This window comes from Ochotona princeps, chromosome 26 (genome assembly GCF_030435755.1).
Source record: "Ochotona princeps isolate mOchPri1 chromosome 26, mOchPri1.hap1, whole genome shotgun sequence".
Classification (NCBI taxonomy): Eukaryota; Metazoa; Chordata; class Mammalia; order Lagomorpha; family Ochotonidae; genus Ochotona; species Ochotona princeps.
In genome coordinates, this window is record NC_080857.1 from 5,971,268 (window position 1) to 6,035,067 (window position 63,800).

Consider the following 63,800-nt stretch of genomic DNA (forward strand, 5'->3'; position numbering starts at 1 on the left):
CCGTGTCAGAGAAATCTATGGAGAAGACGTTCGACTTGTACAACCTCCTGACACTAGCCACAAAACTCGCCTGGAGCTGCAGCTCCTCCCGGAGGAACAGGACGCTGCCCATCTTCAAGCCCAGGTTGCTGCTGGAGACGTTCAGGGAGTGGATGAGGTGCTGGAACGCCTGGTGAATGGCGGACTCTGATATGAGGCTGAGGTTAAAGCCCAAGCTCTGGAGGACCTGGGTCTTGGTGGCTGAGCGGGCTCCCAGGGACAGCATGGCTAGGGACGTGGAGACACTCACGGGGGAGAAGATGACATTGCGGCCTGGAGTCTGCACTGCCAGCCTCCTGTACAGGCGGAAGGCAAAGTTGGTGTTGCCAGAAGTTACCTGGGAAGCAAGACTGTTCTTCACAGAGGAGGAGTGGGGGCATCCTCCCCCAGGGCTGCTGGAAGGGGGCACACAGCAAGTTGCCACACAGAGGCCAACAATCAATAGAACTCGATAAAGGGAAGGTGCCATATTGGAACAAAACAGATCTGAAAGAGAAGAGAGAATCGTTGAGTGGAGGACAGCAGGAGCTGGGTCCCTGAATCTGGGATAGCCCTGGCCCCTACACTATCAGCAAGAGGACCCTCTGGATAGGGAGCAGAGCTGGTTCTCTTACAGACTCTCACTTGATCCTAACCCTAACCCCATGAGACGGGTAAGACTAAACACAAAGCTCCCAGCCCCGAGAGGGCGTGGTTGTGTGCCCTCTCTTACACTTTGCAGAAGGGAGGCAAATAACTCTAACCCCAGGCAGGGTGGTGGGGTCTGAGCCCACACAGAGGGAAGATAAAAGTGGCGTGTGAGTCTCGCTGGAGGCTATTCCTCAACGCCCCCTGCTCCATGGCCTGACTCTCCTCCCTCCCATCATCCTCTGCACAAGCCCAGTGCCTTCCTAAGCGCCCTCCCTTCCAGCAAATGTTGTTCTCTGCTATTGATACTACAGTGTGAATGGAGCCCATGCACTGTCCAGGGTGACTTGCATTCATTCTCACTTCCGATTGTGAAGTAAAGATTTTTGTCCCAAAAAGAAGAGTCTCATTAGCAAGTGAAACAACTACTTCCTGAGAAATGAAAAAGAGAAAAAGCGAAGTGATCTCTTGCCTAGAACCCCAAGACACTGGCGCACAGTCACCGGTCTGCGTCAGACCAAGCCTGCTGTGACAACTCCTTCCCCAACAACCTGTGCAAACTGAATCTATGCCCCGTCAACGGTATTTTCTCATGCCAGGTGGGATTAAAAGTAGAAGTGACTATAGGAAGACTCTCATGCAAGACCTGATCATTTCTCTCTGTGTCCGTGTATCTGCCTGTGCGATCATACAGTTTTGTGTCTGACTAAAGCAGACTTTTCTCTCCAAGGCTACCTTTATTTAGAACAGGACTTCAAAATATTGATGGGAAAATGGAATTAAAATATGCAGGACTATTTGGGTGCAAAAGGTTTTGAAACCCACGCGTAGTTTTATTTTAATAAGATGCATTTTCCACGAGCTTTCTGAAGCCCTGTTGTCCACCTGTCCACACAGTGGACTGTACACAGGGGGACACCCCAGGGCAGGGATGTGCATCCCCCGCCAGTCCCTGAGCTCAGGAGGAATCCCTGGACTCCTTTTTCACCAACTTTTCCATGGTCTCCAACTTCCTCTTTGAGCTCATGCACCAACCTCTGCCGCTTCATGGGCTCCCCCGTCCAACTTGGGTGTCAGACACTTCACTTGGTCCCAGTGCCCTTCGCTCCCTGGCCTATGTGTTTGGGATCAACTTTAAATTTAGTAGAAGTCACCTAATGGCCCTCCACACCAGGTGCCCCTGGTCAGGCGGCTCAGGAAGGCCTGCAGTCACTGAGGCTCTCTGATGCCCAGGCGACATATGCCCAACTCACTCCTTTAGGTGCCTGACGACGAATGCCCAACTCACTCCTCCATCAGCCGTGAGGAGTATGGCAGCGTTCTCGAATGCTGAACGTGAGCGCCTCTCTGCCACACAGGCACGTACATGTATACACACACACACACACAACCCCAACAGACCACCTACCTTCCTCAGCTTCCCAGTGGAGACATGTCCTCCTTTCCCTGGGTTCCCTCCCACTCCCCCATCCCTCCTCTCCTCAGCTGCTTCTCCCTGGAAGGCCACAGTGCACCCTGCACTCTGCAAAGTGGCCCCTTGCGACCACCTCCACAGCCAGGCCTTCGGCCTCTCACCACAGCCCACCCAGGCTTTCCCTTCTGACAAACAGGTCAGCTCTGGCCAGACATCTGCATCCACAGGGAGGTGGCCTGAATGCTACCCCAGCCAGCAGAGCCTGGGGAGCTGTCTCTAGGCTGGCTGGCAGGCAGAACACAAACAGTGCAGAAGCCACTCGGGGCTCCATCGCAGGCCTTCGCTTGGTTCTGGGTCGCCACAATCCCATTTGCCTCTGCTCCACACTCACCTTGGCCGGCTCCTCTCCTCCTGCCCAGTCCTTATATGCAGGCAGCCTCTGTCCTCCCCTGCCTCGTGCTTTTCCCTCACTTTAATCTCTCCTCTCCTCGCTGACCTCATCACTCCCACAGCTTCATTCCTAAGAGATACAGTGTTATCGCGTTTTTCATCTCCAGCCCAGTCCTCTGCACTCCCTCTCTGATCGCCTACTTGCTATCTCCTCCCAACAGTGCAAACAGCTCTTGGGTGCAATGTGCCCTGAGTGAACCCCACTTTCCCAAACACCATCTCCCAGTGAACAAGGGACAACACTTTCATCTCTAGTATTTCTGTTCTCCAGTTGCTCCAGCCGGGAGTCTCCCTGAAGCCTCCTCCTTTTTCAGCCCCCATGGTGACCCCATCACCAATCTTGCCAAGCTCGCTTCGTAACTATCACTAATGGCCACCATTGCTTTTTCTCTGTCCCCACCACTAGCAGGTTACCTGTGTTCTCCCTGCCTCACCAGGACTATGACGGAAACCTACCAGCAGGTCTGCCTGTCCCCCTGCCTTGTGCCTACAATTCACTGTGCACATGGCAATGAGCACAGTCATTTAAAACTTAGACCTTTACCATGATGCTTATTTACTGATTATGTTTCATAGCCTCGCGTCTCCCACAGTCATTAATTCAATGTATATGACCTGGACTTAATGGCCCTGCCGACTTCATCACAAATCACAAAGCCCCTCACTTTTGACTTCTGCCTTGGACCACTCCATCCATTGAAGGGGTCTTGCATGTGATTTTTGTTATACTCTATTCTAGAGTGTTCTTTCCACTGCCTTCACCCAACTTGCTATTCATCACTTATATCGTCCTGAAGGAACCTTGCTTCCCAGATGAAGGCAAATATTTCCGTAGCTCCAACAATCTTCCAGAGAAACGCTTACTGTATAATAATCTCACATGTGTTTGAGAGACTGAGCAATGAGTCAGGAATTGTTGTCTACCTTGATGTTGCTGTACACACTTTTGTGGCCAAGACTAAGAATTCAGAGGCTGTTGACTGACAACATGAGCGAACAGAAGTGAGACTAAATGAGCAGCTGACCTCTGAGAGGTGATACAAGAAACGAGCAAGGGGGGTTCTTTCAGGCTGAGAAGTATCTGTTTCTTAAGTACGGTGACAGTCACTCATATACACGTGTGAGGCGTGGCGGCAGTTACACACATGTACATGTGTGAGAAGCTGGCTCACACTTTTGATGGAGATAAAGCCACTGGTAATGGACTTATAAGCAGTTAAAAGCAGAGAAAGATCCAGACTGCACATGAATCAACTGACACCCTGGAAAAACATGACACGGGGCGGATGTGGGACAAGAGTCAGAGAAGCAAAGCAAACTGGCTAAGCCTACGATTGACGAGAGCTGCAGGAGCTACTACCTGTGCAATGAAGTACAGAGAGATCTTCAGAAGCGTGTAAATGGGTCTCCACAAAGCCAAAGCTAAGCGCTGAGCTCTGCCTCGGACAAGTGAAAAGTCCACCTGATGGGCTGGTCAACAAACACAAAAAGAAAGTCCCATTCGGGAACAAAAACTAAACTAAACTAAACTAAAAAATGTGAAGATGCAAAAGGAATAAATCTCAGAGCACACAGACATAGAGCTATTCAGATTAGGATCATCCAGAGTGGAGGCTTATGGGCCGCTCAGTAGATGCCCCAGAAGGGTCAAATCTTGGCATTGGGGCTAAACCAACTTTGATTTAAAGTTCCACCCATCCCACTCTAACAAATCTTGAAAACATGCCTTGATAGGAGCAAAAAGACTTTCAAATAATGTATCTAGCAAAACAAAGGTCAATACACTGCGAACAAAGACAGCAAAATTCAAGCAACAAAATGATAACATGCCAATGTCCAGAATGCAGTCAGAAGCCGCCAGGCATGGAGCGACAGGAGATGTCACTCATGGCTAGAACAGAAGTAGGCAGCAGAAACAGACCTCATACTCCAGCACCAGGCAGTGGCAACCTCCTGTCCAGGTTCCTTCCAGTCTTCCCGTTCCCTGGAGCAGAACGTCTTGGCCTGGTCTTTCTCCTCTTTGCCACTGCCAAGGTCACGCACAGATCAGGCCTCCAGCTTGGCACCTGTGGCAGGCAGCAGTCCTGGTGAAATAGGTTTGCTTCAGTCTGTGTGTGCATTTGTACTTTTGCTTGTGGCAAAGCCGGACAGCTTTCCACATGTGACTGCAATGGTGACTGTTGATTTAATCAGCTTTGTGTTTTTTTTTTTTTAATGTGTGTGGACTCAAAGATAGATCTTTGGTAAATAATAGCTGACCTATAATGATTCTGACTTCACAGAAGATAGGAAGGTGATATGCTTACAGTAGAAATCGGACTTCACACTTGGAATTGTAGCCCTGCCCATGCCTAGGGCATGAGGTCCATTATTGTCTCCAATCACAAGTGGACATAACCCACAAGAGACAGCATGTGTGCTGCTGGGACATGCCAGCAGGGCAAGGCACACTGTTCTGAGTGACGAACGTCAGTTTCAGCCCTGGACGGCACCCCAGCCCTCCAGCCTCCGCCGCTGCTCCCTGGGGCTCTTCTCCCTTCGTGCGGCTGCTGTTTGTGCACAGGCTACCTCCACAGGGCAAGGATCCTTGTCACCTTTGCTCACTGATGTGTGCCAGTGAGTATTTGTTGGATGACCCAATGACCCGTGCCTGGACGGTGGATTAACACAAGCCAAATACGTGCCGGGATGTGCATCGGGTCCAGTTCTATGGCTTTCTCCCTGTGGAATTTGGGGCAGGCTAAACACCTGGATTCCTCATCAGTAGGTACAATAGTGGCATTCACCTGGAGGATTCAATATCAGGGGTTGGCAAGGGCACTCCCTGTGTGAGACTTTGAAAGGCACCCAGCCAAACTTCGGTCTCATCAAAGGCAAATCCACTCATTCACTCACTCGCTTGTTTTTGAGGTCAGTTGGTCCACAAACATGTGGCCTGGGAAACTTCCAGAAGAAGTAGGAGTTGACCTTATGGGAAGGAAGTGGTGGGAGGATGTGGAAAACAAGGAGAGTGTCTGGGCAGGGTGGGACAGCATGAGCTGATGCAGGAAGGCGGCAGGGCAGCCCACGTGGAGAGGCAGGCTTGGCTACACCCCTGGTAGGCACAACCACAACCATGCACACTGCAGGTACAGCCACGCCCTCGAAGGCAGACATAACCCCCGCCCACTGCAGACAGCCACGCCCACCGCAGGCATTCACACCCCTGTGCAAGTTTTATACAGAGCTGCAGGATAAAAATCAATGGGCTCCCGGCATTCAGCACCCCGTCCGGATCAGATCCTGCTATTCCATCCTCTGACAGCATCGCCTGCTGACTGCCCTTGTCACATGAGCTCTGCTCAAGAGTCCAGCGACTGTGGCTATAGCCCCCACCACACAGGAATTCCAGCAAAGGTAGCAGCCAGATCTGTTGTCACCAATGACCACTGTGAAGAGGACCGCTCCCCGAGTCACTCCTGAGAGCAAGAGTGACCGCAGCCCCCACGGGGCACAAGTGGCCTCGGGTCCGCCTTCTTGGACACTCCTGGAAGGCAGAATAAAGTTCAAGATGAGGTCTTGCGACCTGGGTTTTGGAGGGTGAGTAGGAGCTGGCCAGGCAGCAGGAGGGAATTCCCACCAGTGGAGGCAGCAGAGAACAACGTTTCAGGAAGCAACTGCCTGAGTCAGGTGCAAGCAGGGAAGTGACGGACACCAGCCGTTGCGCACAGTGTCCCCGGGTCCTCCCAGACCCCCCGAGCTGCCCTGTGTCGGCTGGTACAAGTCCTGAGCTCTGTTCGGCAAATGGAGCTGGGCGAGGAACCTGCCCAAGCCACTCACCTGCTGAGCAGCCTACAGGGTCAGGGTCATAAGCCACACACTGATGGTTGTGGTTCCAGGTGTCTGTGTCCCTCTGGTGTCTCCCCACAGGGATGGCGGGGGACACAATGACTGTGTCCCTGGCGTGGACTCTCAGCTGTGTTCCCCACTCCCACTCTCTCAAGAAAGAAGCCGCTCTGGCTTCCAGTCCCCAGCCCTGGCGCGAGGACCCTGGCCGGTCATAGTATTTGCACCCACACTTAGCCCAGCCCCCAGGCTGGGACTCAGGGCCCTGTAGGGTCTAGGATGGGGCAGGAAGCACTGCCTGCATAGGAAAAGGGAACTTGAAGAAAGAGGCCAGGTCAGGGGGACACCTCCCTTTCCACCTCAAAGGCAAGGGAACCTGGTCCTTGCTCCCTGTCACAACCCACGAGGCCATAGGAAGTTGTTTCCCTTCCCTGAGATTTGTCACGGAGTGTCAATTTTGGCTGCCCACAAGACAGTGGTGACCAGAACCCAAAGGGCTCAGGGGGGCAAAATTACCACACAAACCACCCATGAAGCTGCTGCCACCTCAGGCTTCTTCTTCTTCTTCTTCTTTTTTTTTTTAAGATTTATTTATTTTATTACAAAGCCAGATATACAGAGAGGAGGAGAGACAAAGAGGAAGATCTTCCGTCCTGAGTCGCAACAGCTGGTGCTGCGCCGATCTGAAGCCAGGAACCAGGAACCTCTTCCAGATCTCCCACGCGGGTGCAGGGTCCCAAGGCTTTGGGCTGCCCTCAACTGCTTTCCCAGGCCACAAGCAGGGAGCTGGATGGGAAGTGCAGCTGCCAGGATTAGAACCGGCGTCCATATGGGATCCCGGGGCGTTCAAAGCGAGGACTTTAGCCGCTAGGCCACGCCGCCGGGCCCCACCTCAGGCTTCTTGAGACCCAGCCAGCCAGTCAGGTGCCCTTCCACACAGGAAGCCTGGGCCATTCACTGAAGGACCCAGAGGAGCCAGCTGTCTGCAAGGTGTCCACACAGGTCCCTGAAGCCATGCTGTGAGTCCTGGCGCCCCCTGGTGGTCCTCGGCAGATCCTGCAAGCCCCCCCCCTTTTTTTTTTTTACCTTTCTTGCTCTAGAGCTGGATTTGCCAGCAGGTCCTGGATTTGCCCAGGATCTCCTTCTTGTACCCAACACCGAGTGGGCAGAGAGCCCCAGCGACCCCTCTGCGAGAGGCCAGGTGGCTTCCCCCAAGACGCCACATCCTAGAATTTGAATGCAGACCCCTGTACAGTCCCAGAACCCCTTTCTGCGGCTCACCCAACCTTCCCAGTCATCCCCTAACAACCATCAGACTAGAATGACAGAAGTATTTGTTTATTAAAATCACCATACCCCTCAAGCTGTCCAGGGATGAGGACACATCCAGGGGATGGGTGGGGATGGGTGTCTGATCTTGGCCTTGGGATGACATTGGAAAGAGAGGTAGCCAAGAACCTCCAGAGCCAACCATGACATTCATGTTGGTTTTGGCAAGCAGTGATGATGCAGGCTTGGATCTGAATATGCCCCTGGTATCGACCCCCCGGTAGGTGAAGTGTGCCCAGGTCCAGGCTGGGGTTGGGGTCCACATCCAGTAGGTATCACATACCCACCCCCACCCCATTACTTGCTAGGATCAGCAACCCTTGCCAAGAAGATCATGGATGGGGTGACCTTCTCGTAAATCATCAGCAGAAAGGGCTGGTTCATCTTGATGTTGAGCGGCGTCTCCATGGGCAGTGTCTGGGCCCCGGAGCCTGCCGCCCCCTCCGTGCCCTTCTCATCCATTTGCAGCTCAGCCTTGTGCACCGCCTGCAAGAGCCAAGGGCAGTTCAGGACCCATCCCGCCACCTTGGCGGGCCATAGACAAGTGTCCCAGGGAAGGAGGTGGCACAGGGGTAGCCTGGCTGGTGCCTGCAAACTGCAGCTCCGCCACACTCTTCTGCAGGTGGTTAAGAGGGAGCCAGACTCAAGGTCACCATGTGTGAGCAGGTGATTGATGGGAATCCGGTTCACAAACTTCTAAAAATGGGACTTGCTGCAAAGAGGCTCAAATCCAGCTTCTTCGTTTGGCCAGAGGGAAGGCACATGCTGACCTGCCTACCGATGGAGTGCTGCCGGATCAGCTGTATGACCTGGCTTCCTCCCAGGCAGGCTAGAACCTGTCCTTTCGCCCCCCAGGAAACTCCCTCCAGTCTGGGGGGGCTACTCCCTATGCCTGGGGCTGCCGCCCACAGCCACCTCTGCTTGTTGAACGCCTTCCCTTTCCCATGCCCTTGTACACCCAGGGTGGGGTTGCTAGACAGGGCACCCAGTTCAATTTGGATTTAAGATAAACAATGATTATGTTTCTGTGCAAGTATGTCCCATGCAATACCTGGGATGTATTTACGATACCAAAAAAAAAAAAAAAAAAAAAAAAACCCAGCAATTCCATTGCTTATCTGAAATGCAAACTGCCTGATGTCTGCCTCATCTGGGACCCTCCCATAATGGTCCTCTCTTGGCGTCCCAAGCAGGCAGGTGCTGACCTTGGCCGCAGGACACTGTCTTAATCATCTCTTCATCATACGCTGTGTGTTTACAACTTACTCCTGAGAGTGTCTGAGTCAGACCCAGACTAGATCTCAGTCTGATCCACATCCAGGGCCTTGGTCAATGTTTGTTGCACTGAATCTGAGTCCAAAATAGCACCAGGAGCTTGACCCTCCCAGCACCCAAGACTGCACCCAAGAGGACCTGGGAGGTTTCATGGTTTGCCGGGGATTGCTTGGCTGGTAAGGGTAGAATTCTCACTCGGACCCTGGCTGTGACCTTGGGTTGGGCCTGGGGGCTGTGGGAGGCTCCCAGTGTCGGGGGCAAGGGCAGGGGCAGGCCCCCAGGCTCACCTGACCCACTTTGAGGCTGTGGTGGGGCACGATCCTGGTGAGGTCGCCGTGCTCTTCGAAGATCTTGCTGATGCCCAGGCGGGACAGGGTCTTCTTCAGGTCATAGGTACCACTGATCCGGAGCTTGGGCACAGACACATCTACAACCCTGGGGAGGGGGCAGTGACACAGGGGGAAGGTCCTGCCACATTCCAGGACAGGCTCGAGGGCGATGGGGAGTGACGCTTTGTCCTCCCCAGCCCTGGAGGCCTCAGATCCTCTCGATGCATATTAGAGAGGGGTCCCTAAGCCCTGAAACCCTGATACCAAACAGCCCTCTGCACTTGGTAGCTTCTCCCACCAGGAGCCCTTGTCCACATGGGTCCACCATCTCACGACCCCATCAGTCATCGTCACTTGAGATTTCCCCCATGCAGTCTGGGCCGTGCCCAAGCCCTGAGCGGACCCTGTTCCTACAGATCTGACACTAAGACCCACGACCAGGAACCAGGCAGAAACCACCACATGATGGAGAAGCAATCTTAGGCCAACATTGACCCAGAAGGGACTTCAGTGTGAAGTGGGGAGTGGAGGGCATCCTTTCATTTTCCTCATTCCTCACCCCCTAGGGAGGTCCCCAAGGCCTCTATGAACTCTACAGAGCATGGACTAAAAGCAACAGGACCCCTGGAGGCATCCAGCTGTAAAGTCACTTCCTGTTTGCCTTCAGAGGGTAAGCTGTTTATCCTGAGAGCTACCCTGAGGCTCCAATCTGCAACACACCTGCCATTGAGCAGCCCAAGGAAGGGGGTAGGTAAGCAAGGAGATTGATGTGTGGCCCCCTGGGGAGGTTGGACTAGGGAGCATCCAAGACCCACAAGAGCCCTCCACAGTGGGCATTCCTCCAGTCCCCTCCTCCTGTGCCAGCTGCTGGACCTGATGGAGGACAGCCCTGCCTTCAGCCCACCTGCCTCACTCTTCCCCAGCAGTAACTTCATCTGAAGCATTCAGAGCCCAAGTTTTTCGTTTCAGAGTTTGCAGCAAGCTCCGGATCTCATAGCTGTTAGGTAATTCCTCCCAGGGTGGGTTCATGTGAAAGTGGCATTGACCAGCTTGGGCCCAGCGCCATCCCCGCCTCCCCACATGGGGTACAAGGTTGGGAGGGGCAAGGTAGACACTGCCCGCCGTCTCCAGCTCACCCCTATCTGTGCTGACCCGTCCTGGTGGACATAGATCCTGCCTTATCCGAGGCCCCGTCATGGGACTGGGTGCCTCTGTGCTGCCCAAGTCCAGCCCTAGTCCAGCCCTTACCTTGCAAAAAAGATCTATCAGCAGGCAGGCGCCTGTGAGGCATTCCATAGGCTCACCTGAAACTTGTTCTTATTTTATGCCTGAAGGGAGACCTCGAATCACTTTGGTTCCTCAGTCACTGTGAGTGCAGCTTCCTAGGGACACTCCATCGAAACCCCATGCCAGTAACAATGAACTACACATGGCCTACACACCTGTCCTCACCGTTCCCTGTGCCTTGGACACTTCCAACCTCTCTGCAGCTTCAAGGTGTTAGCTCAAATGCCACCTGCTCCGTGAAGCCTTCCCTGACCGTCAGCCACCACCAAGACCCCATGCATCGTGCCCGCGTGGCTCTCATGCAGCTCCCCAAAGAGCAAGCAGATGCTGCATTCCTCTGACTCGCTGCCCAATCTACTACCCGTCGCAGTGTTAAGTTCATCTCAGAGCCCAGAAGAGGGCCGTGGCAATGACCGTGCGATGGAGGAAATACATAGAGGAGAGGAGGAAAGAAAAAGACAGGAGACCGTCCTTGCAGCGCGCCCCTCACCTGTGTGTCATGAGCTTCTTCCATCTGGCAAAAATGTCCACGTGCAAGCCATTCTCCAGGTGCTTCAGCTTGCCCTCATCCGGGAGGATGAAGGCGGCCGTGATGTTCCCCTCGTAGGGCATCTCGAGGACGGTGCTGGAGAGCTGCTCGTCCCGGCAGGTGTCATACATGCCCCCATGCAGCATCATGGGGACCCGCACAGACTTGTTCTTGCTCACTGCAAAGTCTTCCTCTCTGGTCACTTTGGGGTCAAACTCGTGTTGCCACCTGGCTTAGGAGTGAGGAAAGACAAAGTGACACAAGTGACCGGGGAGGAAGGGGTTCAAGAATCCATGACACACAGGTTCAGGCTAAGGAGTATCAGGAAAGGATCCCAGGAGTCCCTGTTCCCTGGGGAGCCCCTGTTCCCTGGGGAGCCCCTGTTCCCTGGGGAGTCCCTGTTCTCTGGGGAGCCCCTGTTCCCTGGGGAATCCCTGTTCCCCTGCTATGGTTTGAAGACACGGAAGGAGGCAGACTTGGACCCAACAAAGTAATGGAGGCCCCCGTGTAGATCCCACTCAGGCCCCCCGGAAGTTAAAGCCCTTCATTTCTTTTTTTTTTTTAAAGATTTTATTATTATTGGAAAGCCAGATATACAGAGAGGAGGAGAGACAGAGAGGAAGATCTTCCGTCCGATGTTTCACTCCCCAAGTGAACCGCAACGGGCCGGTGTGCGCCGATCCGATGCTGGGAACCTGGAACCTCTTCCGGCTCTCCCACGCGGGTGCAGGGTCCCAAAGCTTTGGGCTGTCCTCGACTGCTTTCCCAGGGCACAAGCAGGGAGCTGGATGGGAAGTGGAGCTGCCGGGATAAGAACCGGCGCCCATATGGGATCCCGGGGCTTTCAAGGCGAGGACTTTAGCCGCTAGGCCACGCCGCCGGGCCCAAAGCCCTTCATTTCTAACTCCACAAGAGTCAGGCCCAGGGCTGCTAAGCTCAGAGGAAAGAAGCATAGAAAATGAAACCCAAGCATCCCATCTATCATATCTTAACAGACAAGCGTGAATGGCAGTGATTGGCAACTGTCTGGGTCTGGCACGAGCTCAGGTGCATGGCTCCAGCAGGCCGCCCCCAGGAGCTTGCTGAAAAGCAATGAATACCCAAAGCTGAGCATTGAGCATCTCAACGTTTCTTTCTAGTCAGCATAAACTCAGACCTATGTCTTTTCAACCCTGCTACCCCTAAGCTGCCAATATGGAGAGCTCTGAAGACCAACTCCCTGGGTTCAAAGCCTGACTTCTCTGTTTTAGAAGGATGACCTTGGAAAGATGCCCTCATTTGCCTGACATCAAACATCCTTGCTCATGGAATGGGTGTCTTGACTGGGTTGCTTTGAGACTTGGTGACTGTGTATAGAGGATGTTGAGTGCATGCTAGTCATCACAGCTTCACTGTTGTCACTGCAGGTCCCAATGTGATCCAGGGTGCATAGAAACTCCAGGGAAGTCCAAACTATTCCTCCACCTTCTTTGGTGACTTTTTCTCTTCCCGCATAGCTGCCCATCTCCCTGTAGATTTGGGGAAATGTGCCCTCCTGTCCTCAGGGCTGTGACTGCTCAGTAGCAGTGTCACCTAGCTTGAGGGGGTTTGACCTGCGAGGCTCAAGTGTTTGGGTCAACCTCTGTACACATGTGGGATACCTGAGTTTTCCTGTAGTGGTGGGAGACGTTATTCCACCTCCTCCAGTCTGTCTGTTTCAGATCTGGGGACTTCACAAGATCTGATCAAGCAACCAAGGCAGCCATCAAAGTGTCCCCAGCACAGTCCCCACCCTGGGTGTCTCCTGGGCACAGCAGGATGTGCACAGATCTAAGGTCCTTCCTCTTGGAGGCTGGCGCTGTACGTAGGAGTTGTCAGTGTGTCTGTCTGCATCTCACTGTTCTCGGTTCAGAAACAGACTGCCTCACCAGCCTCCACAAGCCACACTGTGTTAGGGGAGTGATAAAGAAATGCACACATGGGAACCGATGCAGACGCCCCAGAGCTAACCCACTTCTTTGCTTTGAACCACAGTGACTGCCTGGTGGAGCCTGTACCGTGGTACCCACTTGGCAGAGGGTAAGAGAGATTAGGTGCACATGAACTCGAGGTCCCAGAGCAAGGCCACAGCCAGCCATCTCCATCCCGGCCATCGTCTCCATCCCAGGCCACCACACCCTAAGCCTTACCTCGAAAGAAAATGTAATTGGTGAGAAGCATCACGGTGCCAGGGTCTATGCTCTGGACCAGGTTGGAGACCCTGCCCTGGGTCTTCTGACTGACGTACTCGTTGATCTGCTTCCGAGCAGATGCCGAGTTCTGGAAGTTGGTGGGGATGGTTTCTGCCTCATACAGATTCTTGGTTTCTCGGAGGAACTTCTGTTGCGGTTGAAGCCTCCGGTCGATGAACAGGGAGTTCCCCACTCGCAGCTTGATGTCCCGCTTCTCCTGGTTCAACCTGCTCAGGAGGTAACGGAAGCCCTCGTGCAGGTCCCGCTCGGGCACCTCCCGGAAGTCAAAGCCCTCCTTGATCTCGGCCAGGGTGGCATCCTGGGCTCCCAGACACAACATGGAGAAGGCGGTGGAGATACTCAGCGGGGAGAAGAAGATGTTCTTGCCCGGGTTGTCAGAGGCCAGCTTTTTGAGCAGCTTGAAGCCAAAACCCATGTTGCGTCGAGCCAGCTCCTGAGCTATCCTCTTGCCCCGCCACCCCTGGGCCTGGTTTGCATATCCGTAGTTCAGTTTGGAGAGGCTGGGCTGCAGAAGACCCTTCACAGTGAGGAGACTGGCCAGAAGCAGGCCCAGACCCAGGGCCAAATTCATTGTCCTCGGAGATGATCCTGCTGGGGACAAACCCAAGGTTAGCAGAACAAAGAACCAAGGACATCTGTGGCCTCCAACCTACGCACTGCTGCCTCTGCATCGTTTGCTAGGAACACAAGATGTCTCATCCGGCTTACGCAGGACACGGACACCTCCAGGTGCTTCCACAGGACAGGGTTCAATATGGAGGAAGGCTGGGGAGGAAGTGTCGCAGGCCCTAAAGGAGGTGCTTCCCCGCTCCACTGGGCCACAGTGTGGGCACCTGCCATAAGCCATGCCACAGAATAAGGGCATGCCCCCACACCACCCTGCCATGGACCCTTACCAAAGCCAGGTGGAAGCCAGCTCTGTGAGCTACATACACCTCTTCCTTTGTAAAGCCAGCCTGTAAGGTTGGAAACATAGATTCACACACCCCTCGCTTTCAGGACTGACAGATTCAAGTTCATATTTTTCCTTATAAGCCACAAGGATTCTTTCTGTTGGACCTTCACAAATCAAGCCACTTAGCAAAGATCATTTGCCCAAGAGCCCTTTCCTATGCCTCTCTCCAGGAGGGAGAAGGGGAGTGATGTCACAGACAGGGAGAGCCTAGTCCAGCCCCGGGGGCTGCAGCTGCTCCCCGAGCCCTCAGTCGGGACAGGTGCAAGCAGCACCAAGTGCATGCTAGAACTTCAGGGCATCAGCAGCTCTGTGCTGGGGTCCCATCTCTTCGCTTCCAAGGGATACTCGAAAGAACTTGTCCAGTCTGAGCCTTGGCTTGCTGTAAGCACCGTGCTGCTTTTCTGAAAACAAAACCAGAACATCACTGGTGACGCCAAGGAGGCATGTGTGACAGGTTATTACAGGATGCTTCAAAGACACAGAAGGAAGAAGAGGAGGGAAGGGACTTGATCTTGGGTACCTGGGCCAGACTGTTTACAAAGGCTACCTGCATCCACACACAAGCCGCACAGTCCATTGTCACCCATGGGCATGCCGTTTCCCAACACCCAGGGGTGGAGAAGTTAAGAGGCATCACTCGGGAAGCCGAAAGAATATTCTCGGCTGTGGGCTTGCCAGCCAGCCTGGGTGGAAGGCTGTTGGGCAAGTTGACACGGGCTGTGACTGGGAGTCAGGGCAGGGTGGGGCAGAGCCAAAGCAGAGAAGGGAAGCTTCTGGAAGTTCCACCCAGAAGCATTTTCTGAGCATGCTTCTGCAAGCTATACCATGGCACGCCTCCCTGCCTCTTCCACAGGACCACCATCCCAAGGCCCCCTAAGTGCCAACAACTGGCCTTTTCCCCTCCCTAAGCCAGCACAACCAGCTCGCTCTCCCAGCCTCTCCTCCTGCCTTCACAGGCCCAGTACTGCCCCACATTTGTCACGTGGGTTAGAAGCATGAGCAGGCTAGTTTTTTGTTCCATCAATTACAATAGCTGAGTGACTGGTTATTTCCCAATGGATTGATCACTCACTCCCCTAAGTTAGGCAATTTTTTCACCTGACATGTATGTATCTGGTAGTCACGCTAAATAAAATAAATGAGCTCAATGAAAGTAAAACTCAGGCAGAAGAAAATAAAACAGACACAGAATTCTAGAACATACACACAGGCAGATAACGGACAGTATCTCAGCTCTTCCCGAGCCACCCTGACCCATGCCCCCCACTCACTTGTTAAGAGTCCCAGCCAGGCTACAAGCCCTCTGCACAGGCAACACAAGTGACTTCAAGCCCACGGGGACGGAGCCCTCACAGCCCCTAGCCTCTGCCCTTCCCCTCCCCGCCTCTAGCACATGGGCACTGCTTCACTCCCCCACACTGCCATCCCCTGCCGACACCCCGAGTCCCTGAAATCACTGCCCCAAGTGACAGTGCCAGGTGACAGTGGACTTCCCTTAGGGGCTGGCTCCAGGCCCCTGGTGGATACCACGACAGAGAGTGCTCAGGCGCCTCCCAGCACCTGTGCACCCCCTGCTGCAGACTCCATCCTCCCTAGGTGCTGGAAGACACCCAACACCATGGGAGTGCTATGTAAATAGTAGCGTGCATCACTTCAGGAACAATGACAAGACAAAGCCTTCCCATGTTTAGGACAGACACAACTTTCCCCCCCCAAAACATATAGCATCTCCATTGGTTGGATCCACGATTCAGAACCCACAGGTGCAGGGGGTTCTGCTGTGACAGTAGTCTCTGTTTTAGAAAGTGCTCCAGCCAGCCGCTGGCAGACTCGGAAGCAAACCAGAAAGCACCAGGACGCCTGGTGGTCCACGGAAGATGGATGCTGTGCCTGGCAGCTTCAGCCTTTCACCCCAGAGACCCCCGGCTTGTGGCTGTCATTATCCATTATCTGCCCCTACCCCTGTGATGAAACCAACTGAGGAGAAAGTACCACGACCTACTCAAACCCCTTAGAGGCCTTGGGCAGGTGCCTCTCCCAGGTGTCCCATTCCTTCTTGGAGTGAGCTTGAGGCACAGGCAACTGTGGAGGCCGCTCCTGCACAGCTATACACACCAGACTCCCTTTCCTGGCTGCAGGACCCCCAGCACCTCAGGGACCCCAACTTTTTTCAGATCTTTTTCTGGAGTCTACATTCATGCCCAAAGTTGGGGTACAGAAAGCAGGCATTTGGCTCAGTGGTCAAAATTCCGCTTCCCCGTCAGAGTGCGTGGGCCTGAGCCTCGGCTCTGCTTCCCGTGCCGTTTCCTGCTAATGTACACCCAGCGAGTGCGATGGCTCCAGCAGTCAGGTGCCTGAGACCCCAGGGGAGACCCCCATGGAGCTCCAGGCCCACTATTTAGCCCTGGCTGTCGCAGCCGTTTGAAATCAACCTGCGTAAGACAGAACTCTGTTCTTTCAAATACAGAAAAACAAAGTTTAGAAAAAAACATTTTTGAAAAAGTTTGACCTTGGATTGGGAGTGGGAAGGATGGCTTGGGCGTGCCCACCAAGGATGCTGCACAGCTTGGCCCTTGAAGGTGCATCCCAGGCTTCTCCTAGGTCCACGCTTCCTAGAGAAAGTGGCTTCCTAGGAGACAATCACCCCAGGCATCGTCTAGCACCTCCACAAGTTCATGGAAGATGTATGTCATGAAAAAACGTGTCTGGGTTCCAAACAAATTTTTGCACCCAAATAAACATCTTCTACTTCTATTTTTCCAGAATGTTTGAAATCTGTCTTGTGGAATTCCTCCACAAGGCTCTCTCCCATCTAACAGGGAGAAGTTCTGTCTTCCCCACAGCTCGGTTCTGAGGTGCTGCTATGAAAACACTTCACCAAGCTGCGCACAGTGGAGTTAATGCACAAGCATTTGGGTGCAAGACACTCTGCTATCCTTGCATACAAGGGGTATTTTCCAAAATCAACATCTTCCGTGCATTTTACGGACACCCCACATAATTGCCATGGCACTGAAGTGGGTCCTTCATCCTGGGAAACACGTTCCCTTCTCCCTCTGAGCTCCGCCTTCCTGCTGCTAAGGACTGCTTGGAGTTCTTCCTGGGGGCCAGGCCAGGGCACCCGCACACACACAAGGCCGGGAAGGGGCCACGAAGTTGCTGTGATGGACTCAGGCTCCTTTGGGGTAGAGCCTGGTGCTTGCACCTGTGGGAAGCCATGCCCACGTGCCTCCATGGTCATCTCTTGCCCCTCAGGGGGACAGCTCCTTGCCTGGTCCAGTGCCATCGCTGCAGTAGCTTCTGCTTCAGGGCCACTTGTGCTTACTAAGGAGAATTCAAGATTCAACGCAGACCGTGGACGAAGAAGGCATTCATGATGGCCCAGAGGAGGCCCCGAGCTGTGATGGCAACTCCAGCAGCACCTGTGGGTCAGGCTGCCAGGCCCCATTTGGGTACCACTTATGTTCTCGGGGAGGGGCAAAGTACACAAAGAACAGGTTGGCTGTAGCCAAGCTGGGCTCAATGAAGGAAGGGGAGCAGGGGTGATGCCGTAACTCCCAAGACCATCCCCACCCCCATACTTCCCAAGCAAAACCCCTAACACTAGCCATTCCTTGAAGCGACTCCAAGTCCCCCCAGATAACTCTTCCTGGGGTAAGGGTTCCCTTCATTCAGAAACTCCTCCTGAATCTTCTCTTACTGCACCCACCTTGGCAGCTGATCCTCCCTCAGTGAGAAGCACAGGTGCGGAGGCCTCCTCTTTCCAAATCAAGGTCTCATACTCACAGCACCTGAAGGAGAAATCGCCAGGCACTGGATCGCCCTTCTTGCTTTTTCCCTCACGCTGCCATGGCTTCTTGAAGACGTGGAGTGAAGGCCCAAGAGCAGCAGCAGACAGGAGAGGGCCAGCCACGGAGCTTCCGGGAGCTCTGTCCACACTGCCTTCCTGGGGGCTGCTCCAGCCACTGGGCCAGCCAGCAAGGATATGTACCAGCCACTCCCGCTGGGCGGGGGCTTCACTGAGTCCATTCAGATCTGTTGCAACTCCATGGTTGCCCAACTGCTGCCTAGGTCTGAGGCTGGGAATCCCGTGTTGGGGACCCACCCCCAAGTCCTGACTGGCCATTCAGCTTGAGTACCACTGTGGGAAGAGGTGGGTTTGATGATGATGGCATGACCAGGTTGGGGGGGTGTCCTTTTTTATCCCTCATCTCCTTTTTCCTGGTGTTCATGTGACCCAAACTGTCAGCTCAGGTGAGGACAGGACTGTCACGCACAGGTGACCCAGGGGGCTTCTTCCCCACAAGCTGCTTCAGCCACCAACTGGTGCAGTCATAGCCCAGAGGCCATGATCAAGTTCTTTTGGTGGCCAGGGAAGAATGATCCCTGACCAGCTCTGGTCACTGAGGGGCTGTGGGCAGGATGGATGGGTGGGCAGGTGGTTGGAGCGGGGCAGAGGCTGCAGAGGAGCACAAAAGGCAGTGAGGCAGGCTTGACCCAGAATCTGCACTCTGGGTTTGGAAGTGGAAAATGCCTACCTGCTAATGACAGGGTGAGGCCTGTGTGAGTCCGAGGCCCACACCTGCCTGCCTACTGCAGACACATTTTGCTCCAGGACAAACTACCACAGCAGACACACAGAGAGAGGCTGGGGTGTGGCCGTCCCCAAAGCCTCCCAAGGGTTGCACTCGGGATGCCTAAGATCAGATAGTACCCAGAGGCCAGTGGACGACAGTCAGAGGGCAGCTCAGGGGGCTGTAGGCCAAGACAGGCCCTGCCTGGGGAGAGCAGCTGTATAGGGGGGTGGGTGTCGCTGCAGTGAACAGCGGATGGCTAATAAAGAAAGCTATGGGAGGGGCTTGGCACCCACTGAAGGATGTTAGCTTGGCCTCAAGGTTGCCTGACCACATGTAAATTCATGGACTTGAGATACAAACCTTTGGGCCTGGCATCTCCTGGGAGGGAGAAAGATGCCAGTGCCTGTGCAGCCAGGGGCCCTGTTGGAGGTTGATGAGCCGCGACATGAACCCAAAGCTGCGGAGTCCCTGTTTGTCTTCTCACAGCATTGCCTTGCAGGGGGAGAGGGGCGCTCAGAATTTCAAGTCTCACTCTCTACCCTTTGGTTCTCCCAGATTCCAGAACACGTTAATGACACTTGCACACCCTGACTGTAAGAGCCGGGCCAGGTGGGGATGCAGCCGAGCAGAGCAGCCAGAGGTGTACTTGCTACAGGCCATGGACTAATCCTGGGATGCAAGCACTTGTGAGAGGTGCTGATCCCTTGTGAGGGGTAGGCTGGCATCCTCGGTGGGACCCTCTTGAGCTGGGTTTGGAGGGATGGGTAGGAGTTCTACAGCTGAAAAGTGAGGGCAGGAGCAGCACATCGCAGAGGCTGTGGCCTGGGACTGGTGCTGTGGCATACCAAGGAAAGCTGCCACCAGCATCCCACAGGGATATGGTTTCCTGTCCCGGCTGTTCCACTTCTGTCCCAGCTACCTGCTAATGTACCTAGGAAAGCAACAGATAATGGCCCAAATGCTTGCACCCCTGCCATCCACATGGGTGACCAGGACCTGGACCACATGTCCCACTGCTTTCCCAAGAACATTGGCCGAGAGCTGAACCAGAAGTAAGAGCAGTCAGGATTCAAACTCGTGTTCTGCATTGGTTGCTGGTGTTGCCGGCTGTGCCCTCACGCCAGCTCCATGAAGCAGTTTTGGAGATCCTTGCTCAGGAAAGTGGGTTATAATGAACCTCTCTGTTATAATGCAAATGAGTCCTGCTTGGGAAAAAGATAACAGTGCCCCAGGTCACTGCAGCTACAGTGCTTAACTTCAGAAATCACAGAACAGACTTTGCGACCCCGTGAGTCAACCCACTGCTTGAGATGGCTCTCCCAAAGCGAGTGCTTACTCCAGTCCTCAACCATCCACTTCTGATCCAGCTTCCTGCTAATGGCCCAGGGGCTGGACCAAGAGCTTGCCACCTGCCGCCTTGCGGGAGACCTGGATAGAGCTCCTGCCTTCAGCCTGGCCCAGTCCTTGGCCGTGGCAGGCCTGAGGGAAGCGAACCAGCAAGGAACAGCAAATAAAGAAAAAGAAAACTACATGTGTCATAAGAAGCTCAGAAAGCAATTTGTAAATAGCAAAACAAATTTATCACATCTGTGGTGGCATGTTCCCTTTTTTAAGTTTGATTAATTATTTGATGGCGGGGGGAGAGACAGAGAGAGATCCCCCATTTGCTAGCTCACTCCCAGAATGGCTGCAACAACCAGGGCTGTGTTGTGCTGAGGCAGGTGTCAGGAAGGCTATACAGGCCACCTCCGCTGCTTTCCCGGCACAGCAGCAGGGAGCTGGACCGGAAGCAGAGCAGCTGGGACCAAGGTTTGGGATAGAACTCTGCCAATAACACGCGGCTGCACACTAGATGTACATCCTCAAAAGAACTTCTTAGTAAAAACGAGGATAAAGAAAAATAAACATGGATCCTGTTCATAGAGACAGGCTGGGAGAAGTTGAAGAAACCCTGGGGTGGCCTCCCCCCTCCTCCTCCTCACCGCGGTCCCAGTCAAGCCCCAGGTAATGCGCAATGCCCCACGCGGATCTTCCCGCAGCCCAGCCGGGGGCGGTGGTCGGTGCTACCTCATGCTGTCTATTCTCAGACTTGTTCATTGCTCCCCAGAATGGACACCACACCGCTTCTCCGCCTTCTCCGTGACTGTCCCCAAAGTGGCAGCCCAAGAGTGCTTAACAGGCCGGGCAATGAGTGGGTATGGTGCAGAGAAGGAACCCAGGCCCACCATCGCTAGCTCTCAGAGCAAGAGCAGGGACCCCAGGCCTCAGCAAATCCTCAGGAAGTCCCAGGGAGAGATGCCTTCCAGATGCCCAGGAGCAGCAGAGGGCTTCCTGGTGGAGGTGACTCAGCCCTTCCCAGGTGAAGTCTGAGGCTTTTCCATTTGGTTCCAGCAAGTGGGCAAGAGGGCAAGCAAAGCCACAGGAGGTTCCAGGAGCTGCGCAGCAGTCAGCCCCAGGAGGGAGGACAAACCCTTTCTGCCAGGTACAGCTACGGCACAGGTGTGCACAAGGCACGCGGCTGCCTTCTTCTTTGTTTTCTTTCCATTTTTGGAGATCAGTAACAGAGAAAGATTTGCCATCCTCTGGTTTGCTGCCCAAATGCCAGGGAAATCTGATTACTCCTGCTGCCTCCCAGGGTACGCATCCCAAGGAAGCCGGAATTGGAAGCAGAACCAGGACTAGAACCCCGGCCCCCAGCTGTCTGGTTTCTCATGTCTGTTCTGCAGCTGCAGCCTTCATATTCCACCTGCCTGCCAACCAGGTGAGAGCAAGGCGGCACCTACCCAATGCCAGAGAGAAGGGGGCACGGAGCGGCTCCATACCTGCGACGTGACCATGCCCCTCCTTTGTTCTTGTCTGATTCTCCTGTGGCTTGGAGACAGATAGGAGGAGGGGCAGGCGAGCACAGAGCTGGAGGGCAGCTCACAGGGCTGGGCTGTGTTCCACGTGACTGGTGCCTATCACTGAGTCCCCATTCCCATTCATGGGTCTCGGCTGCGATCTGGCCCTGGGTCAACCCCGCCAAGGCTGGGCCACCTCGCCTGGGTTACATCACCCCTGCAGGCTGTCCTGCACCAGCAGCTACCTTGTCCACCTCACCAGGTTGCTAGCAACACTGTCAAACACAGTGGATTGCAAATAGTTAGCAATAATCACAGTAATAGCAATCATGGTAATTGATAATAATGGTAATAGGAAGGAGGACACGAGGACAGGAGAGTCACGCGCCACTCACCCCTCATTCCCCGGCATCCAGAGCCGTTGTGCACCTTGTGCCTGAGCTGTCCATCACGCAGATGGCTAGCTGCAGATCCAGCATTCAGCAGAATGGACCCCAGGGCAGACTGAGGTCCGGAAGTCGTGGGGTCATCCCAGGAAGGTGCCTCTCTCCATGTCACGATCCTGTATGCCTTGGAGCAGCAAAGGAGGGACAAAGGTCTTCAGAAATTCTGAAAGGCAGACTGCATAATCGCCTACCCAAGAACAAGGTGGAGGCCCATTCCCAGGGCGGGGCAGCTGAGCCCGCAGGTGGAGACGTGCTCTGGAAAGTTCCACTCGCGTGGGCTGCTGGTTCTTCAGGCTGGAGTGAGTACCCCGGGGGCCAGCAAGTGTGCAGGGCACAGGTGACAAGCCAGGCAGGCACACAGTAGGTGGTGACACATTTCTGCCAAGACGGGGAGAGGGTCAGGTGGCAGTCAAAAGCCCTTTGATGGAGGGCACCAGAAATACAAGGGGGGGGGGCTATGGGAAAGAGGTCAGAGACTCAGAAGCTTCCAAGCAGTCTGGAAGGGTTGCTGGAGAAGGGGGCGCAGCAGGAGGCCCACCAGATCTGCCATGGCCTGCCTCCCCCCGCCCCTGCTCCACGTGGTGAGGGCACCCCCACGGGCTCTCTGCCCATCGTCCTCCTCCCTGGCTCATTCTCCTGATCTAAGTTCTGCTTCTGGCCCCTTCCCATCACACCGACCTCCACACTGCCACCAAGAGCAAATGTTGCAGATCCCACCTGATCAGACCTGGCTGCAGCTCGGACCCTTTCCTGTTGTCCACCAACATTCTGACACTTTCTGCAACCTGCTCTCAACCTCCTCCCAGCTCCTAACACTCCGTGCATAGCACCTCCCTGCCCGTGACCCTGCCTCTCCCACATGCCTCCATGCACCGTGGAGTGAGCTCTCTGCCCACTCCAGCCCCTCGCTGAGGCCTTGCTGGCTCGCTCTGCTGTGCGTGCTCATCACGTCTTACTGTGCTCTTTGCAGTGTCCTGGAGGGGAAAGGGGGGCCCTGCTCCATTGTCACTTCAAAGAAGATTGTCACGAGGCATCTCAGAGGTGACTGCAAGTCCCCTGCTTGGCTGGCCTGGGGCCATTAGTCCATCAGCCCCTGGAACTGCCTCCGCTGTGCCTGGCTGCTAGAGCGGACCAGCACCGACAGCTGCTCAGGGTCTCTGTGCCGGCTCCATCCCTCCACCTCCCAGCTTCCTCCCCTGGGAGTTGAGGCAGCATGTGTGATGGCAGGTCAGGGTTGCTGCTGAGACACAGCAGAGGGTGGGGGGCTGTGAGGGGCCCTTGTCCCCAGCTGTTGGTCAGCCAGAGCCACAGCGCAGGTCGGCAGGGCAGGTGGATGGCAGAAAACCGGAAGATGAGATAAATGATGAGGACAGGCCACCGGGCGTGCACATCCCTCCTGCCAAAGTGACAGGGTGACTATGCAAGCCCGGGACACGCAGAAGCCCAGGGAACAGCCCGGCAGGAGGAGGTGTGTGGCAGGTGCAGTGAGACGATGCCCAGTGCCTACGAGGCCCAGTGCCTGCTTGGCCTCCTGTCTGCCAAGCTCCCACATGCTTTTCTTGTGGCCAACCTTTATCTGCAGACATGCAGGGCAAGAATGAGCAGTGCAGCCCCTCTTAGTCAGGGGAGTCAGCTGGCAGGGCCTCCTAAGGCTTGTATCTTCACAGCTGTTGATCTCACTCAGCTCAGGTCACCTCCCTGGAGTCAGGGGCCAGACAGGTGTTAAAATGGCTGCTCCTTCAGGCCCCTGGGAGGGGCTGTTTCCAGTAGCAGACAGGAAGAACAAAAGCACATGTGTCCCCTCGGCTGTTACCCACCATGTGCACACACTCCCCTCAGTACACTTAGGGGTGAGGTGGGCAGCAAGTGGCCCAAGAGTAAATCAACCCGTCTGCTGATCCACTTGACATGAACTTGGCCTTGGAGGGGCATATGGCATACTGCCCGGGACCCCAGAGCTCAGGATCACACAAGTCCTGTGGCCGTCCTTGAAACACTGATGAGGCTTCCGATGTGTCCCTGGGGGTTCCGGCCGGGCAGCGTGACCACGATGCTAAGCTCAGGGAGGAGAGGTGTGTGCCGCTGTCCCAGAGCAGGTAAGCGTGTGGGTGTCAGACATCTGCAGCGATTTTTCTCCAGGTTCTCCAGCGCCCCGTTCTTGCCTCACCCCTCCCTCAGCATGGGAGTTTCTGCTCCACCCGCCCCGCCCCAGGATAAGTGATGTTCAGACTGCCCTCTTTGGCTCTGGGTGAACCTGCTCCATTTCGGAGGGATGGCCCAGTTTCCAATGCTGCCTTCTTGCCACTTCCACTCCTCCAATGTCAGCATGACTCAGACAGGAGGCCTGCAGACCAGCAAGGGCCTCCCCGCTTCCCCAAGGATCCCCCAGCCAGGGGACGCCCCAAATCCTGCAGAGAGCCATCGGGCAGACAGGCTGCCTTGAATCCCATGGGAATGGAAACCTAGGACTCGACGGGAAGGCCAGGTCACCTGAGCTGAGTCAGCTTCTCTGGCCACCCAGAGTGCCCTCGGGGAGAGATGGGCAGGTGTTAGCAAGAGAGAACAGGTTGCTGCACTTAGCAAGAGAGGAAAGGGAGGTGTCTTATTCTCCAGCCAGGACATCAGACCAGCAATGAAAATAACCCAGTATCCCTCAGCCTCCTGCTGGCCCACACTCAAAGCTGCAAGACCCCAGCCTCTGAGCAAAGGCAGAGGGCTGAAGCCCTAACGCTCTGGGCAGGACGATGATGATGATGATGGAGACGGGGGCATGACGGTGAAGGGGGCGCAGACCCAGCAGGCTTTCAGACAATGACCAGGTGGCCAGACACCGCGCCACCTTCTCTTACCCGGGGGGTCAACATTGGACTGGCAGGGTTTTGGGTTTGCTCTGTTCTTGGTCATCTGTCCCCATGTGAGGGGCTTGAAGGAGGGGCCTTTGATGCTTGGATGGGGAGTGGACGGCCTAGCACATGGCGGGGAGGAGGACATTGCCAGGGAGTATCCAGGCTGGGGCTTCCTTGCTTGGCCTTCCTGCTGCCATTCATGGCTTCATTCTTCTGCCTGGAAGTTGCTCTTGCCTTCTTTGTGCCCAGCACTGCCCAGCAAACCCCCACTGAGCCCCCCAAAAAGGCAGCTTCTCCTTAAGGAAAGCCAATCTCCCCAGCTCACAAAGGCTTTGCCACACCTGGGACTCATCCTGACATTTAGACCCCAAACCCAGAATGGCCAGAAAGGAGACTGCCCCAGGCGTGGGTGGGAGGAAGCCTGGGCCTTGACCTCAGCACGCCCAGGTGTGGGGCGGAACATGCCAGGGAGGGTGGAGCCTCTAAACCAACAGCCAGACCTGGTTACCACAGCCCACTACGGGCCTGCAGTCCAGGTAGCACTGCACAAAGCCCACACCTCCCGTCATCCGCCATCACAGAGCCCCAGAGAAGCAGACTCGGGTGGCTCAGGGCTCAGGGCAGTGAGTGCCTCAGGCAGGTGCAAGACAGCCTGTGGGAGGGACAGGGGTATGTGTGCCCTAAAGCCAAGGTTGGGCGGAGCAGAAGCCCCCTCCCACCTACTGCCCTCGATCAGAGTTCACATTCTGACCTCCCTAACCAGGCCACTAGGGTCAAGCAGAAGTAAATTCTGAAACCGAGATGATTCCTGCGCTGCCCTGTCAGCTCACTGTCCTGGGCCATTCAATCGTCCCCTTGCACAACCAACTCCCTGCCTGCTACTCAGCCCATGAGCTCTGGCCTCAGTAAATGCTGTCCTCCAGGCAGCCAGGACAGGTCCACTGCGGGGAGTACTGACCCAGGCCTGCCCAGAGAACATAGGTCTTGTCCCAGCAATAGGCATAGCAGAGAATGACAGAGCGAACGAACAACACGTGGGATTCCCATACTCCGTTGGCTCCCAGGGCCTCCCTCTCTCCTCCCAGCCCAGGCAGCTCATGCCCAGGAGAGGAAGGGCCTGTGGCACCTCCCTGAGCCCAGCTCCTCTGTGCATCTGCCTGGGGGGTGTGCTCTGCCCCCTCCTGCAGCAAGGGAGGCTGCAGCTGGGGCTCCCAGGTCCTTCAGGAGGGCAGAGCCCCAGGGCTGCCTCACCTTTGTCACCACTGCACCACGACAAGGGGTCAGCAACTGCGCCCTCTGGTGGTCAGACATTGAACTGCACGGCGCTGGCTAGGGGCGGCTTGGGGACGATTGAGTGACACCCACAAGCAGGGCTCATTCAAGTGCAGGTGCCCAGGCCCCCCTGACGCCACCTCCACCGAGGGGTCTGAAGCCAGGGGCTTGTGAGAGAGCCCGAGATGCTCGGCTGTGAACGGGGGCCCTCCTCGAAAAGTCTCCCTGGTCACGTTGGAGGAAGGCTGATCTTGGACAGCTGAGGCTGCTCTCCAGTTTCTCAGCAGCTTCTGGGCCTGGCAGGGCAGACATCTGCCACCGCGTGTGGCCAGAACAGAGGACACACTGAGGAACCGCATGGCTCCCTGGCCCCGTCAGCACCACTCAGGCAGGGTCTGGGTCCTTTCGAGGGAGGCGCCCCTGGCCAGCCCCCGCTTTGGCCAGCGTTGGAGTTTCCTCTTTCTAATGGCGCAGACCACTGTGAGGTTGAGAGCATGGGCTGTAGGGCCAAGGGCTGCTGTGTGACCTCAAGCAAGAAACTTAACCTCTCTGGGCCTGTCACCTCTTCTTTGGGGGAGAGGGGAGGGAGCAAACCTCTCCAGGTTCCTGGGACACTTTTCTGCGGTCACATGCCCCAGCACAGGACCCGGCTTGCTGCAAAATCTTGCCCGACAGGAGCTGCTTGTAGCATCCTTAGGGCCTGGACTGGGCCTGACCCGGCTGACCCTGTGGGCAGCTTGCCCTGGGTCGAGCAGTAGGGGTCAGGGGGAGGAGGTGGGCACAGAGGGGACAGCAAGAAGAGGTGACCCAGTGCCCCAAATCCCACAGCCTGGTGGGGACGTCGGCACGCTAGGCGAGCGTGTCCCCCTCTGTCCTGATGCCCGGGCACAATGGCCGTCCAGCTGCAGCCTCAGGACACAGCCCGTGCAGGGTCCCCCTCAGCCACAGCCCCGTGGGGGTGTGCAGCAGATCTGGCTGCCATGGCTTCTTGCCATTTCGGGGGACAATTCACTACATGGCCACATGGGACTGGGACGTGGGGCTGGCCACTCAGGCATGAGTCAGAAGGATACCCTGGGTTCATGAGGACAGACGGCGGTGCGGAGACTGGGTGGTACCGGCTGAGCCACGCGTCAGGCCCCAGGCCCTGGACCCCCTCCATAAGGGTGGCTCCCCGGCCCTGGGCCCCCACCGTGAGGGCAGCAGGCATGCCCCACCGCAGACCTTCACACCTGGGAGACCGGAAGTCATCCCTTACCTACCCTCTGTGTCTGCACTTCATCGTTTTTTACTCCTCTTTGACACGCGTGCATTGTGAGACCGGAGACCTGTCCTTGATTACCCATTCTGGAATGTTCTCAGAGGGTGTCGTTGGTGCAACACCTGTGGCTCTGTCACCATCGAGATAGGAAGAGCCTGGCATAACACACGTGGTACACACTCAGGCCTAGCGTGGTCATACTGGACAGCCCCCTAGGACCGTAAAAGTGATTGTGTAGGTACATCATTTCCTCATCGGGTCTCTGCAGGCCTCACCAGCCTCTGGTGTGCAATCAGTTCACATACCACAAGTCTCGTTCTTTTCCCACGGCCTGCCCCCCTCCCCCACCAGGCTTTGTCTCAGCAGGTGTCCATCTCTAAGATTCTGCACCCGCCCAAGACCTCACATATGTCCCATTTTCTCCCTAAGGCCAAATGGCATCTGACAATCCAGCCATCAGCCAACTGACACCCAACCACCACCAACCCAACTACCAGCCAACCACCATCAGCCAAATACCAATCATCTCCTGGCTGGAAGACAGTTTCTGGCCCTGGCACATGAGTCATTTTGGAGGGTAGATCCTGCTCATCTGGCCTTCCTTTGACTCACCAGGCCTCAGTGCCAAGGGTGTAATGGAGACCCGGTCATCATTTATCGCATGAATGAGTAGAAAGTGCTGACTTGGGAGCAAGGTCACCAGGCTATTTGTTCTGTGGCGCCACCCGTTCACACAAGCCTGGAATTGATTGGCCAAATATTTGGTCCAGCAAGTCAGATTTCAAAACATCCTCTTGAAGCAAAAAAAAAAAAAAAAAGAAAAAAAGAAAAAGAAATTAAAGACAGGTCCCATTTAGAGATTTTGTCTGTCCAAAGCAGGATCGGGGTCCTCCTCTGCCTTCTGATGCTCACTCGAGGGTCCTTGACCTTGTGTGGGCCTGGACAGCATTTACCTGGAGCCCTAGCTAGCACCCACAGTTCAGAACTCAGCCCAATGTAGTGTCCCCAACTCAGACACCAGTAGCAAGCAGTAAGCCCTCACCTGCACTTCTAATGTGAGGTTTACGAATTGGGGGTTCCCGGCCCCCTCCTGGGGGTTCAACAAGCCAGCGGCAAGGCAGAGCCCAGGGGAAGGCTTGGTGTGCTGCGTTAGTGTGGGAAGTAAGTGGACACCAGATGCTGGAGGCCAGGGATAGGAAAGGGGCTTGGAGCTGGAGTGCCCACCTGCAGACACTCCCCATATCCACCACGTTCAGGCTGCCATGTTGCTGGGCTGGGACTGGGGGGCAGCCATGGCCTCCAAGTCTGTAGAGCCACCCTCCCTTCTGTGGCTCTCCCAAGGGGTGACTGCTGTCTGAGGGACCCCAGCCCTGCCAGCACCTGGGTGCCAGGTCTGCCCCCAGCACATTGTCTCTGCTCCAAGGTGCCCAGCTCACAGCCGTTTCCCTGGCGACCTTGCATGTCAGCAGCTTCTCCATGGGGTAGAACATTGTCTTGATGTGTCTTTATATTAACATGTGGAACAATCATCGTTTTTGGTTTTATGGGCTTTCTTCCTAGCGAAGGAAGTGTTTCTGTTTGTTTTCCTATGCACGGTCAGTGGGAAGGATATATTCTGGTAGACTCTCCCAGGCTCAGTTGTGAAGTCTCTGTGCAGTTTCTTCAACTGCAGTCTCATCAACCATGTCTGTACTTGGGTCAGTGGTCTAGGCTGGGGGTCTCCTCAGTGCCTCGATGCGGCAGGGTTTGTTTGTTTGTTTGTTTGTTTTTGGTAGAAGGACTCCCTGGTGAAGGTTTCCTTTGGGTAACTCTCTCAAAACGCCCTTCTGAAGAGCAGAAGTTGACTCACTCCTCCAGAGAGTCAACCAGCAAAACACCTTGAGCATCCCCGAGAATTGTGGCCTTGACCTTCACTCCTGCTTTGGCTGGGCAGCCAGCTCCTCCATCACGCTTTGTCTTCAGGGTTGAATGTAGAAAGGCATGTTTTGTTTCCTGTTACAACTGTCCAAAGGAGTGCTTCAAAGCTGGGTCCTACTTGTTTAAACACATCCACTCAGCATCGACCTTGGGGAACAGTGCCCATCTAGGTTGTGGGTACACTGCTTCCAAAAAACGTCCTGCTAATGCACCTGAGAAGGCAGCAGGTGTTGGGCCAAGTGTTTCAAGTATTTCTGCCTATCCCACCCATCAGAGGAGCCGGAAAGGAGTTCCCAACTTCAGCCTGGCCCTGGCTGTTACAGCCTTTTAGGGAATAAAGTCTAGATAAAAGAGTCATTCATTCTCTCTCTTTCTCTCTCTCTCCCTCTCTCTCTTCCTCCCTCCCTCTCAAATAAATAAGTCTTTCCAAAGCTTTCCGTAAAGTTCTTCTCTTGACGGATCTGAAGGGGACAGCAGCTGCAGCAGCCACGAGTGGCAAAGGTGCCATGCTTTGGTTTGCAGAACTGCACCAGCCGATCCAGCGAGATGCCTGTGGGTTGCTGTCTGCTGGTGCTCACTGCCAGTCTGTAGGCACTAGTAGGAAACGTCTGGCCCATGAATTCATTGGGCCTGGTCCTGCCAAGGCAACACAGGCAGGACTTGCAATAAACACATCTACGGCATGCTAAGCTTTACACTGATCATTTTTGCATGGTCTGTAGATGATGTCACAAACATTCAAACGGTCTTAGGCCAAAAGAAGTCCCCACCCCTGCACAGAGCATGAACAAGCTGACATCACATTGGTGCTTCTTCTAAGCGGACCCACTTTTTTTCAAGCCGTGGGCATCGTTGAGGATATTGTTCCTGTAAACCTCTAATTAAGCATCAGTGACATCACCATTCTGTGGCTCTGAGAGGGATGGTTTTCCCAGCTGGTGTCTTGTCCAAATCTCAAGCCAGGCCCTGTGCAGACAAGGTGAAAGGCAGCTTTGGAATCTGCACATGGCGTTGTCACAAGATGTCTTTTCTGTGAACATTTGAGGATGCCTTCCCCATGTCTGTGTGTAACTGAGACAGAAGTGTGTGGATGAGGACGAAGCACGTGTGTTACATGTATTTCCCTGTAGGCACCTGTGTGTCTGTGTAGCTGTTTCTCTGTGTGTCACCTGTGTGCCTGCACCTGTCTCTCAGTGTGAAGGATGCGCACGTGTCACTGGCAGGGACCTTGACACCATAGTCAAAGTGAAGACACTCACCCTGGAGTGCAGTATTCCCATTCCAGTACCACCAAGGACGCCCTGGACACACCTGGCTCCTGGCACTACCCCCTCGCTGCTGAAACAAATGGCTTCACTCCTTAAAGCACAGATCCCAGCTCTAAAGGGCAGATTCCTAGGACAAACTCCTTGGGAGAAAAAAGCCTGGTGACATCACACAGCTGACACTGCCGGATGTCCCCGAGGCTCAGATGTGAGGATTCATGGACTCTAATAGACACCCTGGAGCACTGATCAGGAGAGGAGCACCTGGGTCTCCAGGGGCCACAGGTCTCACAGGCGGCCCATCCTTGTGGGTGGCAGGAACCTGCCGTTCCGCTGGACTAAGCCACTTCAGGGCAGGACACCAAGGTCCTGAAGGGTCATAAATTCCAGGCAACATGGACCAGGCCAGGGTCTGAAAGTGCCCCAGGGTTATTTGTAGGACAGGAGTCTCTCACTGTACACGAACCCAGTGTCCCCACGCCCCCGGACAGGCCTATAAGTCTCCAAAGGCTGTGCTGAGTGAGGGACTCCAGCGCTGTGCACCTGCAGGCTCTGCCAGCCCTCGCTCTCCATCAGCCTCCTCCTGAGCTGCCGCAAGGGTGAGTGCTGGGCCCCAGCCCTCCCAGGGGAAACTGAGGCACATGGAATGGGGCCTCATGAGCAGAGTCAGGACTGAGTATAGGCAGCCGGCCCCAGTCACCATGCTGGGAGGTCAGCTGGGAGGGTGCAGTGGCCTCTTGGGGCAGCTCCTGGTCCACAGGGCACACACTAGGCAGGTGCTGGGCAGGCGATGCCTGGCCACTCCTTGCCCTCCATCTCCCACCGTGCCCTGGCCTGGACTCACCCTGTGGCTGCCTGGACCTCAGCGGGGCCCCTCCCACCTACAGGGTCCTGAGGAGTCCCCTAGGGACAGCCCCTCCCCATGTGGGTCTCAGCTGGGCCCCTCCCACCTATAGGATCCTGAGGAGTCCCCTAGGGACAGCCCCTCCCCATGTGGACCTCAGTGGGGCCCCTCCCACCTACAGGGTCCTGAGGAGTCTCCTAGGGACAGCGCCTCCCCATGTGGGCCTCAGCTGGGCCCCTCCCACCTACAGGGTCCTGAGGAGTCCCCTAGGGACAGTGCCTCCCCATGTCCTCCTACAAGGGGCTCCTCCTTGGGGTCCTTCTCCCTCCCCATCCCAGGCCCGTGAAGCCCCAGCAGAGCACAGTGCCAGACCTGGGTTTGTGGGTTCCTGGCCTCATTCTTGCCTACCTGGAGGAGAAAGGGGGACCCGCTGACCTCTGACCCACAAGGTAAGTGTTTACCCAGAATCCCACAAGACGGCCTGTCTTGTCCACCTCCTGCCTAGGGCCCTGCCCTTGACCTCCCGGTCACAGCTTTATGTCCGGAAGGTCACAGTTTGTTACTGCTCAGGGGGTCTGGCTGCCTTTCCTGTCCCCTTGACCTTGTCTCAGCTGGGCTCACGGCCCTCATCCTGAAGGCTTGGGGTTACAACTCTTCTCAGAACAGGCCAAGATCTGAGCTCACCAAGGCAGAGTTGAGGGCTGGGAGGCCCGTGCTGGTCCTGGTCCCAGCTGCCGTGGGCTGCAGGTGGGGTCAGGGACGGAGCTCTCTGAGCCCCTCCCCCCTGCACACCTGCACTAGGCTGACAGTGCAGGTCTCATTCCCCAGCGGTGCTGGGCCCAGGACTGGGCAGCAGGTGGTGGCCGGGACAAGCCGTTGAGCTGCTGGCAGGAGTCTCAGTCCATGTGGGGCAGCAGGCCCCTGTGGGATACATCCAGCAGGGCTGCAGGTGCCATGGCCTCCAGGGACATTCCAGCAGGCGCAGCTCTGAGCCACTCCCACATTGGGGATTGGAGATTCCCCCATGGCCTCTTTAGGCCTGACCCTGCAGGCCATGGGATAATCCTGGGGGTCCCCAACAGGGCCCCACCTCAGGTCACAGACAGCAGGTGGCTGTGATAGAACCAGCCTGCCTGATTCTGGCCCAGAGTGCCCCAGGTCCCACACTCTACACACACTTCCCTCTGGCCCCAGTCGGCCAGACCCCACCTCACTCTTCACTTGGACTAGGCTTTCATTGCTGGCTGAGCCTGACACCCTCTGTGGACTGGGTAGAACTGCACCTCGACAGCCCAGAAGCCAGGCCTGGCCCTGAGTGCTTCCATAGACTTGACTTTCATCTGGAAGTGTGGCTCCATTCTACAAGATAGGAAAGGTGAGGCTCATAGCAACTCAGCAACTTGCTCAAGGCCACCAGGTCAGGCTGAGTCGGGACCGGATGGATTCTCCAGCCATTGCTTGGGTACCTGGGGTTGGGTCTGCTCCTGGACTTGCTTGCTGACCTTGGGTGTGGCCTGGCCCCCTGGGCTTTGCTTCCTTGTTGTCAGTCAGGGGTAGACTGCCATGTGACAGGTGTGCTGGGTAACCATGTGCCAGGGCCTGTGAGAGCCAGGGCGGTGCTGGGTGGATGGCGAGCTCTGCACCCCCATGGCCATGTGTCTGATGCCTTCAGTGATGAGGATGGTGGAAATGCTGAATCCTGCCTGGTGCTTGGCGGAGGGTTAATAAGATCCTGGCTGCTGTGACCTGGTGTCGCTGCTTAGTCAGAGGACATCATCAGATGGGCCCGTCCAGGGATCGTTGGTATTTCTTGTCTTGCAAGACCATGCCGTCCTCTTCTTCACGGGGCCTCCTGCTGCTCGCAGTCCTGACTCACCTGCTCTCAGCACCAGAGGTAACAGGTGCCAAGGAGAAGCCCGAGCCTGCTCAGGCACACCCAGAGCATCCCGAGGAGCCTGCCTGCCAACACCTCATCAGCCACCTCGCCGACCTCTTCTTCTCCCTGTTCCGAGAGACAGCCCAGTCATCAAAGGGCAGCAACGTGATGCTCTCCCCGCTGAGCCTCACGGCCGCCCTGGCCATGCTCTTGGCAGGGAGCAGAGGCGACAGCCACACCCAGATCCTGCAGAGCCTGGAGCTGCACCTCACAGAGACCAAAGAGACCATGATCCAAGCCTGCTTCCAGCACCTGCTGCAGACTTTCCAGCATGCCCAGGGCCAGCTGACGGCTGGCAGTTTCCTCTTCGTGGATCATAGTGTGACGCCCAGGAACGCATTCCTGGATGACATCCAGCAGCTGTCCCACCCGGAAGCCATCACCATCAACCTCAACGACACCCCAGGCGCCAAGATGCAGATCAATGCTTTTTTGAGAAGAGAATCCAGAAACGAAATCAGGGACTTGGTGGAAGACCTGGAGAATGGCACAACTCTTGCCCTGGTGGCATACGCTTCCTTTCATGGTAAGGCAGGGCCAGTGGCCAGAGCTACTGTATCTGTCATGATCCAACTAGAGCCCCAAACCGCCAGCTCCTGCCCACCCTGTCCCTAACATTGCAGTGGAGGACACACCAGAGGCTCTTCCTCATTCCACTTGCAAAACAAGAAGGTTGGGAGGGATGAGACAATCCCAGGCAAAGCACTGTCTTCCCCATGGGTCAGTGAGAGCTGGCCCTGCTCGAGTGCTCATTCCAAGGCCAGGGAGTAGTCTGGGGCATCTTTCTTTGCTGAGGAACCGGACAACCAAGTCACAGCCTCCTCTGGGACTCGGTGGGACATTTCTCAGCCCTTTCTAGACTCAGGCAAGACTGCTTCGCTCTGGAGTCCAGAGGACCTGGGTCCAGCTCCTGCCTCCTCACTGCGTAGCTCCTGACCCTGGAAAAGCCATGTGGCCTCTCTGGGGTGCTACCATCTGTCTTGTCACGAACAAAAACCCCGGCTCTGTTGTTGGGGTATGGGAGGATCACCCTTGCAACAAGTGTGGGGCCAGGTGTGGCACCTGGCAGGTGGTCAGCTGGCCTCGAGTCCCAGCTGCCTCCCTGCCTGCCCCAAGTGTGAGAAAGGTCAAGAGGGCAGGGCCGAGGGGCACTCTATAGAGTGGTGGGAGTCGAGGCCAGGGGCTCCGTCCTGCAGGGGAGAGTCCCGCAGAGCAGGACACCCAGGCCGGAACTGGCGCTGCTGAGCTCCCGGCTCTGCTGAGACTTAGGGCAGGTCTTGTCCCCTTCCCAAACATCCTCCCCTTCCCCTTCCAAGCAGAAGGGGGGCGGTCCTAGGGCCCCAGGGCAACTGCTGCTCTGGCTGCTTGATGGTGAGGTCCTATCAGTGTCCTAGTCATTGGTTGCCTGTGCCCCTGCATTCCACCTTCAGCTCCCAGGACGAGGCCCCAGGAGCAGCACCCCCAGAACTCCCCAAGAACCTGTCCACCTGCCAGGGAGCCCCAGGGTAAGCAAGTCCAGAGCTACAAACAAGGGGAGTCTGAATCTACCCCTAATTCTCAGTAAACATCTCCAGGCCTCCATCACCGACATTTGGCAGCTGCTGGCTGTGTGAATGTGTGTTGCTAGTTAGCCCGAGACAACTTCTGGAACCTCCTATGACCTTGGGATTCACACAGAAGTAGTTCTGAACTCTGGTGTTTGTGTTTTCATCCCATTTTGCAGATGATAAAGCTGAGGCTCAGGGAGGCAGGTGTCATCTGAGAGGATCAGGGCTCCTCACTAGACACAGGCCCCTCACTTTGACCCTACCCTGCCATGTCCTCAGGGAACCTGCAGGATGAATTCCACACAGAGAACATGGTAGAAGAGAACTTCTTTGTGAACAAGAAGACCACACTCAGGGTGCCCACCATCAACCGTCTGGGGGCATTTGACCTCCACCGTGACACCAGCTTGTCCAGCAGGGTACTGGTACAGCACTACATGGGCGACACCGTGGCCTTCTTCGTCCTGCCCGACCAGGAGAAGATGGAACAGCTCGAGAGAGGAATGACCAAGGAGCAGTTCAACAACCTGCTGAGATCCTCAGGTGACATCAGGTGACTGCCCAGGCAGGGCTGAGACCCCACATCACACAGCAGTGTAGACTTGGGCCTAGGCAGAGAACAGAGGCCAGGAGAGGCCACGCCAAGAAGTGACCTCAGAGCCCAAGAGCCAGTCCACCTGCTTCCCCCACACCCTGCCAGGGCCCACACTAGCTGAGCCCTGGGCCTGCATGCCTGCTGGGCTCCCCCAGGATGGCTGTTACTAGGCACCTGCCACTGTTACCCACAGTCCCCTGGGAATTAAGCCCTGACAAGTCCCAGGCTTTTTAGGGGGGTATGACTGAATATAGCAGGGCTAGATCAGGGGTGCTTCCAGGGGTATCCTGGGCCTGCCTGGGTGGTTTCTCAGAGGTGGTGACATTTCAGAAGCTGGCAATGCAGTTATCCTGTTGGTGCTGCCACTGACAGCTGGTGCATGGGGCTAAGAGGAGACAACCACGTGGGTGTGGGGGAGGGGCCCTGCGGGGGTGAGACAAGGAGGAGAGGCTCGGTGCATCCCACAAGGATGTGAGACACTCCTCAACAGCCTCCATCATCCTCCCTGTGCGACAGGCCTGCCAGCTTGTACCTCCCCAGGTTTTCCATTTCTGGAACCTACCACCTGAAGCCCTTGCTGGGCAAACTAGGCATCACCAAAGTCTTCAGCAATGAGGCTGACTTCTCGGGGATCACAGAGCAGGCCCCTCTGAAGCTCTCCCAGGTGAGGCTGCCCTGAAGACTGCTGCCTGGGGGTAGAGCCCAAGCCCGAGCTGGGGGAGGGTCAAGGACATGCAGCAGGTGCAGACCTGGCTGCGCCTCAGGATGCACCTGTGTCCATGCTACCTTGACCCTCCGTTTCCCCATATTGCAGTGAGAGACTCCAGCTCAGTGAGTCCTGCCCTGCCCCTGCCACCCTAGTGGGTGGCGATGGCAGGGGCTGAGTGACAGCTGTCCCAGGAGGAGTCGAGCAGCACCACAGGCCCAGGACTCAGCCAGGGTGGGTCCTGGCAGGGTCTGTGGGGAGCAAGTGGGCTGACACTTGGGTTTTGCAACCAGTTCTGGTCACTGCCCCCTCAGGCCTCTGCTCTCGGTATAGGGACCTCTGGCAGTGGCAGGATGGGGCTGATGGAGGAAGCCATCCACCTGTCTGTTTGGAGCACTTCTGGGCCCCTCCCTCTGTGGGTTATTTATAGGTGCCATCAAGTCCAAACAGGATGGCTTCCAGCCAAAGATGCCACTTACACAGCAGTTACGAATCCCGTCCTGCCCATGGACTGTGAGCCTGGGGTGGACGCGGCCTGGGGACATCTCCTGGCCTCACCTCAAAGAATCTGGAAATCACCAAACCAAGAGCCCTGCAGAGGTCCCTGGGGAGGATGAGACTGTCAGCTCCTGCTGAGGCTGAGGGTGCAGCCTAGGGGACTGAGAGAAAGAAGGGAGGATGAGAAGTGAGGCAGGCAAAGGCCTGAGACACAGAGAAAGACCTGGTGTGAAGCCAGGGGTGGGGGCACAGCAGGCAAGCTGCCGTGTCCCCACTGGCCTTGTCCAGGCTCCGCCCTCAGCTCTGTTCTCTGCCCTGTAGGCCGTGCACAGGGCAGTGCTGACCACGGAGGAACAGGTGGTTAACACGGAGAAGATGGTGTCCCTAGAGGAGGATGAGGCCTTGATCACCGAGAGCATGTATCCAGAGGACGTGTGGTCCCCGCAACCCATCTCCAAGTTCAACAGTCCCTTCCTGGTCATCCTCAAGGATGACAACACCAACTTCCCCATCTTCCTGGGGAAAGTGGTGAATCCCACCCAACCCTAACAGCCCCTGAGCCTCAGTCTTGAGCCCAGGCCCGACACCCCTACACACATACTCCCCCAATACATTAAAAGTCTGAGCCACTCTCCCAGGGTACACATGCAAACCCCCTCCCAGGTCCCTGTGTCCCCAGAGCCTGAGAGGACTCCGGGACCTCCTACAGACACATCGATGAGGTCCCTGGCCCACATGGAGCCCAGCGGGTGGGGATAAGTGTAGGGCAGGCTGCATCTCAAGGCTCTGAGCCCATATGAACACCGTGGGGACTTTCTAGGTGTGTCGGAGAATCCTGGAGGAACAACAGGGCTCAAACTCCAGCCCAGGCCCAGCATTGCCCCAAGTCTTCCTGCTGACCCCGCCCTGCCCCTACAAGGGTTTTCCTGCCCATTTCCAGGCTTCCCGCCCACCCAGGCCTAAGATTCTGTGGAGTTCCTTGTGGCAAATAAAACAGTAAACAATCATAACAGCAGGTGTCAAGCAAAGGGTCATGTCTAGGTGCAGGGAGAGGGAGGTAGAGAGGAAGAGGCTACAACTGTTATTTTTTGATAGACCTGCTCTCTGCAGAACTGAAGGTGTCACATGCCTCCCATGACCTAAGGATGTCCCACTAGGACACTGCTCCCCAAGATTCAGCCACCTCCATGCAGCATCAGCACACAGAACGAGCCTCAGGCATGATGGCCCCTGGGAGACACTGAGACCATACCCCGAACCAAGTGCTGGAGCCAATCACAGCACACAGATGACAGCCATAGCACCAACCCAAACACACCAAGCAGAAAAAGCTCCTTTGCCCAGGAGGTTCTGACCACGTGCTGATCGGGATCTGGTGCTGGTGGGAATGTGTAGTGGGACCAAGGGGTCACTTCCCAAGGTAGAAAACTAGATGGTGGGTCAGAGTCAGACATTTGTAACAAATCCCCCACACAAGAGCAAACACGGTGGCCCTCGGGGCTGCAGGACCCTCCTCAGAGAGAGAGGCCCAACCAGTTACGTCTCACAGATCGGGAACCTCACAATCATGTAGGACCCAGTGTGCAACATGTGAATCCTTGGATCACAACCACAGAAGCTTCCCCTGCTGCAGGGACCCTGTTTGTTCAGGAAGACCCAAGAAGCAAGTACAACACTGCCATCAAACACACAGGTGTGACCCTGACCTCAGCCCCAAGTTGGCAGAAGATAAAATGTGTGCATGATTAGCGACATCAGGGAAAGGCACTGGGACCAGGGTGCACTGCCCCCAGCCAGGACACAGGAGCACGGGATGAGAAGGAGACTCATACCAGAAACCTGGGGACAGAACTGACCCAGCGGGCTGTGTGACCCAGGGCAGGGTCCTGAGCTGCTCTGTGCCACGGGCTTCTCTTCTGGAAGACATGATAGAACACGCAGGTGGCAGGTGTCCAGGAGGACAAATGCCACAGCTCCCTCATGGCTCCCAAGGCCCTTGTCCCTACGGTGGTCTTGACCTGTCCATGCCCAGTCCAGCTCTCCTGCCAGGCTCAGGTGCTGGTGCAGCCCCAGGGGCCTGGGCCTCCCCTGATGAGGAGTCTGCACCCAGCTCAGCAGGACGGCTTCTCATGGCCTGTTTCCCCAGGATAAACCTGACCCCCAACATGCCTGTGGCAGGGACACAGCTGGGATGTCCCTGTGTCCTCTCTGCTTGTCCGTCCTCCTCAAGGTTGGCACTGGGCAGCCTGATGTCTAGGGTGGGCCAAGCCCCTGTGTGCCCCTCCAGGACCTGCAGAGAGAGGAGCCACACACCCTTGCTGTGGGTGGCCATGCTGGCTGCTGCAGCTGCTCTGTGGCTGGAAAGGAACCCTGTCCCAACCAAGGGCAGCTAGCAGAGTGAGGACTGCACTCCATGTCCAGTGAGGACCTGGTCTGGCAGGGACTGAGACCCCAGGGTTGGGGGAGGCCAAGGCAATCAATCTTACAGGAAGGCCCCTGAGAACGCTCTAGTTACAAGGTGCTCAGCCAGTGCTACAGCAAGCCTGTGCAGGTGTGCAGGTGGGCAAGGCCAGGGGAGTTAGGGAGGAGTGCAAACAGCAGGTCAGCCAGCAGGAGGCGCCCCCACACTGATGGCTTTGAGCAATCCACTTGTGGTCAAGGGGTCCTTCCCAAGACTCCCCTGGCTGAGGTCAGATGCCTTCTCAGAACCTGGCAAACAGTTCCTGCGCCACATCAAAGGCGTCAGAACCTTGAGTACCTTTCGTCTGGATCCTTTAACAGAGCAGGGATCAAAGCCAGAACAGCGTGTGATGGGGAAGAAGTGATGTGTTTCATAGCAGACAGTACCAGCCTGCAGGTGCATCCTGAACTGCCCTGCAGTCCCTGGGATCTGGCTGGAAACCAGAGCAGAGTGAGCACAGCAGCCCCAGCCCATCGTGCCCCTTGTCGATGACCTGTGCAGCCCATCTTTTTCTCTGACCACAGGGAGCTACTGGTCAATGCAGAGGACACAGTCCCTCCCTCTGGGCAGCACAGTTCTCTATGGGGTCACCCTTGGCAGGCCAGAAAACAGCAACCAGTTTTGTTGAGTGGGAGGCGGAGCCAGCGTTCCATCACTCACACGAACAGGGAAGTCAGAAGTCAGACGGTGTCATCCATTTGCCAGCCGATCTGGGTTGAACTCCACCTGCTTCTGCCATGAATGTGTCCCTTGGTTGGGGACCTCCTGCCCTTGGGCGCCTTGGCATTCTCAGCAGGAAAATGTAGGGGCTGAATGCCCCTTTGGGGTCTTTCGTGTGGACTCTTCCACATCAGGAAGGTCTCACCATTCTGTTGCCTGCCTCCTCACTGCCTCCACACTGAGCTGCACCTGGTCCTGAGCAGGCAGACTGGACCTGCGCCTCACTGGCACCGCAGTGTACAGACCATGGCAGTGAGGCACTAACCCCAAGGGGCCCCTCTTAGCTCCAGTGACTGCTGCCACAAGTTTGCACCCACGTCCCGGTGACAAGCCCGGGAGTCCACATGGCAATCCTGGCCCATGAGGACTCCTGGTCTCTTCAGCTCAGCAGGTAGAGGTCCATTGGTCTCGCTCCTGTCGCATCCTCAGCATCATGACTGGGGCCCTAGACAATCCAAGCCCAGTCTCAGGGGCCTGCCCTTGGTTACACCTGGGGCGACTCCTTTCAGCGCACAGGCAATCTCCCCAGATGGCAGTAAGAGCAGAGCACAGCTCTGGGACCCTTGTCGAGCCGGCCACAGGCTTCCAATGTGGGATGCACAGGGCCAGGAGAGGAAGAGCAGGGGGAGACTGCAGGAAGACCCGGGCCCAGCTGGAAGCCTATGGCCCACTCCAAGGAGGGGGCTAGGCGGAGGGCAGAGAGCGGAGACTCCAGTGGCTCCCCCTTCCTGACCATCCACAAAGAATGCTTCTAGAAGTGATGAAGACAGAAGGGGCAACATGTTAGGTGGAGAAACAGGTGTTGATGGTGCTGATTTAGGGTTGTAGGCAGCTACTCAAGAGGGAAGAGAGAGGGGTCCCAATGGGAGCCCAACCCTAGTCGACCTGCAGGGCCCACATGGCAGCCCTCGCACAATGCTCCCCCAGCCTCGTCATGCTCAATGGGACAGCATCCTCACCACATGCGCACACATGGCGCTGTCACCAGGGAGGGGCCGAGTCACTTCAAAGTGCTCTAGGCCTCGTCTCACAGGGGAGAAGTTAGACATGTGGCCTTTGCGGTGTCATGTGACTTGGAGCAGTGAAGGTCCGGACCCTGTGTGCAGGGTTATGTGTGTTGCAGGGTTATGTGTGTTACAGGGCACGGAGAAGCTCTGGGAAGGACAGGGTCTGGCATCAGTCCGTCCTCCAAGCACAGCTCTCCCTGAGCTGAGGAAAGGGAACCTTCTCTGACACTCAGTGCCTCCCACATCCCACCGGGCTCCTGGCACTGCCCCCGCTCTAGGCAGATGCCAGCTCCAGAGATCAGACCTCCCGAGACAGGCTCCCTTGAACATCACACAGCTGACACTGACCGACATCTCCAAGGCTCAGGTGCATTTATGGGCCCTGGACTCCTGAGGATGCATTGACTCCGTGTACGATGCCCTGAGGGGCTGGCTGATCAGGAGAGGAGCACCTGGGTCTCCAGGGGCCACAGGTCTCACAGGCGGCCCATCCTTGTGGGTGGCAGGAACCTGCCGTTCCGCTGGACTAAGCCACTTCAGGGCAGGACACCAAGGTCCTGAAGGGTCATAAATTCCAGGCAACATGGACCAGGCCAGGGTCTGAAAGTGCCCCAGGGTTATTTGTAGGACAGGAGTCTCTCACTGTACACGAACCCAGTGTCCCCACGCCCCCGGACAGGCCTATAAGTCTCCAAAGGCTGTGCTGAGTGAGGGACTCCAGCACTGTGCACCTGCAGGCTCTGCCAGCCCTCGCTCTCCATCAGCCTCCTCCTGAGCTGCCGCAAGGGTGAGTGCTGGAACCCACCCCTCCCAGGGGAAACTGAGGCACATGGAATGGGGCCTCATGAGCAGAGGCAGGACTGAGTATAGGCAGCCGGCCCCAGTCACCATGCTGGGAGGTCAGCTGGGAGGGTGCAGTGGCCTCTTGGGGCAGCTCCTGGTCCACAGGACACACACTAGGCAGGTGCTGGGCAGGCGATGCCTGGCCACTCCTTGCCCTCCATCTCCCACCGTGCCCTGGCCTGGACTCACCCTGTGGCTGCCTGGACCTCAGCGGGGCCCCTCCCACCTACAGGGTCCTGAGGAGTCCCCTAGGGACAGCCTCTCCCCATGTCCTCCTACAAGGGGCTCCTCCTTGGGGTTCTTCTTCCTCCCCACCTCAGACCCTGTGAAGCCCCAGCAGAGCACAGTGCCAGACCTCAGTTTGTGGTTCCCAGCCATCCCTTTACCTCCTGGAGGAGAAAGAGGGACCCTCTGACCTCTGATCCACCGCTACTACGCAACCAGAATCCCACAGTACAGTCTGTCTGGACCTGCCTCCTGCCACAGGGACTCTACTGGGGACCTGCTGGTTGCAGCTGCTGGCCCCCAAGAGAAAAGTGTTAATCCTCAGGCAATCCTGCCCCCTTGGCCATCGTCCCTCCCTCTCTCTGCCCTGCGCCTGTGCCCTGTCTTCCCCATGTCTCCCCTCACTCAACCTGCTTCAGGCAGTTTGCAAACCCACCTACCCACCCACCCCTGCCTTTGCCCAGAACCATGCCATCGGATCACACAAGGTTGGGCCTCCAGGGTATCTCCCTCCCTCTGCCTGCATTCCATGCTGAGAGGAGTTGAGGGGCAGCAACAATGTTTCCCTGTTGGTCTAAGTTACACACAGCCACTGGACTGTAAGGGCTGCACCCCACCCAGTCATCTCTACACAGTGAGTCACCTCCTAACCCCGTGGTGCTTCGTGCTTCCACCCTGCGCATCGGAGGCAGCAAGATGCGTCTTGTGACCGAAGGTGGCATCTGAGAACATTGCAAGAATGAGAACTGCCTCCCAGTATTTGCACATGTAGATGGGCTACGGCCTGATAACTCCACGCAGGGGCACAGCAGCTGATGTTAGAGGTTGATTATTTCTGTGCGTTGGTGACGTCTGGCCCTGGCAGTGAGCTCTGGAACAAGGTGGAACGTGCCAAGGAACCCAGGGACCCTGCAGCCTTCCAGAGCTCCACCCTCAGCCCCACCCAGCAGCATCTCGCACCCACTTCCCTCTGCATGCTTTCAGGAGCATGCTCAATTTCCACATATTATTATAGTTTCCATTTTTCTTTAAGCTAATGTTTAGGGTTTTTTCCCATTGTCATAAGACACATATTATCATTTCAGTTTTTAAAATGTCTTGAAATACAATTGGGGGGCTAGCACATATCCATATTTAAGTGCTATTGAGAAGAATGGCAGTTCTGGAGCTGTTTAATGAACTCTATAAATGTCTGTCAGATCCATATTCTTTGTAATTCTACTCTTTCCACTGATAAAAGTGGGGTGATGAGTGCCCCCTAATAGTCACATCAAGTTCCACCCCTCCCTTCAGATCTCACAATATTTGCTTTCTAGATCTGCATGGTTCTGTTTGGATAGACACATTCACATATTGTTGGGTCATCTTGCTGAGTTGACTCACGCTTAGTGAATGTCTGGGTTTGTACATTCTGTTTGGTGGAGAAAGAGGGAGAGAGAGAAGAAGAAGCAAAACAGGCAACCACAGGTTCAGTCCCCAGACATGCTCAATGGCCGGACCAGACCAGGGCGTTGGCTGGGAGCCAGGAAGGCAACCCAGGTCTCCCACATGGATAGCAGGAACACAGACTGAGTCATCGTCATTGCCAGCCGAGCTGTACATGGGAGAGAGCAGCGTCAGGAGCCAGACAGAATTCTTTTTGTATACTGTGGTTTGGACACAGGTGACTTAAGTACCACAACAAATGTGCACTCCATATTGTATCCGATGCGGGTACAGCCACTCATGTTTACTGTTGTGTCTGTTAGCACGGGATACCTTTTCCCCATTCTTGTGTTTCAGGCTATGTCTGTCCTTACCAATGAAGTGAATGCCTGCTAAGCAACAGATATGTAGCCTGGGGTTTGTATTTCCATTTGGCCAATCTACATCTTTTACTGATTTATTTGAAAGGCAGGGTGATACAGAAAGAGAGACATCTTTAATCTGCTGGTTTACTCCCCAGATGCCAGCAATAGCCAAGGTTGGGCCAGGTCAGAGCCAAGAGTTAAGCACTCCACCTGGGCCTCCCACGGAGACAACAGTGTCCCACGTGTAACGGCCAACACCTGCTGCCTCCCATCATGCACAATAGAGGGTGGCTAATCCGGAGTCCAGGAGAGACTAGATCCAGTACACCAGGCACCCCAAGCAGTGGCTCAGCTTGCTGTGCTGCCAAACTTCACTCGGTCTGCATCGTTTGATGGATGAATTTAATCCATTTAATTTAAGCTCATTGATAGGTAAAATCTTACTCTTTTGTTAACTATTTTCTAATTGCCTTTGTATAGTCTGTGTTCCTTTTTATCTCTTTTGTCACTGATTGTTGATAGTTTGTGCAGAGGTAAGTTTTTATTCTTTTTCTAATGTATGTGTCTGTTCATCAGTGAGTTTTGTTTGTTAGCAACTATTGTTCGTTTGTAGAAATCCATTAAACGTGCTTGACAAGTGCAATCTCGTTGTGACACAATTCCTTCAGTTTGGCTTTCCATTCTTGGCTGTTTGCAGGACTGATTTGCCATTAGATCCAGCAGTGTTCTAGATGGGCAGGTGCCTTGGCGCAGTGCTGACTGTATCATCCCGTTCTGTGCTGGACTGTCCTGCTTTACTGGCGGTCTGTGCTGCTCTGATGGAAATGCTGTTGCCGTGGGTCCTCCGTCTCCGCCTGACAGCTTGCGAAGATCGTGTCTGGTCTAATGACATTTACTTACAGGTGCTCGAGTACAGAATTTGGTTGACAGTACCTCGAGGTCTAGAATGTATCAGTTTCTGTCTCATGAAATACACTGTCTATCGCATTCCTGCTCCTTCTGGAACACTGCGAATTACTGCTGTTTAAAGGTGCTTCATAAATCTCCCAAACTTCTTTATTCATCCTAATTAGTTTCCTCTCGTCTGGAAAATTAAAAAAAAAAAAAAAACTAGGGCTCAAGTTCAGCAATTCTTTCTTCAGTTTCTTTTAGTCCATTATTGAAGCTTTCACTTCCAGCTTTCAATTCATGGGTTCAATTTTGATCCTTTAAGGGTTCAGCCCTTTGTTTAGATGTCTGCGTGCCTGCTGAGCTTCTTATAGTTCTGATGACGGCTCCTCATCACCTCGGGAAATGGCCTTTGCATCTTGCTGTGTTCCCTTAGGATAATCAGGCATCTCACTGACTTCTGTGTTCCTTTGCAGGCGCCATGTGTCTTGCTTTCCCATATTTTCTGGTGTCCCCATGATGGCATCTACACATCAGGTGTTGAGTGCAGAGTAGACTATATGGGGAAAAGCTTTTTTTAATATGGTGGAACACAGAGCGCTGGTTGCACGGGCAGTTTGGCTTTGGTTCTGAGTGAGTGCAGAGACGTGACAGCCATGATTTCTTCTGCGACGGTCAACGCTGTGACGTCTACAGGAGCCATAAAGGTCCAACCTGAAGAGGTTTGTTCAGGTAAAGGTGTGACTTCGTGGGATACAAGAATGTGACATGCTCTTCTCTCTCTTGCAGGATAATGGCACTCTCTGCCTTGCGGGGTCTCCTCCTGCTGTACTGCCTGGTGCTCGTCACCCAAAGAAAACTTTCTGAGGAGAAAGACATGTCCAGTTCTGACTGTGATGATGACACACGTTCAAGGTGCCAAAAGGTTTACCGTCCCATCACAGAGAATTTCTTTAAATTGTACCAAAATCCAAAATATTGGCCAGAAAACACTAACATTTTGTTCTCACCGATAAGCCTCGTGGCTGTGGTTGCAATGTTCTCCCTGGGGACCAAAGCTGACACTCAAGCTCAGATCATGAAGTGCCTAGGGCTCTCCCATCGGGAGCTGCCCAGGAATCTGATCCAACAGTGCTTACAGTGTCTGCCCTACGTACAGCACCGGCCGGACGATGAGCTCCAGCTGACTGCCAGCAGCCACCTGTTCATCGGCAACAACCTGAAGCTCAAGCACAGAGTGCTGAAGAACCTCAAGCTGTACCACGCAGAACACACGTCCATGAACTTCACGGACACTGAACAGGTAGTGCAGCAGCTCAGCAAGTATGCAGAGAAGGACACCCAGCGAGAAATCATGGGCTTCATCAAAGAGCATAACAAAGATGCAAATCCAGTCCTCCTGAATTACATGAACTTTCGTGGTAAGATGGTAGCTGCTCTGGTTCGATCTAATGAATTGATCTGGAGGCATTCTCCAGCTGCAAGTGCCTCAGCTGTCTTGCACAATGTGGCATGCAGCATCTTGGCATGGCCTCTACAATGGGCCACACGCAAACAGTGGAATATTTTCCATTAACAAATCATTTAGGACAATGACAAGTTGAGGACGGTGTATCATCCTAGTCCTCTTTTTAAATCTCTGAGAGGGAGGAAACAAAATACACAGCGTTCCCAACACAGAGGGCTAGGAATCGGCTTGTGGAGACTCGGTGAAGGGAGCCAGGCTGCACGGACACAGTGCGGAGCTTGTGTCACTGAGGCCGTCAGCCCTGGAGCCTGAACGACTCAGGTGCTCCCTGCCAGCTGCATTGACCTCTGACAGTCCCTTCCTGTCTTGTTGTGGACAGAAGGGCATCCTCCCTGTCCGGTGTTCGAGAGAATTCAGCACACCAGAGCGTGTGGGGGCAGCAGCAGGTGATCGGGCATTGTGGAGCGAAGCAGCAGACAGAAAATCCCTCTCGCCTTTTCTCCTCCAGTCTCTCTCTCTAACTCTGCATTTCAAACACATTTTTATAAAAGCTGCAGCCATCTCTCTCGTGTTCCCTTGGCCATCTCTCCAGGAAAACTCAGTGATGAATTTCAGACAGTGAGTGTGGCGGACGAGAACTTCTACGTAGATGAGAACACCACCATCCAGGTGCCCACCTTGTACAGCTGGGGCAGGTTTTACCTCCAGCGAGACGAGCTTCTGTCCTGCTGGGTGCTGGTTCAGTTCTACGTGGGGAACATCACTGCTTTCTTCTTCCTGCCTGACCGGGGAATGATGCAAAGGCTGACAGAAAAGTTAACCACAGAACACCTCGAAAACATCAGGAAATTCACCGACATAAAGTAAGTCCCCTGATGACCCCGGAGCTGCCCAGAGACCTGAGCCACCTCCGGACAGAGGGCAGGGGAGGCACCGCTACTGTGCCTGACCTGTGTGTCCAGAAATAGGCACGCCCTTGGTTCCCAAAGGGTCAGCCAGTCCTTGGTCGGGGGCAGTGAGGGTCCTTTCCTTGGTGATGTCTCTCCATGGCAAGGATGCTGTCTAGTGCACATGTCGGTGATGTCAGCTCCAACACAAGTTATGACGGAACCAAGTGCAAAGGATGGAGCTTCTGGGGAACGGAGAGCATGGAGTATGACGCTCACACTGAACTGAGCCTGGCACAGGTGCACTGCCGACAAACTGAGCTCAAACACAAGGGTGAGACCAGAGGCACGCATGCAAGGCTTCCGCCTCGGCCACACCCACACCTGCCGGAGGTCCCTGCACCAGGGATGAGAACAGAGAACAAGAGGGGGTGGGCCAGTCTGCCCGCTCCCCACAGCCCTTCCAGAGTCCTCACCTGCTCCCTTCTTGGTCTGCTCTGTCCCCTCCCCACTCCTCCCAGGGACAGCTGTCACTCAGCCCCCGCTATGACTCCCTGAGAAGAATTTCAGGGAGCGTCATCATTGTGTGGGACTGAATGACAAATGCAGTGAGACATACTCTGAGCACAACATGCTGAACTGTCCAGAGGACTTCCTGGGGGAGGTGGCACTTTGGGGGCTGTCAGGACAGATGACACCCCCTCTCACCCAATCTGGTGCTGGTGCTCTCGGATGTCAGGAGCACAGAGACGCGGCTGGAAGTCACCAGGGGAGCTTCCCGTCTGCGTGGGTGTGGAGCATGGCACCGAGCGGGAGAAACATGTGGAAAAGGAGCCTTTGACAGCACGGAGCAGCTCTGCAAGCACGTGCCTCAGCGCTGTCATGGGTACGAGATGTCTTCTGTTTCTCTCCTGCCCGGTAGGATCTACCGCTTACGTTTTCCCAAGCTGACCAGTATCTCGATCAACAACATGAATACCTTTCTGAAGAAATTAAACATCACCAAGTTCTTCGAAGATGAGGAGAACTACTGGGTGTCCAAGACTCGGGCACCAAAGACGTTCCCTGAGGTGAGCCAGCCCCGACAACCATGCTGCCCCTTTGTATATGGAGGGAGGGCATGGCAGGTGCATGGTCCAGGCAGAAGGCAGGGAGAGGCCGAGGATGAGCAGCAGGGGCACATATGGCTCCTCATGAGGGTGCACTTGACTGGCCAGCACCAGAAGTGTCCAGTGACACAATTGGGAAGGGGCTTCTGTTGCTCCTAGGCTTCTAGGAACTTCCCTTGGGGATGGCTCACTGACCCTCCACCTCATCATTGCCCTTGACCTTCTAGTCTCTCCATGTTTACACAGAGAAGCTAGGAATTGGTGGTTTCTGTTTTTTTTTTTTTTTTTAAAGATTTATCTTATTGATTATTGGAAAGTCAGATGGAGAGGAGGAGAGACAGAGAGGAAGATCTTTTGTTCAATTATTCACACCCCATGAGGCCACAATGACTGCAGCTGTGCCGATCTGAAGCCAGGAGCCCAGAGCCTCTTCTGGGTCTCCCATTCGAGTGCAGTGTCCCAAGGCTTTAGGTTGTCCTCAACTGCTTTACCAGGCCACATGCAGGGAGCTGGATGGGAAGCGGGACCACTGGGATTAGAACCAGCTCACATATGGGATCCTGGCATGTTTGATGCAAGAACTTCAACCACTAGACTACCGCGCAGGGCCTGGAGCCAGTGGTTTCAAAGGACTTCCTGGTCTGTCCTGTGGAGACAGGGAGCCATTGATGTCCTGAGTCTGACCACGAGGGAGTCCAACCACAGATGATTCATAGTCAGGAAAATTCACCAAGACTAGCAAAGAACAGATTGAATTGTGAAATGGGTACTGGGACCCTGTGGTGTTCAAAGCCCTCTACATGTTACCTACCCAGCCCTTGTTCCCAAGGACCAGGAAATCCCATAGAGGACAGCCCTGTGAGGCAGGCAGGGAGGACGTGGAAATCGGCCCCTACAGAGACTGGGGGTTGCAGCCAGTAGGTCAGGAGGGGAGGGGACTCAGGATAAGTGATTCTGAGGCTTGAGCCCCAAAGAAAGGCATGGTAACTGCTCTGCATGGAGCCAAGGATGGTGCAGGCCCAGGCAGTGGAGAACAGGCAGCCCTGGGAGGCGGCGTCCAGCCCCAATGGAGGATGGCCACGGTCTCAGCTCCAGCTCTACTTCTCACTCCTGCAGCTTCTGCAGCAGTCTGTGCTGAGCATGAGTGAGAACGGGACAGAATTCGAAGCGACCACTGACACACCGGTGGAATACTCCTACAGGGACCTCACTGTCCGGTTCAACAGGCCCTTTGTGGTCATCATTGGCATTTGGAACGACTTCAATGCCAACATCCCACTCTTAATGGGAAAAGTGGTGAACCCCAAAAAAGTCTCCAGCTCAATCCCTATGCCTCAGCCCCTACCGCCCAGCCATGTTCCCACCCCACGACAGTAAAAACAGCTTCGTAAATGGTACAGGCCAGTTCTTGGCCTCTGAGTCTCCCTCTGTGCCCTAAGGCCATAGCAGCCTCTCATGAGCCCGCTGCATGCCTATTTGTGAAGTGTCTATGCCCATGGGAACACTAATTCACAATCTTTTGCTGCCACACCATACCTAAGGTGGGCATGCTGTAAAGCCACAAGGTCTATTCAGCTCCCAGCTTTGAAAGGAAGAGCATGGGAACCAGCAGCTCTCAGCTCTGGTGCAGGCCCAAAGGCAGAATGCCTCGCCTTGGTGGAAGTACAGTTGTGGGGTGACGTCTCCTGGTGAGACAGGAAGTCAGAGGGCGAGCAGGGGCCAGCCTCGCCCTTTGATCGCAGCCCTCTCAGAGTGTGAGCCACGTGACCTCTTTCTTTGAGCAGTCCCCCAGGAACCTCCCACTGGGTTCTCCACCTGACACAGGTGCCACCACCTCCCATGTCACCCTCATAGGGACAAACCTTCACAGCCTGTGAGCCTCTGGGGGGCCCTCTCGGGCCCTAGTGGAACCACTGCAGTGGCACGGGCAGGACCACTGCCGAAGTGCTGGCGCCATGATGAGCCTCTCCATCTGCGTTCCTAGGGCAGTACTGCAAGCTTACCCATCTGGATGGGGATCTCCTGAACTCACAGGGCTCTGACCTGGGTTCTACCAAGTGCCCCACATAAGTATCCCTGCCCATAGAGCACCATCCCCTACATGGCACCTCCTAAATGGTACCCCACCACTTCTGTGGCACTCCAGCACTGCGGTACTCCCTGCCACAACTCCAGCCCTGCCCAGCTGCATCTCCAACAATAGACAGGGAAGCCCTGTCCTCAGAGTGACCCCCTCACCTGGTTGCCTTCTTGGGGTATTTCCTACAAAGAGTTCAGGCCAGCTGATTATCCAGCCCTTTCTCCATAGACCTGGACCTGGACACCAACCTCTGTCCATGGCGTTCTGTCACCACCCCCAGGGACCCGCACATCCTTCCTACACACAGGTACCCCGAGGGGCAGAGTCAGCTCATGCTCCCCAGTACTCGTGTGCTCCTCCACACAGAAGAACCCAGACCACCAACAAGTGGCTTCATCTCAAGGCGAATGAGCACCCTGGAAGTCAGCCAAGAGGACAGGCACATAGCCTGGTGGAACCTGGAGGCCTGGGACAGCCGCACAAAGGGCAAGGATACCCCAGCAACCTTGTTCCCGTGCTTAAGGCCACAGGGGAGCTTGATGCAGAGTGGAAGCAGACAGGTGCACCCCAGGGGATGGCATACTCACACACACCAGACGCTGGCTATGCTAGCTGAGGAAGGAGCCGTGGGCTACACAGGCCTGGAACCTGGTGAGGGGAACTCCTGGCACAGGCTCTGTAGCTTTGCTTCTGGAAATCTCACAGTGCCAGCTTGAGAAAGGAGCTACTGCTTTAGCAGACAGAAGCCCCTGCATGTCCTCTCCCAGGGCCACCATGGATGTCACCCCACATCAGTGAAAAGGACACACCCTCACCCACCCCAGTCAGTCCCAGACAAGCAACCAAGACTGCTGAGCACTGATACTTACAAAAAACCACTTCTGGGTCAGGTGGCTGTACCACCTGGATCTGAGAACCTGCAGCTTCTGCCCCTCAGACTGGAGACCTCTCCCTTCCAGGTCTCCCTTGCCCCCTGGAACATCTCATATGGCCACGGGAACCCACAACTGTCCCAGGGATGCTGGGCTCCAGTGCAGCAGGCCCACTGGGACTCAGGTAAGACTAGAAGAGCATCTTAGCATGAGGACCCTATCCAGTCGCTGGTACTCACAATTCTAAAATCTGCCAGATCAACATACAAGCTCACAGTCGGGGGACCCCACTAGAATAACAGCAGGGATCCTGGGGTGTCCTAGCTGTGCTCAGGGAGAGGGATTGGAGGGATTGGGTTAGGGTTCTAGTCCTCGTGCAGCTTTTCTCTGGGCACCCCTCCTGCCACAGGGACCTTGACCTCTGAGCTGGGGCTCCTGGCCTGAGAGAAAAGGTGTACTCATTAACTCCTCAGATAACCCCGGGGCTGCCTCCCCCCTTCCCACCTGCCCTTTCCTTATCTGGGTTCATGGTCCCATCCCACCTAGTGCTGAGCTCACCGGCTCTCTGACCTGTTTCCAGTCTTGCAGCTCACCTGATGTAAACGTAGTTATTTCCAAGTGGAAAACGTACCAGATAAGACAAGTCAGCAGTGACAAGCAAGGGACCTCCCTGGAGGTGGGTGGGGACGCCCTAATTGGGTCTTTGGAGATGCGAGGGAGAGAGGTAGCAGAAGAAGATGGGTAGCAAGGCAAGGGGAAATGGTATGGATCAGACAGCAGGAAGGAACACTGTCGTGGTGTTCAACCCCAGGGCAGGCAAGAGATTAAAGTATAAGAGACACATGCACTTTAGAAGAAACTATTGATTTCTGATTTTTAAGTGTATGTATAATCTTTCTAAATAAAATAGAAACTCCCTAAATCATAAAACTGAGGATTGATATATTTGAATTTACAAAATGCAAATCATATGGTATGGAGAAAAAGCCTCTTAATTCCCCAAGAAAACATGGCATTTATAAACACATCCACCCCACAGAGCAACTAGATCCAGCGAACACACATAGGACTCTCCACCCAGCAGCTACTACATGCTTTTCTCAAGTGCATGTGGGACATTTTCTGGGAGAGACAAGATACTAAGCCTCAAAGCAAGTCTTAATAAATTTTAAAAGATTGAAATCACAAAATAATGTGGTTTTTTTTTAAAAAAAGATCACAGTGGAATGAAACTAGTAATTAAGAACAGAGGAGACCTGGAAAATGAACAGATTTATGAAAATTAAAGAAAATTAAGCCATACACCCTGAAGCAACCAAAGAAGCTACTAGAAGGGAAATTAGAAATTACCTTGAGAATTAAAATATGTCATTCATTATATATTCATTATATTCATTATGTCATTCATTATATATATATTCATTATATATATACTGTAAAGTGTAAGTTTATGGCTTATAACAAATGCAGTGCTAAGAAATAAATGTGTATCCATGAACAGGTGCATTAAAACAAACGAGCTAAGCAGTAGCCACCTGGTCTGGGAGTTCACACACCAGTGAAACTGCGCGCCTCACACACTGGAGTGCTGGGTGTGAGTCCCAGCTCGGCCTCCAGTGCAAGCTTCCGGCCAGGGACTCACACAGGGGACCAGAACTCAACGCCTGACTTCAAGCTTCGGTCCAGCGCAGCATTGCCCATTCACAGATACTTGGAAGAATGAACCTATAAAACAGGAGCACCCTTGCCATATCTCTATCTCAAATTCTAAAAAGAAGAAGCACTTCCAACATACAACCCAACTTTACACTTTCAGAAACCGGGGGTAGAGGGCTGGAAGAACTGAGTAAGCTCACAGCTAACAGAAGACATGAAATTAGATTAGAGATGTGCTATTATGTCATTTAAAGGAACAGGAACAACAATAATGGGAAGTAATAGAGAACAATAAGAGCTGCTTTTTCAAGGTTATAAAAAGGATTTTGTTAGATTAACTAAGACAAAGAGAAAGTTTACGTAAATAAGATTGGAAATGAAAGACAACATAAGAGGTTACAAAAAGGATTACAAAATAACACCATAGCAATTGAATACCAAATGATGGCATAATCTAGCTAAAACAAATTAATTCCTAGAAATACACAATGTATTGAGACTGAATCACAAGGAAATACAAACACTAAACAGACACGTGGTTAGTAGAGAGATTGAATTAACAGTCAAAAGCCTCCCAACAGAGAAAAGTCCGGAGCCAGATGGATTCACAGCTGACTTCCACTCAACACATCAGGCAGAATTCACGGCAATTCTCCTGAACCTTAACTCATTTCTATGGGGCCGTGATTACCCTGGTACCAAAGCCACACAGAAACACTACTTGAAAACTACAAATCAATATTGCTTATGAAAACTGATGCAAAAATCCCCAACAAAGTACTAGCAACAGAGTTCAAGAGTACAGTAAGAGGATCAGCCAACAGTGATGCTGGAATGTGGAAGCCCTCTCTAAGACACCATGTTAAGAGCACCAAAGGGAAGAGCCATGTGATCTCACTTGATGCAGAAAACGCATGTGACAAAATCTAACGCCATTTCATGATAGAAACACCACATTCAACATACTAAGAATATAAAGAAACTATCTCAACATAATAAACACCAACTACAGGGAATCTTGACCATACAAAGGGTCTTCAAAAAGCTTGTGGAAAATGTGTATCCTAAAAAACTGTGCAGGCATGACACAAAAAGTTTTTACATCAAAACAAACTTATATTTTAATTCCATTTTTTCACCTCATACAAAAGAAAGCCTATTTTCACATGTATTTAACTTGCTACTGCAAGTTTTAAAAAAGGAAAAGTCATTCCCGTCGGAAAGGAACTAAAATCATCTCTATTCACAGACTAAATTGGTCTTTTTGTAGAACGCCCTAAAAATTTCACAAGTCAACACACACAACTCTGTTCGAACCGCTGAGTAAATTCAAAAAGTGGCAGGAAGCAAAATCAACACACAAAAATCAATTGTGTTTCTGTATCTCAACAATGATCAATCCTAAAGGAAAATTAAGAAAAATGTCATCTATACCAGCATCAAAAGGATAAACTACTTAAGAATCAACTTTCCCTCAGGAGGTGAAAGACTTGCCCACTGAAAACTTGCAAACACAGAGACAAAGACAGATAAACCTGAGGATGTTCCATGGCCAAGGGCTGGAGAACTTAGAGAGGTTAAGATGCCGAGCAACCTCTATCAGACCCACACCACCGGAACAGGGGCTCCCAAACGGGCAAAATGGTCCTGACCAAGGAGAGCGTGGAGATCTCACGTTCCCTGATTCCAACGATACAAGTAATTGCAGCAGTGTGAAACTGGCATAGAAGTGTATGAATTAACTGAATAGAATAAAACCCCCTAATATAAACTCTCACGCATGTTCAGTCAACTTTGAACATAGATGCAAAGTGCAGGCGGTGGAGGAAAGGATAGAGTTTTTAGCAAGTCATGTTGAAAAACCCAGACATTCACACTGCCAAAACATGTTGAATCTTTTCTTTCTTCCATGAACAAATCTAAGTTAAAATGAATTAAAAAAAAAACTAAATATGAGAGTTCAAACTGCAATGCTCTTAGAAGAAAGCATAGGAGGAATCTTGATGGTATTGGAATTAGCAATGATTTCTTGGATTTGACACCAAAGCACTGGCTTAAAATAAACTGAACCACATCAGAACAGATAGCTCCTACGCGTCAAAGGAAACACTCAACAAAGTGAAGAAGAAGCCATGGAGTAGGAGAAGATGTTTGCAGATCAAGTGTCTTGTAAGTAATGATTTCTAGAGTACATGCATAGGTATATATACACAATCCTACAACCCAACACTTAAAAAAAAAAGAAACCCGATTAAGAAATAGTCAAAGGACTTGCTTACAATTTCTCCAAACATACGTAATTGATCAGCAAACGCAAGAAAGGAGGCTCAACATTAACAATCATTCAGGGAAATCTAATGCTACGATGAGATAATATCTCACACCTATGAGTGTTGGGTGCCTATTAAAAAAAACACTCAGAAAATAGCAAGTGCTGGCAAAGTTGTGGAGAAATTGGAATCATTGTGCACTGTCAGTGGGTTTGGCCAGAGCTGGCAGCTCTGTCCACCTCGTGTGGGCGGCACTTCTACCTTGTACACCCACCATGCCTCCAGCCAGTCCTCTTGGATTTGAGAGACCTGCACCCCAAAAGACGCCATCCAGCTGAGGCCCATGTGACCGACATTTCAACAAAGCTACCTTCAAAAAACATTTTTCAAAAGAAAAAGTGGATGAGGCTGGCCTGGTGACGTAGGAAATTCATCTTCCACTTGTGGAGCTGGCATCCCTTCTAGTCTGCTAGTTATTTTTAAAAGGTTAGAGTTCTATTTCATAAGTTATTACGATACTGCGTGCAGCTAATTCCCGCAACCCGGTTCTTTGCCATGAGCTGAAAACACCAGACGCAACGAGGTATCTTAGGAGGTTTATTCCAGTGGGGCAGGAATGGGATGAGGTGGTAGGGAGGCGAGGGGGAAGGGGGAAGAAGGGGTGGCAGGCTGGAAGGAGAAGAGAGAGATAGAGCCGCACCTGGGGGCCCTTTTGTCACTCAGGTGAGCCTGCAAGGTGTGGGGGGCAGCGATGGGAGGGACTGAGGGCAGACCCCAGGGGATTGGTGCCTGAGACTGTCACAGGTGATTGCCTAAGAATGATTGGTAAGTGGGCAGAGTTGGGGATGGGGCTGGGGGGCTTGGGGTGGGATTCTCAGCTGAAATGGCTGATTGGTGGACAGCTGGACTGGCGTGGATTTTGTGAGCTGTGAGGAAGAGGAAATGGCTCCGGGTCCAGGGTGGGATATTCGAATAACTCCTTACATGGTCTCTGATTCAAGTCCTGGCTGCTCCACTTCAGACCCTACTCTCTGCAAACGTCCTGGGAAAGCAACCGAGCATTTTTCAAGGCCTTGGGACCCTGCACCCATATGGGAGACCCAAAGGAAGCTCCTGGTTCCCAGCTTTGGACCAGCCCAGCTCTGACTGGATAGGCCATTTGGGGAGTGAACAAGCAGATGGATGATGTCTTTCTATTTTTAAAGCACACCAGATATTAACTTCAGAATTAAACAGAGAGATGTGCTGGCAGATGAGGAAGGCTGAATGGGCACATGAAATGTTTTTGAGGCAGGCAGTTCCAGACAGGTCAAGGGCCTGTCTGGGAAGCCTCTCCCTGGAGCATTAGTTTGTGCTGAGGGAAAGTTGCCCATGCAAGTGCATTTGGGAAATTAAAACTCTGGGAAAAATCTTCACGGTAAGGCTTCACACTCCAGTGACAGAAAGGAGTGCAGTGTCTCCCAAACCTATCTGACCATGCAGTCCATTTAATTACATGTCACCCCAACCTTCCACCAGAAAACGCTGCTGAATGGACTTTCAGCGGGGTCACTCAAGGGCGGGTTTGCAATGAGGCTGTTACCCCCAGCACTGAGAGGGGAATATGCCAGGCACACAGGTGCTAGGAGACCCGAGAGCTGATTTTCGCAGCATGCCTCTCTCTGCTGCTAGGCTCATAGGTTCTGGTGCCCTAGGACAGTAAGACAGAGCCCTAAAGCAGCCCTGGTTCTCCGGTGGCTCAGTGGCATCAACTGACAAAATGCTAATGTGTCAGCATGACATTTGATGTTCTGGGATAGGAGTGTTGTCACCACCTTCTGCTGGTCAGAGTCCCAGGCCATCTGTTCCTTTCTTGGGCATTACCCGGAGGGTAACTGGAATACAGGCATTGGGGTGAATGCACAGGATCATCTGTTGGGGTGAGGTTGCCAGATCCACAATTGCACAAGCCCATATCACCTTGGGCCCATTAATATTAACTCAGTTTGCAGCCTGGGGGAGCATCGGCAGGCCCGAGTCACTGCCCTGACAAACACAGTTCTGATCCTTCGGTTGGCTGAACCTTCTAGGCTTTTCCCTTGGCCAGGGTCAGGTTCTGCTGACCCTGCAGAGTCTCCCCTAAACATGCAACTATATTCCCTGTGTCTCTGAGTTTGGGGGAGACTCCTCCCTGCTATAGGACAAGCAAGAAAAAGGTGAGGGACAGAGTGGGAGGACAAACTCAGCTGAAGCAACCTGAATTACCATCTCAAGGCTTCATCAGCATCATCACCTTGATCCATTTCAATTTAACTGTACCATAGGCTACTTTTTTTTCCCTGGTGGGCATTTCTTTCACGTAGGATCTAAACATTTTTGGTTGCTAGTCATTTTCACCTAAACAAGGCTTATGAAAAGTAGTTCAGCCAACCCAGCATGCATTCATTCAACTGTCTTGTGTGGAGTAAATTCATTCAGCCATCTTGTCATACTATGTCCCCACCACATGTCCTGAGTCACACATTGCTGTACATGAGTTCTGTGTCAGTTCAGAAAGCAATTTTGAATTGCACATTTCTTTGGGTTTTGTTTTAACTTTATTTTTATAGTTAATTTTGAATTTTATGGTACAATTCCCTAGGATCTGGGATTTCCCCCAGCAAATTCCCACCCCTTACTGATTTTCCCCATGTTATTACACTAGGATAGCCCTTCATAGGCAGTAATAAGTTCATCAGTCTGCTATTTAAGTGTGCCCAGACATTGTTGGTACAATGACAGACAGTCCAGCTTCCCATTATCTAGATATGTCCAGCAGTTTCATTGGGAGTCCATCTTTGATTTGGAAGTAGGGATGCATATTGCATTGTATCTTCACATCTGGATACAATAGTCTCTATTATGCCATCACTATATATTCCCTTAATGGAAAAGCCACGAAACAGAAGTCAACCACAGGTATGAAGTTAAAACAACAACAACAACAAAATTACAGCACCATGGAGTCAAAAAGCACTCCACTGAATAACCTACGCATGGGTGACGAAAAGAAAATACATACATAAAAAGCTCCTTGGGTAAAATGATGCCACCATGCAATCCAGGAGCCAGTGATGAATTTAACAAGAGAAAAGAAACCATTTGGAAGAAATGAAAATGAAATAAAAAAAAATCAAAACGCATGGGATGCAGCAAAAACAGCATTGAAAGGGTTATTGAACTTAGAATTTGCATGATGGCTTGCTTATATTAGAGAGAGCGTATGTTATTTGTCCTTTTGGGATTGACATTTCATTGACTTATTTCGCAGAGTATAATGGTCTCTACTTGGGACCATCTAGTTGCAAATGATATAATTTCAATCTTTTTAATGGCTGAGTAATATTCCATGGAGTAAATATACTACAGTTTCTTTAACCACTCCTCTTTGGATGGGCATCTGCATTGTTTCCATGTCTTTGCTATTGTACACTGTGCTGCTATAAATACAGAATTACAAATCCCCTTCTCATATGCAGTTTTCATTTCCTTTGGGTATATTCTTAGGAGTGGGATAATTGGGTCTATGGCAGGTTTATCTGCAATTCTCTAAGCACTCTCCATTCTGATTTCCATAGAGGTTGTACCAGCCTACACTCCCACCAACTGTGAAGGAGAGTACCTTTCTCCCCACATCCATGCCCACAGGTGTTGTTAGTAGAGTTCTGAATGTAGACCAACTTCATTGAGTTAGGTGGAACCTCAATGTAGTTTTCATTTGTATCTCCCTGATGGCTAGGGATCCTGAACGTCTTTTCATTTGTCTATTAGCCATTCAAATCTGTTCTTTTGAAAAGTGTCTGTTCACTTCTTTTGCCTATATAGTTCTCTGTTTAAAAGCAAAGACTTTGTGGCTGTTCTATTGCTCACTCAGAAGACTCTTCAGGGTCAACATGGACACTGTGGACAGTGACACAGGTCGTGCACTGCTCATGGGGAGGCTCTGGGCCAAGGGAGCTTCAGGCCTGAAACCCATCCATGCTTTACTTACCAGATGTCGGATGTGCTACACCAACCTATACCCACCTAGTCAAAGGGCGGTTTATTTCTTTGCACTGAGATGTCATCACTCCAGAGAAATCCGTGATAAAGTAAACACAGCCAAAATGCTAACAGTAGAATCCAGGGAGTACACTTAGGGCAGTCACTGTAAAAAACAAGCAAACAAACCCTTTAATTCTGTTAGGTCTGCAAATTTTCACAATAAACTTGGATTCAGAATGCCTTCCCTTGTCAGATTATGTGGGGTCAAAAGAAATGCTGTTATAGATTGAAACACATCTCCCCACAAATTTATATGCTAGAGTTTTAACTGCCAACAACCTCACAATGTGGCCTTATTTTAGAGACAGGAGTCTCACAAAGGTGATCAAATTGAAACGGGACTTTTGGGGTAGGTGCTAACCCCATCTGACTGGGGTCCTTATGAGAAGTGGCACATGGGGACATTCCTGTAGAGGGAATACGCTGTGAAAACGCAGAATGAGCATCATGCGACCATGTGACTATGAAGCCAGCCCTGGTAGCTCAGGAGAGAAGCCTGCAGCAGATCCTTCACTCAGCACTCTCAGGAGGAACTCCCCCACCGCAACAAACACACCAGTCCCCAGCTGGACTCCTGTCTCCGAGCCTGCAGCCTGGCCATGATTTGTAGCACTCAGTTACTGCCACCCTCACAAAAGCTAAGCAAGATGCTTCATTTTCCAACTGCACAAAGGGAGGGTTGTTCTGGGGTGGGAGGCACCAGTGGTCTCAACACTTGCTTGAGTTCCGAGGATGAATACAAACAGAAGGAAAATTCAGGCAGATTTTTAGGAGCAAGAATTCCCATTGCAGGGTATTGGGACCTAGGAACCTGGTGGTGACTGGTTTCCTTAGGAAGGAGTGAGTAAGCACAGAAAAGCCACTGCCCACTGGGCCTTAAAGGGTTACAGAGAGAAGAGAGACGGGTAGGGGGAGAAAGAGAAATTGTTCAACTGCTGGTTCACTCTCCAAGTGGCTGCAAAGTGGGGGCCAGGCTGAAACCTGCAGTCAGGAGCTTCTTCAGCCACTGGGGTCTGGGTCAGAAATGGAACAGCTGGGATTTTAACTGGTGACCACATGGGATGCCAGCATCACAGGTGGTGGCTTAACCTGTTATGCCACAATGCTGGCCCCTATGAATTGAGTATTTGGTACCATAAGCCATTCGACAGATAAAGCTGCTTAAGCCCATGGGTACCCAAACAGTCCCAGGTGGCTAAAGAATGATTGGTGCTGGGGCTGGGTTGGGTTCCATCCCATTGTCTTGGTAAGTCACTTGACCTCCACCTTCTCATTCCCAAAGCTCCAGGTAATGGTAGCTTCCTTCTAGGATGGCTCAGAGGATTGAGGCTGGTGTTACATATCAAGCCTGGGCACATGGTAGATGCCCAAGAAATGAGGGCCACAAATCCAGAGAGGGGGCTAAGCCTCATGAGAACTAGTAAACAGGCTCAAAGGCTTGTTTGTTCAATAAGCCAGTGGCCACAGGTGGATGTCAGCTGAACCATGGAGGTCAGAATCAATACTCATCTGATACGAAGTGTTTATCCCCATTTGACACTGTGAGAATCTGGCATGGATTCCTGCCTAGTCCCAGAAGAATACACAGGGCAGTGGGAATGGTGCCTGCTGGGGGGCAGGAGGCAGCAATGTGAAGTTCCTCTTTGCCTCCTGCTGTTTCACCCTTGAATGCCCCCAGCATGTCTTCCGGGCTCTACCTGCTCATGCACAACGTGAGAGCCCTGAACTAGACAAATAGTGGCACACATGTATCCCTTGGGTCATCTCTTCTGCTCTCCCCACCCATGCTAGATGTCAGTCACCATCATAACCCTCAAGCAGCCCCGCAGGGACTGCCACAACAGATCCCAAATGGCAGCTTAGACAGAGGTCTACAGAACATCCTACCCCCTACTTTCTGAGTCTTGATGCTTTTCTAGGCCAGAGAGAATTCTTTCTTTCTTCTTCCAAGCAGTCGTGCAGGAGGTATTTTTCACTGCCTGGGATCCGACCTCATCAATTCCCCTGTTGTCCCACATGCCCATCTCCCAAATAGACAGCTAGCATCCTCACTGGGTGCCGCATGTTGGTAGCTCCATTTCCTTTCTCATGTTATATGAAAAAGAAGGAGAGAGAGAGAAAGAGAGAGAGAAAGAACGAGCGAGCGAGCGCTGTCCTATCCCCTTGTTCATTTCCCAGTGGGACTGGAACCAGGCCAAAATCAGGAGTCCAGAACATGCTCCCGGTCTACCATGTGGGTGACAGGGACATAGGTCTTCTGCTGCTTCCCAGGAAGTTGGGGTGAGAGGCAGAGCCAGGGCTTGAACCCAAGCACCACGGTATGGGATACAGATATTCCAAGCAGCATGCTAACCACTGGGATGCTGTGCCCAATAACCACCCCTGGGAACATCATTATTTTAACGAACTTGGCTTCTAGTAACCTTTCGCGCTGTCTCTTCACTGGGGGAAGCTCCTAAGCATTCCAGATCAAGATGAATTCCAGCCAGATTATACACTTCACTACTTCCTGTGTCCGGAGAGTGGGTGAGAGCAGAGGAAAAGTGTAGTGGCTAGCAGAGGATGGTGCTCTCCCTGAGGCAGAGTCCCTTTGTAACCATGCCACTCAGGCAGCCCCCACCATTTGCAGAATGTTTCAGACAGAAGTGTTGATCGTTGCATTCTAAGAATATGCATCCAAAGACACTGCAGGAGAAATTAGTGAAATCAAGAATAAACTAGCGTGTGTGTGTGTGTTTATTAAAATCAGCTTCAAGCCAGTGTTACATGAATTATTCTCTTCTCCAAACCCTTCTGTTATCGTCCTTTCTCTGCAACAATTTAAGCTTGTGCCTTTTCCAAAAGAGTCACCTGTTAGGGTAGGAAGAATTAAGACCTGGATGTCACACAACTCAGCAGGGCAAGCCCACCACAATTTCTATCAACAGCTGGCTTTTGAACCAGTTGCTCAGCCTTTCCTGGGCTCATCTGCCAAGCAGAACGAAGACTTCTTCCAGGGGTGGTTATAGCACGGGGTCTCAGTTCATAAAGAAATAAGAGCAGTCACGCTCCCTGCATGTGGTATTGCTATCAGCACCAGAACTGTCCCTACATTGTCCAATCAGTCCTTGGGGTTTTGCACAGCACACTGGACTCAGCTTCCACACTTTTCCCAAGGGCTTGAGGTCTGTCTTGATTCTTCATCCTTGTCTTCCTGTGGGACTTGATGGGAAGTACATGCTCTTAGGCCTGCCCCAGAGCATGCCTTCTGAGTCGGAATTTTCCCAAGTCCCCACGTGATTCATGAGCCCACTAAGGACTGAGAAGGCTAGACCCCAGGCGAGCCCTAGTGTTTCGATGCTTCGGAACAGCTTATCCAGAATTCGCGTCACAACCTATCTCCCCATGGTGGCCTGGGTACTGTGTGCCAAGGAGCTTCTCTTTACCCCTCCTCTGTCACCCTCTGCACACTGTGACCCTGAGAATTCCCCATAGAGCAGGCGCTGTCCTCACATTACAGGTGTTTTGCTACCTCTGCAGTTGCTAGCCTACCTGCCCAAGAACAGTTGTGACAATCAAAAACGTCTCAAACACTTCATGCAGGCCACGTCACTGTTCTTCAAATCTGTGACTCTGTGGGAACCATGGGTTCCAGGTGAAGCAGAGCCAGGCACTTTTCTTGAGCTGCCATTGTTTCCTCCCCCAAGGTCTGACTGATGGGACTCAGAACGAATAACATTGAGCTGGAATTGGGCTCATTGCCAGGGGACTTTCTCCTGTGCCCTGCATGCCTAGGGCAGGTTGAGTGTCTCCCACTAGGCCCGTAGCTGCTGGGTCTACTCAGCAGGGCCCTGAGCTGTAAGGAGGCTCTGACCTGCCTGGGGACCTGCCTGGTGCTGGTGGTGGAGGGATGGAGGAGGGAGGGAGGGAGAGAGGAGAGGACCCAGCCTCCCCTGGCAGTCACGTTCTGGTAGCCAGGCAGGGAGACCCCTGGGCTATCTGTTTTTGGTTTTGTTTTTGCTTTATATCTTTGTTTTGCCCCAGATTGATTGATGTGTCGTTGACAGAAATTGCAGATTGAAAGTGTGTAGCAAGATGATGCAATCAAACGAATCAGATGCTGTCCTGTGAGAACCCCAACACACAAGATGAAGATGCTTCAAAGTGGAGAACTAGCCTACAGAGGCATGGCACCAGCCCTGACATCAACCAGTGTTGGATCCACCTGAAGCCAAGAATCAGGAGCTTCTTCTGGGTCTCCCACGTGAGTGACAGGGACCTGAATATTCTGATCATCCTCTGTTGCTCTCCCAGGTCCTGGCAGTTAGCTGCATTGGGAATGGAGCAGCCAGGACATGAACCAGTGCCATATGGGTGTTGCAGTCATGGGTGACGGCTTTACCAGCTATGCCACAATGCTGGCCCCCAAAAAGCAATTTTATGTGCAGAAAAGATACCAGAAAAATTAGTGGAGCAAGAGAAATATAATTATTGAAAAATATATATATATACCTTAGCTTATGGTCCCAAAATGTACTTGGCAGCAACTAATAAAGAGGTAAATAAGCGAGCAGTTCTGATGGAAGATTCGAACATTCCCTGCTAAGAAATTGGAAAACCTAAATAAATAAGGAGTTAACTTA

At 53.4% G+C, this 63,800-nt stretch overlaps 4 protein-coding genes across 5 annotated transcripts in view; 2 read left to right on the top strand and 2 right to left on the bottom strand.

The window, feature by feature from the left end:
- LOC101525824 (serpin A9) overlaps window positions 1-517 on the bottom strand; it is a 6,714-nt gene extending 6,197 nt beyond the window's left edge. The window contains exon 1 of one of the 2 annotated variants that reach the window (XM_036496350.2): window positions 290-517. In XM_036496350.2, the coding sequence (XP_036352243.2) occupies window positions 290-508 (219 nt within the window). In that variant the 5' untranslated portion in view covers window positions 509-517. The other variant, XM_012926792.3, reaches the window with a different exon arrangement.
- Window positions 518-7,847: 7,330 nt separating this feature from the next.
- On the bottom strand, window positions 7,848-13,906 carry LOC101526068 (serpin A12). The gene is made up of 4 exons (XM_004584549.2): window positions 13,273-13,906; window positions 11,066-11,336; window positions 9,247-9,394; window positions 7,848-8,170 (listed from the first exon to the last, which is right to left on the bottom strand). Exons 1-4 carry the CDS (start codon window positions 13,904-13,906, stop codon window positions 7,982-7,984), a joined length of 1,242 nt encoding a protein of 413 aa, XP_004584606.2. The 3' UTR covers window positions 7,848-7,981.
- Window positions 13,907-31,198: 17,292 nt separating this feature from the next.
- On the top strand, window positions 31,199-37,521 carry LOC131478029 (alpha-1-antitrypsin-related protein-like). The gene is made up of 5 exons (XM_058655278.1): window positions 31,199-31,313; window positions 33,381-34,020; window positions 35,321-35,594; window positions 36,153-36,300; window positions 37,162-37,521. The coding sequence occupies exons 2-5, from the start codon at window positions 33,384-33,386 to the stop codon at window positions 37,387-37,389; spliced, it is 1,287 nt and encodes a 428-aa protein (XP_058511261.1). The 5' UTR covers window positions 31,199-31,313; window positions 33,381-33,383; the 3' UTR covers window positions 37,390-37,521.
- Window positions 37,522-41,736: 4,215 nt separating this feature from the next.
- On the top strand, window positions 41,737-50,197 carry LOC131478067 (alpha-1-antitrypsin-related protein-like). Its single transcript, XM_058655648.1, has 6 exons — window positions 41,737-41,815; window positions 45,564-46,195; window positions 46,835-47,105; window positions 48,052-48,199; window positions 49,355-49,534; window positions 50,144-50,197. Exons 2-6 carry the CDS (start codon window positions 45,568-45,570, stop codon window positions 50,195-50,197), a joined length of 1,281 nt encoding a protein of 426 aa, XP_058511631.1. The 5' UTR covers window positions 41,737-41,815; window positions 45,564-45,567.
- Window positions 50,198-63,800: the final 13,603 nt, after the last annotated feature.

Coding starts and splice junctions, on each gene's coding strand:
- LOC101526068 (XM_004584549.2), bottom strand. CDS start 13,906: ATGAATTTGGCCCTGGGTCTGGGCCTGCTTCTGGCCAGTCTCCTCACT. Junction 11,337..13,272: donor CAATTACATTTTCTTTCGAG/GTAAGGCTTAGG, acceptor CTCACTCCTAAG/CCAGGTGGCAACACGAGTTT. Junction 9,395..11,065: donor AAGAAGCTCATGACACACAG/GTGAGGGGCGCG, acceptor CCCCCTCCCCAG/GGTTGTAGATGTGTCTGTGC.
- LOC131478067 (XM_058655648.1), top strand. CDS start 45,568: ATGGCACTCTCTGCCTTGCGGGGTCTCCTCCTGCTGTACTGCCTGGTG. Junction 46,196..46,834: donor GAATTACATGAACTTTCGTG/GTAAGATGGTAG, acceptor CCATCTCTCCAG/GAAAACTCAGTGATGAATTT. Junction 49,535..50,143: donor CACTCTTAATGGGAAAAGTG/GTGAACCCCAAA, acceptor CTCGGGCCCTAG/TGGAACCACTGCAGTGGCAC.
- LOC131478029 (XM_058655278.1), top strand. CDS start 33,384: ATGCCGTCCTCTTCTTCACGGGGCCTCCTGCTGCTCGCAGTCCTGACT. Junction 34,021..35,320: donor GGCATACGCTTCCTTTCATG/GTAAGGCAGGGC, acceptor CCATGTCCTCAG/GGAACCTGCAGGATGAATTC. Junction 35,595..36,152: donor AGATCCTCAGGTGACATCAG/GTGACTGCCCAG, acceptor CCTGTGCGACAG/GCCTGCCAGCTTGTACCTCC.